The 72,089-nt window shown below is 41.2% G+C and overlaps 1 protein-coding gene across 1 annotated transcript; it reads right to left on the reverse strand.

The window, feature by feature from the left end:
* Positions 1 to 1,913: 1,913 nt before the first annotated feature.
* ANKRD55 (ankyrin repeat domain 55) lies at positions 1,914 to 59,970 on the reverse strand. The gene is made up of 12 exons (XM_054398129.1): positions 59,927 to 59,970; positions 52,949 to 52,962; positions 51,112 to 51,234; positions 48,643 to 48,773; positions 46,029 to 46,138; positions 41,905 to 41,965; positions 38,364 to 38,492; positions 25,234 to 25,418; positions 20,269 to 20,436; positions 17,774 to 18,435; positions 11,233 to 11,334; positions 1,914 to 2,182 (listed from the first exon to the last, which is right to left on the reverse strand). Exons 1-12 carry the CDS (start codon positions 59,968 to 59,970, stop codon positions 1,914 to 1,916), a joined length of 1,998 nt encoding a protein of 665 aa, XP_054254104.1.
* Positions 59,971 to 72,089: the final 12,119 nt, after the last annotated feature.

A 72,089-nucleotide genomic window follows, 5' to 3' on the forward strand; every position in this document is an offset into this window, starting at 1 on the left:
TAACAGTGTTAAAGCAGAGGTTATTCACTGCCAGTCAGAGCTGTATGAATGAGTTTTATCTTCTCTTCTGTGCAGTCTGCACCAAACCCATTTAATAGGGACCTGAGGTCTGTAGTCAAGTATGAATGTTTCTAAGAACTGACTTATGAGCCACTTGTCCCTTATGTGAGGTCAAAGGGAAAGGTACAAAAGGCCTGGAGTCAGAACAGACAAATTGGAGGTTGCAGCTAGTGGAATTCCAGGGCAGAGAAGCTTAGGGACTTTGGAATGCAGAACAACTTAGGCAGCGACCCCACTGAGCAAATAGCAGTCTGCTGCACTGTAGGAGGGACTCTAGACTTTTCAGTGAGGCTGGACTAAGCATGAGTGGTCACATGCAAAGACACAGTATGCCAGAATTTACTTTCCTTTTAACAGTGCGTGCTTCTGTTGTGCAATATTTTTTCCGTCTAGCCTCAGAGAATAGGTTTCCTGTCAGGCCCAAGCATTTGTACTCTCATGGATTTCAGCAAGAAGCTAGAGGTTTACATCATTTGTTGAATTTGAGCTTTGTAGGCTGACATTTGGATTAGATGTTTAAAAATATATCCTCTTACTTGTTTGCAAAAGGTCTCTCTTCCCTGTGTTGCATCAGAGCAGCTGTTGTTGTGCTCTGCCTTTTTCTTTCTGGGACTGTCTGTGACAGCCACCAGCCATCCTTCTGTTTACAGTCATTACCACAAGGAAATTGGAAAATGCAGCTACTGGGACATGATTATCTTCTCTTTCATGTCAGATTTGTCTTCTTCTGTGACACAGTAAAAGAAATGTTTGTACATCTAATAAAACATTTATCTAAACAGAAATGCCATGTGCTGGTTGAAAGAGCTGCTGATGTAAAGCTAATGTAAAGTAGGTTTACTAGCAATGGTGATACGTAAAGGGTGACTAAAGGGGGCTATCTCTCCCTCCTGCCAGCCATACTAATGCCCACAGACCCTCTGTAATCAGGAGTGAGGAAGCCTCCAGAGTAATAGCTGCAAGATTTAGATAAGAATCCTGAAACAGGCAGAGGTTGACATATTTGTCAGTCTCTAGGACAGGACAGTCTTGTGAAATGAATGCTTAGTCAAAGGCTTGTAGCACTTGCCAAAGCTCTTGGCTGAAGATCAATCCAGTTTGACTTCTTTCTCCAGTTCAGTGATCATAACCATGCAATCCTTGTTTTATGAAAATAACAATACACAATTGCATTTTTACCACTCAGGAATATGAAGAAATAAATGAAAGAGACAGAAACCTACCAGTGCAACAAACAGTTTTGAACACTGTATGCTATAGCCCCATCCTCCCTGCACATGGGATTAGTGTTTCGTTGTACTTTTTTTAGCTTGTTGAACTCACAAATCCATAGTCTTACAAAGCAGAAAATATTTGAGAAGCAAAGAGACAACCCCCCCAATCTGCTAAAACTTTTATTTTGAGCCTATTTGTTTAGCCTTAAAAAGGTATTTTTGATGGCATACAGCCTCAGAATCAGCACCTTTGCATTTACAAACTACAGTGGACCATTGGCAATTTATGTTTCCCTAGTTTTGACTTTTAAATGAGAAGATCTTACTCTTTGTTCCTGTTTTCTATGAAAGGCTTAACAGTGCATTGCTGCAATGAGATTACATATTATGAAGATTCCATTCACGGACTAGGTTCACAGGACATTAAATATTGATTTAGTAATTTTGTTATAAATGAAAACTATAATGAAAATGCCTATATAAATACACAGTGCAGCTTTTGTGATGTGCAAGTCTTGTTTTTTTTCCCTTTACACTCCAGTTCACAAGAGCATCATTAGTGCAAATTAACGAGATTTTACTGTACATTTGTAGTAAGCTCTTAAATGTATTTCAACAGATTGAGCCCAATGTACTGCATTAATTTTCAGCATCTGGCTTGGTGAGAGATTTCTCAAGCTCTTCTGCAGGGTTAGGTTTCTTCTGGCTTGGGATAGCAGGTAGGACACGGCTTGGTTTTAGAGGCTCTCCTGATAGACCAGGCAAGACAGAGTAGAGTGCGTGATTCTGAGAATATCCCCTTTTCTGGGATCTGGTGGTTGGGGATGGTGGGAGGATAACAGCAGCAGTCCTTAGGGAATTTAAAGGCAGAGACTTAAACTTCTTAGCACCCTGAGATGGTAGCTGGACTAGAATAAAAAAGAAAAAAAAAAGAAAGAGTGTACAGAAAATGAAAAGCATGACATTTTGTAAATTAGTTTGCTACTTTGTTTGAACTGTTGTTTGTCTTGAAAAATGTGATCAAAATATGAGTGAAAACTCACTAGAGTCTGGTGGGGCTAATGCTCAATAGATGAAAACAACTCCAGTGTTAAGCAATTTACTTTGTTTCTGACTGGTAGGACTTGACAAGTAGAAAAGTTTACTTTTGATAAGCAGAAAATCTATAGTTTTTCTAAAGGAGACTTGGCTTGTTTGGAGAGATTTCCACAAGATATTCTTTCATCAAAAAACACAGGCTGACCAAAACAGAAATGTTCAGTTGCAGTGTATCAAACAAAACCTTTGTGGGAGGATGATGTATTACCCAAGGTAAATTCTGATCAAAGTCTTAGGAAGATGAAATGGAAAAACGGAACATTGTCTGGGTTTCTGTAGGCACAATCTATCATGAAGGTGTGTGTCCACACACTGCAAGCCACAAACAGTGTGTCCTTTACCTGGTAGCATACTAAGACCAACACTGAAACACAGGAGCCACATCTGTGGCATGTCTCATGTGTGGATTTAGATCATCCCTAATCTCCACCTCATGTTTAGCAGTGTAACAGTGTTTGTGCTTTAACGTTATATATATATTTTATAAATTGAAATCCTCAAGCTTCTTCATTCAACTAATTCACTTGGATTTTTAAAGGATAATTGAAAACCTTAATTGCAGACCTGTTTTTCTCTGCCTTGGAATTAATTGTGCATTGCATTAACTTATTTTAATGTATTTGTCTATTTTATTCACAAGTATACAAACAGTATGGAGTTTTAGTTTTAACCATAGGATGAACCCCCTGCTGGAGTTAATGCCATCTCTGCTTTGGCTACAGAATCTTCCTTGTGGTTTTTCACATTAATTTTTCCTTGGTTGCATTCTTATTCCATCTCTGATTTCCTTGCATCTGCATCTGTTGTGAATAATGCATGAAATGCTATAAATGTTTTCCTCTGAGATGATCTAGCTTGAGTTTTATTAAGTCATGAGAAGGTTATTTGGATTTTCTATTTCTCTGTCTTCATCCTTTGAAACTAAACACAAATGCTTCCTAGAGTTCAGGTGTTAAGATCCATTCTCTGAGCCAACCGCTTGCCTCAGATTGGTATGATGCTTGTGTCCTGGTTCTTTACATGCAGGAATAATCCTGCTATGAAGAACTCTGCTCAAAAGGTGACCATCTCACCTTAGCATTATCATTTAATTTCCTAGTCATCTCCAAGAAAAAAATAAGTGTTCATTTTTCCTGGAAGCCCCTTTGATTACACCCTTTTCATAATCTCTGACAGAAATTTCCCTGGTGCAGGTTCAAGGGAATTCTACAGAAATGAGGAACGGAGAGGAGTATAGCCCAATGAAAATCTTGTGTAATTCCATAGAAACATATGAAGTTAATCTATATTTGGATTCTGCCCACAGCTGGTGTTTCTCAGAAGTGAATCTTTGGACTCTCACTGCTCATCAAGCAGCATCGAATAATCAGGACACTGGCAGAGTGGATGCAGCAGAAGAGAGAAATTACGTAGTTTTATTAACTTTTCCAAAATTTTTCATTGAAAATAAGGTAGATCCATTACTATACCATGACCATACGCCTGATGGGAAAAAAAGGCACTCTAGGTATAATTTCTCAGAGAACAGGTTTGCCATACAAAAATACCTTGATAAATTTGAGAAACGGAGAAGAATTCAGATAGTAAAACTCATAAAGGTCAAATGCAATTCATTACTTTTAGGGGAAAAAAAACAAAGAAATCCCAAACCACCCAAAATCCAAACATAAGATGGAAAATAACTGTTCTGTGGGAGTAACAGTCTTGCAGGTAACTGGGGACACAGACTGTGCCCACATCAGAAATATATTGAAGAAGTTCAAGCAGAAATGCTGCACTTCTATGCCTCAGCAGAGCAGAAGCTCGCTAATCTTGTCATGAAAGCCCTGTTTTGTCTCTTGATTTGTGTATTATATAATTAATAAATCAGAATTTTTTCCTATTGAAGACAAATATTACCCCTGTAATGTGTACGCATGTTTGTTTGCATCTACATTATTTTTATTATATACATCGTGCAAAAGAAGTTGAAGCACTTCTTGTCATATTTCCCTGTAACATACGACATATATTAATTTAAGAATTCATTATTTATTTACCTTGAATAGTAATTCTCTAAGACTTAACAGGTATCTAATAATGTATTATGCCTTTATAGAGAGGATTTTTTTAATTGCTTTTTTTTTTTTTCATGCTAATTTCAGTACAATTCAAGCAGACAGTGCTTACTAAGAGCTGCCTGGCATTTGGCAGTGTGGTGTAATTCGCAGGTCATATTCAAGATTCATTCATGTTCAGAAGTTCAGGAAATTGCTTAGTTCTCCCATCAGTGAAAAAAAACTCAACACGTGAATACTTTAGTTTGTGTTGAATCCATGTGAATTAGGCAGGGCTAAATATAATACAATGGCCCAGTTTTCTGGCAGATGAAAGGATGTGAATGATAACATGAAGGGTTTCTTCTAGTACATCAATAGGAAAAGAAGGACTAGAGGAAATATGTGCTTGCTGCTGAATGAGGGGAGCGACCTGGTGACAGATCATACAGAGAAGGCAGGTACTGAATGCCGCCTTTGCTTCACTTTTTACTGCTGAGGCTGGCTCTCAGGAATCTCAGTCCCTGGAGTTCAGAGAGGAACTCTGGAGGAAGAAAGACTCTCCCTTACCCAAGGAGGACTGGGTTAGAAGTTATTTAGACAATCTGGACACTCACAAATCCATGGGTACTGGTGGAATGCACTCATGAGTGCTGAGGAAATTGGCTGATGTTCATGATAAGTCACTCTCCATCATCTTAGAATTGTCATGGAGAATGAGAGAACTGCCTGAGATCTGGAGGAAAGCCAGTGTCACTCCAATATTCAAAAAGCAGGAAGGACACAGGAAACTACAGGGCAGTCAGACTCACCTCCATCCCTGGAAAGGTGATGGAACAGCTCATTCTGGAAGTCATCTCTAAGCACATGGAATAAAAGAAAGTGGTCAGCATTGATTCACAAAGGGAAAAATCATGCCTGACCAATCTGATAGCCTTCTATGATGGCATAACTAGCTGGGTGGATGAGGAGAGAGCAGTGGATATTGTCTACCTTGACTTCAGCAAGGATTTACCTATTGTTTCCAATAACATCCTCATAGGAAGCATGGGTTAAATGAGTAGACTGTGGTTTGGATTGAGAACTGACTGAAGGACAGAGCTCGGTGGGTTATGATCAGTGATACAGGGTCTAGTTGGAGGCCTGCAGCTAATGGTCTTCCCCATGGATCAGGACTGGATCCAGTTTTGTTCAACATCTTTGTCAGCAATCTAGATAAATGGATGGAGTGTACCTTGGGTGCATTCGCTGATGGTACAAATCTGTGAGGAGTGGCTGACTTACCAGAAGGCTGTGCTGCTATTCAGCAAGATCTGGACAGTCTGGAGAGCTGGATGGAGAGGAACCTGATGAATTTCAACAGGACTGAGTGTAGAGTCCTGCATCTCGGGAGGAATAAACACATGCACCAGTACAGGTTAGGAATTGACCTGCTGGAAAGCAGCTGTGTAGAGGAGGATCTGGGAATGCTGGTGGGCAACAAGTTAACCAGGAGCCACTAATGTGCTTTTGTGACCAAGAAGGCCAATGGTATCCTGGAGTGCATTGAGAGGTCTCCTACCTCTCTTCTCTCCTCTAGTGAGGACATACCTGGAGTACTGTGTCCAGTTCTGGGCTCCTGAATTCCAGAGAGACAGGGAACTACTGGGGAGCTACAAAGGTGATGAGGGGATGGAGTGTCTTGCTTATGATGAAATGCTGAGAGGCCTGGGACTGCTCAGCCTGGAGAAAAGAAGACTGAGAGGAGATCTTACCAATGTTTATAAATACCTAAAAGGTGCTTGTCAAGAAGATGGAACCAGTCTCTTTTCAGTGGTACCTAGTGACAGGAAAAGGGTCAGTGGGCACACACTAGAACACAGAAGTTCCACCTAACCATAAGGAAGAACTTCTTTACTTTGATGTTGATGAAGCACTGGCACAGGCTGCCCAGAGAGGCTGTGTAGTCTCCTTCTATAGAGACTTTCAAAACCTGCCTAATTCTGTCCCTGTGCAACCTCCTGTTGGCACAGGTGTTGGACTAGATCAGGTCCTTTCCAAACCCTACTATTCTGTGATTCTGTTCATTGAAATTTTGGTTTGTAAACCAAATGCATATTGAGGGCTCATTTGTTTCCCTTTTTGGAGCATAGGCATATGTTCATGCAGTCAAAGTTTACAGCTGTGTAAACTACCTCCAGAATATTTTACATACTAAATATGTCCTTAATGATGGATTTAAACATGGGAAAAACAGTGTAGTTTAACCTCATCCCATGTCTGTGTAGCCATCACAAACCGTGGCAGTTTAGGCTGGGTGCCTCCTAGGCTGCCACATAGTCACATCTCCAGTGTTCACCCAGTAGGAGGACACAGGAAGCAGCATATTTCTATCCATAAATCCTGCACCCTATAAATCCGTCTGCAAAGTCATTCTCCTCCTCTTTCTTCCCTCTCTGTGCCTGTGGGAGATGCTTCCCTATCGGGTAATGGTAGGGGAGTATCTCAGGCCTCTTAGGCCTGTTTAGGCCTAATGCCAGAGGAAGGGGTAGCGGGGGGGCAGTCTTAGGTCTGGTGAGCCTGAGACCAGCCTAGTAGTGGAGGGGAAGACAGAGCCCTGGGGGTCTTGGTTGCACCCTCAGGAGGGGAGAAGGGAAGTGTTGGGTGGCCTTTGCATGTGGTGTAAGGGAGCTCTGTATGCTTTGGGATATCCTTACCACTATGCTTTGCAGTTTTGTAGAATACCAATTGCTTTTCCCTTTAAACTTTCCATCACTATCCGATCCACTTGTGTGAGCATCATTCTTTTGCCTCTCTCCAGGCAATAGAGGATCTGTCCCGCTCTAAACCAGGACACAAACTCACACTCGTTCAAAGAAATGATCAAAGAAGTGAAAAACATTATCCAAAAATTAGTGCTTTCCAGCTAGTCTTGCATACTGTATTCAGTTCAGGGTATCCAGTAAGGATTTCAGAACTGTTAGATGCATGGCTTTGAAATAATACATATAATATCTGGTGTTAGTATATTTATCGAAACAGACGAGCCTGGGTGCAGCACTGGGGTCTGTGAGAAATAGAACACTTATGGCTGACTGCTGCACATCCTTGTATACAGAACCTATATACACAGCAAAGCACCAGTGGTTATTCCCGTTCAGAAGGCAGAGTCAGCTACTGAAGACCTAGTGATGCAATAAGAGCTACTTTTCACTCAGTCTCTTTCACTCAGTAGTGACTCTTGAGTGGCTGCTGTTACTAACCACAGAAGTGAGAATAAGGCTGTCAAGGAGGTGTTTCCTAAGGAATCCAGCAGAACGGAGGACTCTTAGGCCTTCTTCGTTTTGCAAGCAGTGAGCCATGGTGACCCTCTGCAGAGAGTGCTTTGTGGAATCCTTTGCTAACTTAGTGAAGAAAAAGCTTTAAATCACGATGAATAACAACAAAAGGAACCACTGATCTCCAGAAAATATTGCTAAATAATTAGCAGAAACAGGTTATATTTTTTGTTGTTCAACAAGTAACAACCTCACTATGGCTTCAGACCTTCTAAGACACGTGAAGAAGTGAGAGGAGCAGAGACAGTTATAGGTTGAGGACTAAGTGTCCTACCGTTGAGATAAAATGTCTTCCAGGGGCTATACAGTCCAGGGGAGGCACAGGATATCATAATATTTGTTATTCCATCCCATAATCCTGCAATCCCTATATAACCAGACACCACTACCTGTTCTCTCTCTTTCTCCCTCCTCTCTGGTGCGTGCGGCTCCTGTTATCTCTGTGGCTTTTGGCGGAGTGCAGACTTACTGCAGCCTTCTGCAGCCTCCGTGGCAAGCTAATTTCTAGCTACACCCCTGGGCCAGCTGGGGAAGAAGATTTTGACTTAGTGAAACCTGGTAGGCCCAGGTGGAGAGCTGGGCTGAGGCTGATTCTGTTTTGTGTATATTTTTCCTTTGTGCGTTTTGTACTTTTGGTTACTTTTGTAAATAGTATTTTCCATTTAACCTCCAATTCTGTGCAAGTGTTTTTTATTTACTCCTTTGGGGTTGTACTTTTGCCCTGGGCAGCGCATGGCTCAAACCAGGACAGAGAGTTTTCAAGAAAAAATTGTTCTGGGATTGTGTGAGTGGTGTGTGACAGTTGTAAGCCTGTTTTCCTGGAGTTACGGGGTAAGACAGGGTGTGCTGCCGATGGAACCACAGCATGCAGAATAACAGAGATGCCAGGCTGTGCTGAGGCTACTTAAGAAACCATGTGAGGGACATCTTTGGCCCTGGAGACATCTGAAGGGTGGGAGTTTAGAAATTATGGTTTAAAGTCACTCTTTTCCTAGGCTGGTTTTTTATTTTTTATTATCCTCTTCCTAATTTCAATTTTAAACAATTTTGCTTCTTCCTAATTTTTTTCTCAATGCTCTTCCTTTTTTTTTTTTTAAGCTGTTTCTTCTTTCTGTTAATCTCTGAATAGTTTCAGTTCTCGTTCTATTTTTTGCTTATTTTATTGTTCTACCTCTGTGGTTGCTTTTTTTTCCCCCCACTGGCTTTGTTGCATTTGCCTGGATAAAGGCTGTCCCACAAACAGTAACATTTTTTTGTGATGGTTGAGGATGAGTGAATTTTTGGCTCTGAAAAAATTGTTTGGAAAGCTCCAGGATCACATGCGTAATTTGTGTAAACAAAGAAATGTAATCTATTTTGTAAATAAAGTTTCTTTTCTGTTATTGGCTGGAACTGGTGTGCAAGCAGTAATGACACCTGGATAAATGTGCTGTGTTAGTTAATTAAACCGTGATTACTAACTGCAAGAATTGTAGATTATTTGTAAAACACCTTTTTTTACAAGAAACTGGAGCTAACATCCTGTTGGTATGAATTACTGCAGAAACATCAATGGTTATTAAATAATTTTTTGTTAGGATTTCTCTTGCAACTGTGTTTCATCTAGAAGACATGAAGGAACATTAGTAGAAAGCTTAAAAATGGAAGACTTGGAGCTGCAGTTTTGAATGCAGTTAGATTATTTTCTTTCCTCTGAGCACACAGAGAATGCCATCTCAATATTCCACATACCTCTACTTCTTCCTTTCTTAATTTGCAGAAGCAGAGCAGGATTCTGTACTTCCCCTGCCGAGTCTGGTGTTCCCTATAAAGCCAGCTCTGCTGTTTCATTTTTAGTGATGTTGTTATAGCTGCAGAATTGCTTCTGAAACTCAGATTGTAAGAGACTCTGAAATGTGAATGCTTTAGGACTTGGCTGATCTGCAGGATGGCAAGTAGTAGTAGTAGTAAACCTGGTATGCTCATGCAAACTACACTGGCAGATTTGCGCTTAGCGGAACACAAGAATGTGAGGGTGGGACACTGGTGGGAGTAGGGCTACTATTTGTATGTGAAGAACATGCCGGTTGCTGGCGGGGTCCAGTCTAGGACACTCACCAAGTCTTCACACTGTAGTGGGGCCTTGAGGCTTTCCCTGCTCTTCAGGATCTTGCCTTGGGAATGAGGAGCTGGCTGAAAGTGCAAAGGGAAAAAAATACTGCTGCTCTTACAATCCCTTTATTCTAGCTCCTGTGTTATAGAAAAAACCAGTAGCTGTTACAATAAAAAAACGGAATGATTTCGATTCTTACACAAAAGCTAGTCTCCTTGCTGTGCTTAAGACAGAGGAAGATGGAACATATTTTCATCCATGTAACATTCAGAAAATGACAAAGTTTTTGGAAATTCGGTGATTGTGTTCCAGTGCTCTCTCCTCTTATTTTTGGTATCAAAAACACACAGAAGTGTGTGGTTTTTTTAAAATTTCCTTCCTGCTTTCTACAGAAGATTCATTCCTTATCCTGTCTTTCATCTCACATATCCAACCTTTCTCAGCCATGCAGTCATTAGGGTGCTGTCATCCATCTCCTTACATCCTGTAAGTCATCACGTTGCATTGTGTCCTGCCCCATATGAAAGGCTGATAGAACAGGTGGATGTGGACCTTAACTGGCTGAAGAAACAGATAAACAAGAGTCTTACAAAGGGGAATGTAAGATTCTGCACCTAAGGGTGAGCATCTCCCTGCACCAATACATGCTGATGATCAAACAGCTGAAAAAGATTTTGTCAGAAAGAGATCTGGTAGTCCTGATAGGCCACAACCTGAGCATCAACCAGCAGTGTACCCTTGAGGCAAAGACAGCCAACAGCATCCAGGGCTGCAGTAGGCAAAATGTTAACAGCAGGTTGTGGAAGGTGATCTTTCCCCCATACTCAGCAGTGGTGAGTCACATATGGAGGGCTGTGTCCAGTTCTGGGGACACAAGTACAAGAGAGATGTGGCATACTGGAGCAAGTCCAATGAAGGGCAATAGACATGGTTAAGGGGTTGAAGTGTCCAGCCTCAACGAGGAGTCAGAAAGAGCTGGGACTGTTCAGTCTTAAGACGAGAAGTCGTCTCAGGGATATGCCTTGCCAATATGTATAAATGCCTGTTGGAATGGAGTAATTAAGAGGGAGCCAGACTCTTCTATGCAGTGTTCCATGAGGGAAAAGAGTCCGTGGACACAATAGTAAGAAGAAACATTTTTACTTCGAGGGAAGTGAAACACTGGAACAAGCTGCCCAGAGAAGTTGTGTAGTCCCTGTCCTTAGAGGCACTTAAAACGTAACTGGATGTGATTCTGAGCAACCTGCTGCAGGTGATCTCTCTACAGCCAGAGGGATTGGACTAGACAATGCCTTCCAACCTCTGCCACTCTATGGTGTTATGAAAAAGGAACATTGCAACCTCTCTTAGACACTCATGTACCAGCAACAGAGACACACTCTATGATACTGTAATTGAGACTTGCAAGTACTTACTTTTGTGTGCACAGTGGTTGGATATGGGAGCTAGGCTGTTCTGTATTGGTGTAAGTTTTTTTGTTTTGGGTTGGTCTATGGACATCTCTTGAAAATGTTTACCTGTGAAAGAAAAAGATAATTTGTTACCTTGTGAAAATAATTGTAAATAATAAAGTGCGCTGTGGATCTCTGACTTCTAGGAACAAAAGAAAACTTACATAGTAATTCTCAGATATATGTAATAACAAGAAATTACCATGTGAAAAAAGCTGTTGCTTTGTTCTTTTTTGCATTCATTAAAAAGAATGACAGATTTAATATAACCTTTGTGTGTTCCCTTATCACTTCATCTTATATAATATTGTAATTGGTCCTAAATGGGCACAGCCCAGTAGTTCTGTCTGTGTAAGAATACACTAAATTTGTAGGATTTGATTTCAGACTAGTTTTCAGACTTTTCTAACAGTATCTCAGCCTTTTTGAGTACAAGAACACAAATGGAGCTCAACTGCTGCCTGGAAAATGAGACTGGTGGAAGGCTAACAGCAGTAAAGGTAAACCTTGAGAGAATTTTGCCTCAGCTGAAAATGTAGCAGAACTGATATAAACTTATACTGATTTTTATTAAACTATGTTCACGGCAATTTCATCTTTACCAAGAATAGATACTGGAAAATAAAAGATTAATTGTCTGACTGTGACATTTGATTGGCTAAGATTAAAGTTAACGTTGGTCTAGTGCTATTAAAAAAAGCAATATGTTATATGATGTGATGCATTTCATTATATAAATAACACAGCAAATATTGTTAAAACAGTAGAAACTCAAGCAAAATTTGTCCCAGATCCTTTTCCTGTGTTGATTTTATTCTGTGATGTTTGAGTCCATCAGATTGTTATTATCCCCAGATCTAAGATGATCCTTGTAAGAAGTTTTGAGTTGTCTTGCCAAACAGCTGCTCCATCTAGCATGGCATTGCAACATAGCCCATTGCAGAGCAAGCATATGCTCTGTCAGCATGCAATGATGAGGGGAAACACAGGCTGGGTGTAGTAGGACATCTTAAACAGTAGGAAGAAATGCAGTGATATAAATTGTCTTTTTGGCTTTGTAGTTGGTACTTGGCAATATCTATGTATTGCTGAGCTCTACAAGGCAAAACCAGAGCAAAACAGCTGCAAAACAGTTTCCTAGAGGTGTGCTGAAGCAGTTGTTAAAACTGCTCTAACTGTAGTACTGGCTAAATGGGTTATGCATGAAAGGAGCTGAAGTGGTGTTTATCAGAGAAACCCCTATGTTGTAGTGCAGCCTTTATCTCAGCAAGCAGCAAGATTCTGGTACAAAGACCACTGCAGTTAATAGCCATTGGATCAATCTACTGGATCCCATGTGTTTAGATGATGTGTTTTGGGCTAAAGCATGAAGAATCTCTTACGAATGACCTGTGACTAATACAAACAAGCTATGATTTCCTTTTCCCTGTTTTCTCTGTGTTTAGTCTTTAACACTTCTCCAGGGTGATCAAAAAGTTAAGTTGGTAAATTTCTTCTGTAGACAGCACACCTGCTGTGCACAAAGAAATAAATATATCAATTTCAAACTAGCAGAGAATCAACCTTCCTTCTCCCATGAGTGCAATTCAAGTTTTATTTTGGTTTCAATGATACTTATGCTGAGAACTGATGGCTTATTTTGTACATACCATTATGGCTTTGATGATGGGAGGTTTTTTTTGTTTGTTTGTTTGTTTTTCTGTCACGAGATACATTTAACACAAATGGGAATATCTGGCAGCAAAACAACAGTACAAATCACAATCCTGTTTGCAAGGGTGATACGAATGCTTGGAAGATAATCATTGTTGTCTGAAAGTTCTGGCATCAAGTGGAAGTATTCTTTCTTTCTGTCTCCACATACCATCAGAGGAAATAATTTTCCTTTTGTCAAGACATTGTCTCTGTCGTCCCCGAGAGCATCCTTGTGATGACATTTATTTTTTAATGAAAGTAGGCAATTTCATTATTTTAAAATACAGAACTGCTTTTTCATTTACTGACATATTCTATAGGTTGTTCATTGATTTTCCTTTGTGTTTAGATAGGCAAACCACACTGTGATGTGTTTTGCAGAAAAGTTGTAAGTGTTGTGAGGAATGTCCTACTGTATATCAGTCATTTAGTTGTGAAAGAAATAGCCACACTAATCAGCTTCGCTCTACTCTTTCCATGGCCATGAATTGTTTCCTATTGTACTTTACTATAGGGCTTATGCCAACATAAACTTAGTAATAGCCCGTTATTTACACTGCATATTCAATCAAATAGAAGGTACTGGGCTGCTGTAATAAAATACTACGTTAGACCTGCAAGGTTAATAATCTAAAAGATGAGTGAGTGATAAAAGGAGGCTCCAGCTGGTTGAGGGTGTTTTTAGCTATATCACTTGGAATTTCTCTGTTTACACTATTTTACCTGTAGAAAAGCAGATGGCAGTAGATTTTGCGAAAAAGAGATGATTGCAAAGCCCATAAATACAAAATGCTTCAGACGGTGGATGCCAGCCCAGTACTGTGCCTGGCAAGCACTCTTACAATATTGACAATAGTTTTCAGTATAGTTTATCTTTGTTCTCTTCAGTGAAGGACAAGACAAAGAAATTATTCTAAGGGAATGATGACAAGCAACCTCTCCCCTTTGTGTAAATTCTAAGGCTCAGCGAGTAAATTGACTCATATTTGATATCCAGGAGCAAAGAGAATAGAAAAAAATCTTCAAAAATCCCCATTTATGTGCCAGCTGCAAATTAGCTCTATGTGGTCAAGCAAGAAAATCAGAGTTTCAAATTGAGTTCCCCTAGATTACTGATACCCATAATCGTGCCCTGGATATTCAGTGATTAGGAAATTACATGTAGCCCCCACAGTCATAACTCAAAAAATTGACTATTAACACTTCAGTGTCCTTCGAAGACCAGATGTTGTTTTTTCCATCAGATGGGCCTCAGAGAGAGCTGCCTGTGAAGTGCTGGTCTGTAGCCAAGCTGATGTTTCTTCTGATCCCTGTTAGTGCAGGCACAGTGCACTGGAGACCTGAAAGCCCTGGAGCTCATACAGTAAATGCAGTTTTAATTCATAGCAAATCAGATGGCTTTAGTTACAGGGGTAGACAGATTTAAACTGCACACATAGGTGCGAAGAGGGGTAACCAGATCTTTTTGTTGTGAAGAAATGTTAGGCAGTATCTGGATTGTGCAATATATTCTTGTTGGAGCCTCTCTGCCTCCTTACGAGCTTTTAATTCACATGCTTCAGTGGAAGCTATTTTTGCCAGTACAGGAATCTTTTTATTATTGGAAAGTTTGGTTAAAGTGAGCTGGTACACAGAGAACTGGGCTTAAAGCAGACTCAGAGGTTTTTTTTGTTTGAGGATAATAATAAACTGTCATGTAAATGGACTTATTCTTTGTCTGGACATGCAAAGACATCATTGTAATAATTAAATTTCTCATAATTGATATTGCTTTGCCCTTATAGACTGATGGTCCTTTATTGAATCTCTCTGCAAATATGGAACACAGACTCTCTTCTGATTCCTCTGGTTGCAATTTTATGTCATAGGCTGTTCACAGAAGTCCACCTGTCCTCTGTGTAGAGCAAAAAAGAGTTTGACCATATATTATGCTACGGTCTTAAAAAAAAAATCACATTTTAAATAACATTGTAGTTGCTTCCACACCAACTGTATTCACCATCTAACTAATTCTGCCATGAAAAGTGTTCCCATAGTTGTTCTGATGTTTGATTTAACCTAAACTGGAGTTTGACTTCATTCCTTCTCTGTCCTGAAGGGTCAAACCCCAAAACATGCCCTAGCCCAGACAGTGGGCTAAGCACCTGCAAACGTGCTAACTTGACCAGATGGTCAAAGCAAATGTATAGCACGTGTGATTAACATTGTAAGCACTCATGAATGTGCAAACCTGGGCACTTCCTGGGGTCCAGATAAACATGTACCACGTGTGATTAACTTTGTAACACAGCTGTGAACTGTGTGTCCCTGGCCATGTTTGGATATGCCCCATCCTATAGGTCCAGTTATCAGGGTTCTGTGTTACTAAAGGGCATTAATTGTCCTGGGAGAGTATTTAAACCAGCCAAGAAGTCAGGCAGCTTGCCTTGTTCTCATCCAGACAGCAACAAGAGCCAAATGCTGCCTGAGTAGCAGCTAAAGGGTCTGCCCTAGCAGACCAACTATACCTGGGCCTTGTTCTTACTGCAAAAAGACAAGAGCCAAATGCTGCCCGAATAGCAGTTCAAGAGCTTGTCCTAACAGGCAAGGACTACACCCAGGCCTTGCACCTGGACGCAGGCAGAACGGGGAAAAGTTCCAAGAGAATTGAATCCCAGAAGAGGCTACAGCCTGGCAATGGAGCACACAAGAGAGAGGCCCCTAGCCCTCTCTGAGCCAAGGACTGCTCGAATCATAGCATATGAGAAAATACCAGGCAGAGGAGCAAGTCGTGAGTACCCGGCTAATCTGCCACAGAATCTCATTGGTGGGAAAACTACAGATCACAGCACCTGTAGGTACAATTTGAATTGCTGTATTGGAAATGTTAGATCTGTGCTTAAATCATTTAACTGTCTTTATATGTGGAATGTAATACCCACAACCGAACAGAACCTGTGAATATGCTTTGTAAATAAGTTATAGCAGTGTTTGAAGACACTACCGCCCAAGATATTAAATTGTAACATACATAAAATATACATTTTATTACATTCTCTTACTGTCAAAATGAATTATTTTAAACATTTTAGCCTTACTGTACCCTATTTATTACATTGTATTTATTTAGATTGTAAAAAAGCCCTGAAGATCTTCTGCATATGAGCTGAACCATGCTGAATTCAGTGCATCAAGAATCATACTAGAGCAATCTTTGATAGCTATGTGGAATTTGAGGTTTATATGGCTGAGTGAACAGCTGAAGAGCGCAGAGCAAAAAAGGTAGCGACACCCACAGTCCAAGTCTATCAAGCTTTCAGGAACATGTCATAGTGTTCAGGAAGTGAACTTTTTGAATAGCTCCTTATCACTCTAAAACAACATTTCCAGCCTTTATTTGCACAATGTAGAATGCCATGTCATTCTGAAGTTCCCACCTCTCATTATTAGAGATGTGAGCAAAGTTCTGCTGTTTTATAGATCCCTTCTCTTAGGAGTCAGTCCAGTTTACACTATTGTGCAAGCTTAGTTACTGACCTAACCTAACTGAGGATTCTTCTCAGACAGGGTTTCTGTTCACTGCTCTTTCTGCTGGACGATAATGTCTTAGTCTGTCGGGGTGAGGGTAGATTAACTTACTGTGTAATGGTTACTCCTTTAATGATGTATTGGTAGGTTTGGAGATTGCTTTTTCTTGCTTAATTTTCAGTGGGATATTACAGTGGTTGGAAGGCATGATAGGCGTGTTTAATTTTGGCATGGGGCTAATCCCAAAGGAAATGAAATTGGAGACACTGACATGTTGAAGCAAACTTCAGCATGCAGGCCAGCCAGCCAAATTAATTTAAACATGGGTGTGAGTCAAACAAAATACTAGATCTCAAATCCTGCCAAACCCTGGGTTTGAGTTTATTTCAGAGTTCTGATTCTCTGCTTCATTACTGTTGCATTACAGTTTCCAAACATGAGGTAAAACCATTTACAGAATCATGGATTCACAGGTTGCATTGGGGTGGAAGGGACCCTCAAAAATCATATTGTCCAACACCCTTGCAGTGAGCAGATCCACCTCCCGCTAGATCAGGCTGCCCAGGGCCACATCTAGTGTGATCTTGAATGCCTTCAGGGACAGGTTCTCAACCGCATCCCTGAGCAACCTGTTCCAGTATTTCATCATTCTCATTGTAGAGAACTTTCTCTTTATGTCCAGCCTAAATCTACCCTGCTCCAGTTTTAAGTTTACTCCACCTGTAAATTTAACAACCTGAATTCATGGAGAAACCATGAGAACTGACAATCAGGGTGGGAGAAGCATGTAGGGATGATATTACAGCCTGGAGTCAGATTTTGTCTATAAAGGGGAAGTGTCATGGTACACAGCTGTCCAGCATGATGCATGTGGATTTACCTGGTGGGATCCAGAAGCAGCTCTCAACAAAGTTAGAGATTTGAGTTCAGTACTGTCCTGTTGCACATCTAGTTCCAGAACTAAATGCGGACACAAAGCAGCAGGCGTGGTAATGGGTGTTGACGTGCACATATGTGCTGATGGCTTTTACCTTGCTCAGGTACCTTATGTGCTTCATAAGTACCTGCATTTTTGCATGCATGAGACCTTTTAAAGGTCTTATTTTCCACACCTAAACACCCTGCTCCAGCTGTAAGCTGATGTCCATGTTATTGATGATTGCTACTACATAGAAGGACAAGAAATAGAAAAAGATTAAAGAAATCGGAAGGTCATGAGTCAGATGTACTTATTTCTTTCTGACTCAGCCTGGCACATCAGTATATATGGTAGAATTTGGAAAATAGAGAAGAAAGAAGTTACCTGATGGAGAACTGGGAAGTGAGGGAAGGCGAGGAGGGCACAAAAGCACATGGTGTGATCTATCAGAGTTTATGTTATTTATCAGTTTATCTGAAGGAGGCCTAGAACGGACTTTATAGCAATGTAGTTGGTTAGAATATGTGTTCCAGGAACCATCCAACAAGCCCTGGCAGCTGCTTCTGTGGTCCAGCAAGTTGTGTTCACTCCTACTCTTTTGAGACTTGTGTGCAAAATGGTGAGTGCTGGTGCTGGGGGAGAAGCTTGACATTGCACTCTGGGAAGCAGTTAAGAAGGAATTGCCAGCAGTTATTGGGGGGAGGCTCTGGGTTCTGGTGGGCTGAAGTCCCTGACACTCTGATTGCTTCTTTTCTGGTATGAGGTACTTTGTATCTGTGCTTCTTTTAAAGTCAGCTCTGGTCATACACTCATCTGGCATGTCTTTGTAATTTGTGTCCATAATGCAATCGAAAGTGGTGATAATGTCATCTACTTCAGAGGTTTCTTCTCTAGAAGATTGGTCTCGGATTCTTTCTTTCTGACTGATTTTATGATCATCTTTCTTCTTTTTGCAAGAGAAGATGTGGTTCAGCATGCTGAATCGTCCTTCTTTCTTTAGGAGTCTGTTGTTCTGAGAGGGAAGCTGATGAACTGGTTCAGAGCCACTGGAAGCACAAATCGAAATATGATGTCATTATTGTCAAACAATATGAAAAAGAATACTGCCTGTGTTAGGCCAGTAAACGGGATATATCCTGTTCAGATACATTTGTAGGAGTGGTTCAGGGAGGCAGAAGGTTGGGACTCCAGATTTGTAATTAATAAATACTGAAAATGATACGGTGTTACTTCACTCTTTCTTATGTTGTTCATTGCTCATGCTCATCTTAATATGGGGTCACTGCAGCTATCAGGAAAAAAAACCCAAACTTTTCTGGCTTCAGCATTGTCCTGTGTTAAGACAGCCCACTCTCACAAGCTCTATTCCAGATCAGGAGAGAAAGTAATAAAACCCCAAAAAACCACAACACCCTAGGTTGAGATAAATTTAATGAAATTATTACAATGTATAATTACCTTAGCCTGTTTCGCAGAAAAGCATGGCAAAAGCAGAAGCAGCAGCAAAAGCCAGCAACAAAAGGACTCCTCCACCCACAAGCCTGCATCCAGCCCACCAGAAAACCCAGCACCCCAAAACTGGAAACTGGAAGCAGCAACCAGAAGCAGGAAGCTTCTGTTACAATATGAACGACAAGCCCCAAAATACTTTGCTCTGACCAGAACTTTCATTTTTAAAAAATCTGGCATGATGTCAATGTGGATTGTATAGTCATCAGCAGATTCAATTGGCTAAACCTCTGATAAGCATCTGCTGGTGGCAGAATCATTATTCTTAATGGTGAGACAAGATCCAATGATAACAAGAACATGCAGGGATCTTTAAACCAAGTGTTTTTTTGTATTATATCATACTTGGAAAATGGTGTTTCTAATAACGAAGTTATTACTAACACTGTAGCAAAAGCCCTAGTTCACAATTTCTTCCCTTCCCATTTCTCTTCCCTTTATTCTTTTCCCCTTTCCCCTTCTCTTTTCCTCTTTCCCCTTCTCTTTGCCTTTCCTTTCCTTGCCTGTACTAAATAGGCCTGGCATAGTTTCAGCTCTATGATTACCTACAGTAGTGTTGCTGTAGTGGTTTTTAGATAAGATTCTGCCTAATCAACAATTTAGACTTTGATGGAGGATGCAGAAGAAGGAAAAGGAGAAAAGTTAATGCTACCCATGTCTCAGAGTTTGCAACAGCACAGGAAATAATACTGATGGCTAGATACAGTGGAAAGAAATGGGATGCTTAATGTCTTTTTAAGTGCACATTCATTTACCAAAGCTGAAGAATTGAAATTAATTAAATGACCACTGCTGAAACACAACAAATACAAAGAGAGCAGAAAATCATAGGCAATAGCAAAAGATTTGTTAGCAGAAAAATCCCCTCAGAATAAGAAGAGACAATCATGGTAGAGAATGAAAAAAGGTTAGGAAAAAACTTCCAAATCCTTACCTGAAGATGGAACCCTGAAATTTCTTTTATTATCTATCTAGCAAAGCTTTTTCATGTTCCCTCTATACTTCTGTCTGATTACATGAACACACAGCTGGTGCATGGAGATTTCAAAGAAGTGGAATGCATCTATCTGAAGGCTGCAATTATTCTGCAGCATAACTTTTCTGCACAAAGGTAACTGAGCAAGAGCTATGCTCACATCTTCTTGGTTCAGAACATGCAGCTGGCAGGATATCACTGTAATTGCAGTGGTGAGTGTTCAGTCGATGACTAATTCTAATGTTCTTATTCTGGTGGAAAACTTTACCCTGAGTATTGCATATGAATAGAGCAACATCACCCAGGGCTCAGATGCTTCAGTAGCATACAAAAATCAATACATTTGTTTTCTGTCAGTGGCAACATGTGAGCCAGGTATGGATTTTTGCTTTACCTGCTCTCCTGAGACAGCATCTTGATGCATGCAGTGTGCCCACAATACACTGCGTATGTCAAAGGAGTATTTTCATTGATGTCTCGAGGGCTGCTGTCTATCCCCAGATCTAGTAGTGTCTGCACACAGTCAGCTTTCCCTGCTGCAGCAGCCCAGTGCAAAGGTGTCCTGTAGAAAAGGGGGAGTATCATAGATGAACAATTTTTCTATCAAAACTGTAAATCATAGAATCATAGAATGAGTCAGGGTTGGAAGGGACCACAAGGATCATCTAGTTCCAACCCCCCTGCCATGGGCAGGGACACCTCACACTACATCAGGCTGGCCAGAGCCTCATCCAGCCTGGCCTTAAACACCTCCAGGGATGGGACTTCAACCACCTCCCTGGACAACCCATTCCAGGCTCTCAACACTCTCATGGGGAAGAACTTCTTCCTCACATCCAGTCTCAATCTGCCCACTTCCAGCTTTATTTCATTCCCCCTAGTCCTGTCACTAGCTGATATCCTAAAAAGTTCCTCCCCAGCTTTCTTGTAGGCTCCCTTCAGATACTGGAAGGCCACAATAAGGTCACCTCAGAGCCTTCTCTTCTCCAGACGGAACAGCCCCAACTCTTTCAGTCTGTCCTCATAGGAGAGGTGCTCCAGCCCTCTGATCATCCTGGTGGTCCTTCTCTGGACACATTGCAGCATGTCCATATCCCTCTTGTAATAGGGCTTCAGAACTGGATGCAGTACTCCAGGTGGGGTCTCACCAGAGCTGAGTAGAGAATCACCTCCCTTGACCTGCTGGCCACACTTCTCCTGGTGCAGCCCAGGATCTGGTTGGCTTTCTGGGCTGCAAGTGCACATTCACAGCTCATGTTGAGCTTCTCGTCCACCAGCACCCCCAAGTCCCTCTCCTCAGGGCTGCTTTCCAGCCAGTCACTGCCCAGCCTGGATTTGTGCTTGGGATTATCTCGACCCTGCAGGACCTTGCACTTGGTCTTGTTGAACCTCATGAGGTTGGCTTGTGCCCACCTCTCCAGCCTGTCAAGGTCCCTCTGGATGCCAACCCTTCCCTCCAGCCTGTCTGCTGCACCACACAGCTTGGTGTCATCAGCAAACTTGCTGAGGGTGCACTCAATGCCACTGTCCATGTCACTGACAAAGATGTTGAACAAGACTGGTCCCAGGACTGATCCCTGAGGGACTCTGCTTGTCACTGGCCTCCACTGGGACATGGAGCCATTGACAGCCACTCTTTGGGTGCAGCCATCAAGCCAGTTCTTTATCCATCTGGTGGTCCACCCATCAAACCCATGTGTCACCAGTTTGGAGAGCAGGATGTGGTGTGGGACAGTGTCGAAGGCTTTGCTCAGGTCCAGGTAAATGACATCAGTTGCTCTCCCCTCATCTATTAATGTTGTCACCTTGTCATAGAAGGCCACCAGGTTTGTCAGGCAGGATTTGACCTTGGTAAACCCATGCTGACTGTACCCAATCACCTCTTCATTATTCTTCTGTCTCAGTGGTGCCTCCAGGAGGATCTGCTCCATGATCTTACCAGGCACAGAGGTGAGACTGGCCTGTAGTTGCCTGGTTCTTCCTTATTCCCCTTTTTGAAAATGGGAGTAATGTTTCCCCTTTTCCAGTCAGTGGGGACTTCCCCAGACTGCCAGGACTTTTGGAATATAATAGAGAGGGGTTTAGCAACTTCCAGTTCTCATCTGCCAGTTCTCTCAGTACCTGTGGGTGTATCCCGTTGGGTCCCATGGACTTGAACACTTTCAGGTTCTTCAGGTGATCACAAACCTGATCTTTACTTATGATGGGCAGTTCTTCCTTCAGGTTCTTGCCATTATCTTCCATGACTATTCCAGGAGTGTGGCTGGAGGCCCTTGCAGTGAAGACTGAGGTAAAGAAGTCATTGAGAACCTCAGCCTTTTCCAGGTCACTTGTGACCATTTCACCTGTTTCCTTTCTGAGGGGGCCCACACCTTCCCTAGGCTTCTTTTTACCAATAATATACCTGTAGAAATTCTTAGTGTTCCCTTTAACCTCCCTGGCTAGATTCAATTCAAACTGTGCTTTGGCTTTCCTAACCAGATCTCTTGCTGCTCAGGCAGCTTCCTTATATACCCCCATTCCAGCTGTCCTTTCCTCCACTCCTTGTAGAGCTTCCTTTTAAGTGATAGTGTGTCCAGCAGCTCCTTGCTCATCCAGGCAGGCCTCCAAGCATTCTTCCCTGCTTTCCTCTTTGATGGTATACACTGCTCCTGGACACAGAGGAGGTGATCCTTGAATACTGACCAGCTGTCCTGGGCCCCTCTTCCCTCTAGGGCTCTGTCCCACGACACTTTGGCCAGCAGATCCCTGAAGTGATCAAAGTCTGCACGCCTAAAGTCTAGGGTTGTAAGCTTAGAATATGTCCTCCTGGCTGCCCTGAGGATCTTAAATTCAACTGCTTCATGGTCACTGCAGCCAAGGCTGTCTCTGAGCCTCACATTGGTTACCAGCCCTTCCCTGTTGGTGAGAACAAGGTCCAGCATAGCACCTTTTCTTGTTGGTTCCTCTCCATTTGGAGGAGGAAGTTGTCATCTATGCATTCCAGGAACATCCTGGATTGCTGGTGCCTTGCTGTGTTGTCCTTCCAGCAGATGTCAGGGTGGTTGAAATCACCCATGAGGACCAGGGCTTGTGACCTGGAAGCCACTTCTATTTGCCTGTGGAGGGCCTCATCTGCTTGGCTCTGCTGGTCAGGTGGCCTGTAGCAGACCCCTACAGTAACATCTCCTTCCCCTGTCTTGCCTTTAATTTTAACCCATACACTCTCAACCAGCTCTTCATCCTTCCCCAGTTGGAGCTCCACTGATTCCAGCTGGTCACTGACATAGAGGGCAACACCTCCTCCTCTCCTTCCCTGCCTATCCTTCCTAAAGAGCTTGTACCCATCTATCCCTAATTCCAATCATGGGAATCATCCCACCAAGTTTCAGTAATAGCCACTATGTCATGGCATCCCAGCAGCACAGTGGCCCTTAACTTGTCCTGTTTGTTGCCCAAGCTGCATGTGTTTGCATAGAGGCACTTCAGCTGGGCTGGCCTTGTCCTCCTCTTGTGCCAATTCCCCTTGATTTCCACAGAGTGTCCTGGTGCATCATTCATGGCTTGCCTCAGGGCAGCAAGTTGAGAGCCCTCACTAGCTCTCCATCCCTCTGCCTCTGGTGAGCTGCCCTCTGTTTGTCACTGGCCAGCAGAAGATTATTAACCCTTTCCCCCTCTAAATCTAGTTTAAAGCCCTATCAATGAGCCCTGCCAATTCCTGCCCCAGGATCCTTTTCCCCCTCTGGGACAAGTGCATCCCATTAGTTGTTGGCAGCTCTGGTGCCTTGTAAGCCGAGCCGTGACGAATGACATAATGAGATGTGTTTTAATGCTACTTGTCCAGATTCACAACATCCTTTTTAAGGAGATCTCCAGCAACTTATGCCACATTGATGTTGCTTCCAGTGGTGTTAATAGAGTCACATCTATGTGCATCTACTTAGCTGCAGAGAAAGTAGATAGAGGGCTGCAGAATGCCTATACGTATTGTATAATAGCATCTCTATTGCTGTTGGGGTTGCAGAGTGGGAGGAGTGCCTCAAGCTTTCAGAGCAGAATTTGAAAAAAGTAAACCTTTGTGGTGTCCACTGCACAGGGACAAGCTCTGCTCCGTTTTGTAAGACACACTATTTGCAATGGCTAGCTCAGGGCCAGAAGAATCCTTCTTCAGACGAATGAGAAGGACTGGACACATCTACCAGATTGTCATTGCCCCTTTGCCACTTTTTGTGATCTCTGAAAGACACAGGCTGGAGCATATGTAATTGTCTTGAATCTGTGTAGAAGAATCAAATTGATTTTCTGCTTGGAAGAAGATTTACATCTTGTCTTTGTACACTTTTGTATAATTTCAAAATTGTGATACTTTGCTCTTGTGAAAAATTGGAAGCACAGAAAACACCATAAGAAAACTGTGCAAGAATGAAAAATAAAATTTATTTTTCTCTGCCTGTTTCTTTGCAGTTCCATTGAGTTCACACAGATGTCTTCAGAAATATGACAGAATAGAATCTTCAGTGTGTTTATAGTGAACATCTTTTCCTCTCTCCAAGTGTAAATACCTTCTATGGAAATATCTGAGAACATGTAATAGGGGGCCATGTCTTGCTGAGATCTTTGCCCTTCTTTCCATAGAAACGCAGCACTCTCAACTACATTTTCCTGATGTTTAGAAACTTCTTCAGACTCCTGTTGGTTTAATTTCTGTTCCATTTTATTGCACTTTTCCATGAGGAATTCTATTCTTTTAAATACTCAAAGTCCTAAGCCAAGAAAACCCTGGCTTTTGCTCTGCTGAGGAGGACAGTTAGTGTGAATAGGCAGTTACTTCTGGCTGCATTAAATACATTTATGAACAAGGTTCCAAGGAAGGTAAGTGTGGAGTGAAAAAGAGGAAAGAAGATGGCTCTGCTGCACTTGGAAGGAATCAAATGCCGTGTTAGAGTGAAAGATGAGGTCCCCTAGTTCTGTAGGAACAGTGTGTTAGCATCTTAAATGCGATAAGGGAACATTGCCATTTCTTAAAAACAAATAGCAGCAGGATCCCAGCGTCAAGAGGTAGGATCCTGCTCTATTGTATTGAAGAGAACGTTCACTTTTGATTGAAAGAAGTCAAGTGGTGACAAAGTGCTTTTATACATATTCTTATCATTTCCTACCAGCAATGCAAAGTTAAATAACATTCCTACTAGTCTGTAATTATACTAGATAAGCTGAACTGCTTTGCAATGTTTCAGAGCAAGCACATTTCTCAGTAAGTGCAGTTCATTAACTAGGCTGTAGCCTGTGAAGCAGGAAACATGATTACAGAATAAACAGGGCTAGTTTCAGGTTAATAGAAAGGAAGCAGCAATCTCAGTTTCAGAGTTTCCATGGTTACCTGTCATCCACATCAAGGGCCTGCAGGTTGCACTCTGGGACTTTAGCCAGCTCACTGATAATATCACTGTAGCCTGCAGCAGCAGCAATGTGCATACATGTTTTGCCATTCTCATCATCGTAGTTTATTATTGATGGCCCCTGATAGTGGTCCAGAATGATGGAACACAGAATCCTGTTGCCACTCTGGGAGGAAGGTCAGAGAAGAAAACCATTTTACAATGGAGCTTGCACCAAACTGCATTTTCTCTGCTAAAGAAGGCTAAATACAATAATGTTATTTTGTTTTGCGTATACCAGGTACGAAAACCAAAAGCTTCTAATCTCCTACTGGGAAATGGACTTGCTTTATGAATTTCCTAGAACACTTCAAACACTGGAAAAACAATAAATAATGTAAACATCTCCAAAAGTTACAGAGTATAAGTTACTCAGCAGCTCTCTCAGAAATATCTTGGGGTTTTGCACTTTTGCTGAGTGGGAGTCCAGAAAGATACAAGATTGTCTTTTCTCATAGAAATATAGTTTTGAGAGGATCTCAGAAGATCAGCTCCCTACTGCAAACCTCTCCAAGTATGCCTAGAAAAAAACACATCAGGTATTTATTCAAGCAGTTCTTGAAAACTTTCTTAGCTAGTTTCCTCCAGTATTCCAGTGTCATAATAGAAAGTTGACAATGTTCTCTAACCTGAAAATGAAAACATTTAATACCTTAACTTGGTAGAAATAGGGGGAAAAAAATCAATGATTTTAAAAATAAAAACAGGAAGATAGACATTCAAGGCTGGATAGGTTTTTCTAGATCTACACATTCAATCCCTGCAATCCCTTGCAGCTGTGTTACATCATCCATTTCATAAGCCTACTGTGCCCATTAAAAGCACTTAGTTTTTGTGTCCCCGTTACTCCCAAAGGAAGGGAGTTCACGAACTTGTTTGCTTTAAGGGTTAGTATCTCTGATTTGTATTCATACACATGGCTGATTTATGTCCATCTGTTTCTGTGCCAACATTATAATTTAGATTAAATACTTTCCTCTAACTTGTATTTGCTCTTCAGATGTATTTATAGACAATCATGATATCCCTTTTGAGCTGTTCTCTGCCTGTGTACTCAATCAAGGTCTTTTAAATTTTCCCTGTAAAACCTGTTTTCTAGTTCTCTCATCAACCTATTAACTGTTCTCCTTCTGTGCTTTAGTTATGTATCCTTATAGAGAGGTGATTAAAATTGAATGTAGTCATATGCATGCATTTTTGCCAGATCTTTGTGTAGTGACCCTAGCCCTACCTGAAAGGAGGTTGTAGACAGATGAGGGTTGGTCTCTTCTCCCAGGCAACCAGCAAGAGAACAAGAGGACACAGTCTCAAGCTGTGCCAGGGGAAGTTTAGGCTTGAGGTGAGGAGAAAGTTTGTCACAGAAAGAGTAATTGGCCAGTGGAATGGCCTGCCCGCCCAGGGAGGTGGTGGAGTCACCATCCCTGGAGGTGTTCAAAAAAAGATTGGATGAGGCACTTGGAGCCACGGCTTAGATGTCAGGTGGTGTTAGGTGATAGGCTGGACTTGATGATCTCTGAGGTCTTTTCCAATGTGGTTGATTCTGTGATTCTTCCTTATTTGTGTTAGAAATCATTCTCTTCTTTGCCACAGAACAGCATTTGCTTTATTCGCAACCATGTCCTGTTAGAAGCTCCTAGTTATTTTGAAATAACCCTTTACATCTCAGTACTTCTACAGTAGTTTCCAAATGTAGAGTTTCTAGTTTCTGGAAGGATCTTCTGTTTCTAGAATCCAAGTGCATGACTTTAATGTTTTATGCTATTCGATTTTGTCCCATTTGTATTACTCTAGAATTGAAGGTGATCCAGCTTCCCCTGTATGATAGTCCCATTCTTTTCTGTGATGTCTTCCAGTTTATTGTTGCTGGCAGATTTAATCAGAAAGCCCCTGTAACTGCTGCCAGGTTATCATTAAAATATTAAGCAAGATTGATTTCAAGGCTTATCCCTGAAAGTAATTTCCTTCCTACCTCTATTTAACATTTATCATTCTTCATTTCTTGATTTTGAGATGGTACTTCTTTTGCTTCTCTATACTTCTGCTTATTATTTTATAAGATGTCTGCTTATTCTAAATGTAACTTTTAAAGATGGATAGTCATCTGTTGTATCTCAAGCCTCATCTATGCACTTTTCTTCAGCACTCTTGGCATAGAGATATGCTACATTTTGCACCGTTGAAAGGATACATTTCAGGTTGCTAGAACCTGCTAGTACCGAAGTTGCCTAGTCCGGCTGAGAATTCCTTGATTCACCAAAATATAACCCTCTGAAATCAGGAGTTCTATTTTGTATGTACTTTGGTTACTAATCTTTTTAATTTAGAGACTACTCATGATCATAATGTCCAACCTTATTTTCTATGGATAGACGTTTTCATTGAATCATAGAATGGTCTAGGTTGGAAGGGACCTCCAAAGGTCATCTTGTTCAACCCCCTCTGTGGTAAGCAGAGGCATCCTCTACTAGATAGCCCAGAGCCCTGTTGAGCCTCACCATGAATATCTCCAGGGATGGGGCCTCAACTACCTCCCTGGGCAACCTGTTTCAGTGTTCCACTACCATTATAGTAAAGAATCTGTTCCTAACATCCAATCTAAATCTGCTCTTCTGTAGTTTGAAGCCATTGCCTCTTGTCCTATCACCATAGGCCTTTGTAAACAGTCTCCATCCTTCTTGTAGGCCCCCTTCAGGTACTGGAAGATCATTTTCTTGTTCAGGAACACTGAGATTTTATGAATAACTTTTATTCTCTGGTCCCTATGCCAAATGTTCATGCTGTCCATACTAGCATAGTTCTCAGTTGGGTCATTAGCATCAGAGAAATCTCTAGTCACATTCAGAACTAACTGAATGTAGAAGTCTGTTAAATACTTCTAGTACTACCGCAACAAACATCTACCTATTACCATCCTTGTCCAAGTTTGTTTTGATTAAAAAAACTATTAACATGCAATATCTTACTATTTCTGTGTCTGTGTTCTAGTGACAGTACTATTTCTCCAGTTTTATACTGTCTTGATAAGTCCAAATGTCACATCCTGTACCTACAGTTCCAGTCCCACAAATTCTTGCACAACTCACATAAGGAATTTCCCACTGTTCTTACTGGCATTTTATGTATTTACAGACTGCTCTGTCTCCCACCAGTCTTCCATTTTCTAGACTAAACAAACCATTTCAACCTCTCTTCATGGGTCAAGTTTTTCAACCCACTTATCATACTTTGTACTTCTTCTTTGGCCTCTTTCCAGTTTGCCTACAGCTTTCTTCCAAAGTGGCACACCAAAGGATGTAATTATCCAGCTGAAGCTTCTGTCTTTACATTGAAAACGACATTGCTACTTCCTGTGGCCCACATAGGTCACGCTACTGTTCATATGTCCCAGAACAATGTTTGTGTCAACAAAATTAACTCCGACTCACTTTGTAATCCACTGCTCAACTAGTCTACTACTTTTATAGTACTCTTTGTGCAAACACCTTTCTTTTTTTTTTTTTGCAGTTCTGTATGCAGTACTATGTTATTATTTCAGTTAATTCTTACAATTTACAAAAATGACTTTGAAATTCACCTTGATACATGAAGTGCTTGGTGACACTCTCATTTCTTTCTAGCTGTGGATTATGTATGTGTTCAGTATTTTGTAACCTCTTTATGGAACACATTAAAACATTCTTATGATAAATCCCTGTTGGATTGTCTGCAAGATGTCCACCTCCAAAGATTATTTGAACTGTTCTGTGAATGTGGCTGATAGATAGAGAGTATGTGATGTATGACACAAGTCCTTGGACTGATTTTGCTTCTTATTCTTCCCCACTGGGACACCTTGTCTTTGGACAAGGTGAGTCTATTAGAACAGGTTGTATTTACACAAATTGTGATACTGACATGATTCAGTGTGGTCAAAGTTACATGTACTGCTCAAACTAGAAAGGGACAAAGTATTGGACTTTTTATGTATCACTCTGTTTACCACCTGCTTAACAAGCTTTCTGTGCCATGTGATGATTTTTTGTTTTGACCAGTTTTCTGTGTTTTATGACATGCTATTAAACTCATTAATTGACATTCAGACATACGATATCCAATAGTTTCTTATCTTCAAAGCAATAATTTCTTTTATAATGATGGAAATTTCTGCCCTGTTTTAACGATTCCATCAAATCCCTAATATTTTGTACCTCCTTCTAAAAGAGATCTCAGGTCAACTGCTCTGTGACTTTCCAGCTTTCTCTTCTCAGGAATGCCTTCTTATCTTTACATTTATCTTGGCTTTTTAAAGTTACACACAAAATTCTCCTGAAATGCTTATGCTGCTCATATTCTTAGATTGATAGCTTTGAGCTGAGGTCACAAGAATTGTAATCTTTCTGTGGTAAGTTTACCATGAACCACAGTACCACTGTTAGATCAGGATGTTCAGTGGTAAATTTACCATATGAAAATTACATGTTTTTGTAACCGTACTGTATGTACACCCTCATTTCATCTCCCCTTTTTAATTCAAATTCTTTTCATCAGCTTTCTCAGAGATCATTATTTTTGCTATGTTTCTTTATAATACTGCAGATTCCCTCTCCCCCCACCCCGATTTTATTTACACCTTTCTCCTATCTCACACTTTTATCTCTTCCCACCCTTTATTCATTCTACTCAGTAATTTTTTTCTTTCTTAAATCATTTATATAATTAAACTTATTTCATGAAGAAATGTCCTAAAGTCTGAATTCAGGAGCTCTTGCAAGGCAAAATCTGTTTTTGTGAGAGTGCTTTATACATGGTTTTGTCTGCGATTTGTGTCATCTCCAGGCAGTGGCAAACAACAAATTCACTACCAAGTTTGTTATTTACCATGTTCTCTTGGCTACAACTTCAATGTCTTTAGGTTCTATAATTAAATGCACAACTTCTGATAGTTGATTCTCTAAGTGCTTTCAAAACAAAATAATTATTCAGGAAGTATCAAATCAAGGAGAATGCTGCAAATTTTGGACACTTTTCTAGGTTTGATGCTTTTTTGCACCTATGTCTACTCAATTTATGCTTATTGTTACTACAACAGTTGTTCTTGTATTTCAGCCCTTTGTATGTCCAACTCATGTGCAGAATGATAATTTTACTTGAAGAGGTTATTGTCAGTTATGTAATATTCTGCCATAAATTGCATTTTATTATTCTAGGCCCTCAGTCATAAGTAGTAGAAGGTTTTCCTTGTTCTCTACACTATACAGAGGATTGATTTTTTTCTCCTTTCATCAGAATATACTAGTCAATGAGATATAACAATGCTGAAGAGAAGAATAATTTGAAGGGATTCTGCTAAAATATCTTGTGGCTACCAGTAATGTAGTGGTGGAAGGGGGAGTGAGGAAAGGTATGGAGCACTTAACTGTTTCTGGGAAATGCTGATAAAGTAATTTTCTCCCAAGTGAATGCCTCTGGAGATTATGTGGTTAGGTTGTATTAGTTCTCCTATATGTTCTGTTTCTTCATATTAGTGTGCAGTTTAAAGCCTCTGTATCTCTATCTAGCTTTGCTGGATAGAAATTCCCCACTAGAAGCTCTTGATGTTGCTTCTTATCACTAGCATTGCACTTCAAGACTATGTTTCCACTTCTAAAATTCCTCCTCTTGCAATTCCACATTTGTGAATCCAAAGCTTTGACTTTCTTTTTTGATGCCCTGCTATTCCGATTCTGAATACCTTCCTTCACACAGAAATGCTTCCAGATGGGTTTTGAAAATCTCTAAAGAAGGAGACTTCCACCACCTCTCTGGGCAGTGTGTTGCAGTGCTCTTTCACCCTCACAGTATAAAAAAGGTTTTTTGCACGTTGAAGTGGAATTTCCTGTGATTAAGTGTATGGTCATTGCCCCTATCACTGGGTATCATTGAAAAGAGACTGGCTTCATCCTCCTGACAGCCACACTTTAGACATTTGTAGGCATTGATAAGGTCCTCTCACAGCCTTCTCTTCTCCAGACTAAACAGCCCCAGGTCTCTCAGTCTTTCCTTGTATAGAGAGATACTCCAGTCTGTTAATTGTCCTTGCAGCCCTCCATTGAACTCTGTCCAGTAGTTCCCTATCCCTCTTGAGCTGTGGAGCCCAAAACGGTACACAATATTCCAGATCTGGTCTAATTAGGGCTGAGTAGAGGCGGAGGAGAATGCTCTTCTTAAGGCACCCCAAGATACCATGGCCTTCTTGGCCACCAGGGCACATTGCTGTCCCATGGGTAACTTATTATCAACCAGGACTCCGAGGTCCTCATCTGTGGAGCTACTCTGTGGCAGGTCAACCCCTAAACTGTACTGATGCATGGTGTTATTCCTCCCCAGGTGCAGGACTCTACACTCATTTCACTCCTTTCTGCAGTAACAAGAAAATAATATTCCCATTGCACTATTCTGTGAGGCAATTTACATTTATAAAGACGCATTATAAATTGCTACAGATTAAATAAAATTTGCATCAGTACTTCTGGTTTCCTCCTGGAAAAGCTCTTGGTGCATGACTAGGTGGTGTTTAAGTTACAGAATGCTGGTTGATGTGCCAACCCTTGTATTTTTCATCTTACCTTTCACAAAGAGACACATATACCACATTTTAGTATGAAATTGGGTGCAAACCCAACAAAGCCATTGACAAACAAAACTAAAGATCTCTTCTCCTTTGCTGAAATAAACATGACCCATTTGAAGTATTTGTTGAGCAACTCATAGCAAATTGTGAACAAGTAATTAGTGAATTTTTTCCTTTGTAACTCCAGCTGAGGTTATTACATTGGTAAATACATCTTTCCTTTCAAAGTCATCTAGTTTTCCCTTTTGATTCTGAAACTCAGTATTTACTAAAAATGAAAGCAAAAGCCATTTTACAGATTTTTCCCACATAGCTCTGTCGATTAGGGCTTGAAAATTTTGATCCTTGACTGAAGGCTTTGCTGGCAGAAGCCCTGCATTGTTACAGCTATACTTGCAAAACTGAACCTTTCCTCCAGTACCTTTTCCCCCTTAAGGGATTCATTTCACTAAAGAGCAGTTTCCCTCATGTTCATGTTCAGAGCACCCCAGCAGTGTACCTTTACTGTAACATAAATTCAGAATTTTGTCCTAGAATCAGAGCAAGACAAATATAATGAGACGTTAACAGTGATAGGAATCAGATATTAAGACTGCACCAGAATAACATATCCTTGTCTCATACATGCAGTGCTTACCATTTTAAACATGGAGAACACCAAACTCAAGAGCAGAGACACGATGCTACTCCTAGTCTGCAGCAAACAGTGCAGTGAGAAACAACTGTAAATCTGTCAGCTTGCACTGCTCAAGAGTTCTGTACTCGTGGGACCTGCTCTCCATTGTTAAGGACTTCTAGCACTATGCATTTGTATCCCAGATTAAGGAGAGCTGAGGAACAGAAGAGCCTTCATTCTACCTCTTCTGCTGCTGTGCCCTGTCTGCCAGATAGTTGTGTTGGCTGTGGAAAATCAGTGCAAAAATTCAGAGCACCCTGTGGTTTTTCTGCCCTCAGGGGACAGAGACAACTGAGCTTCTTTCTGGGGAAAGAAACAATCTGTAATACCACTTTCAGCTTTCCTCATGCCAGGGAACTTTGCCACAAGTTGTCTGGATGCAGCCCAGGCACTTCACAGACTGTGTTTCTGATGGCAAACCAATATAAATTAACAACAACCCTACTGACGCCTCTGTAGTTACATTGATGAGACTCAGACAGCTCAGAGAGAAGCTCGTTTGTCTTCCCCAAACCCCAGTGCTTCAGCCTCAGACACCCACTGAGACAGTGTCTCTGGCAGACTCAGAGTGACCCAGCTTGCCTTGACTTTGTGGTACTCTTGGAAATAGAATGTGTTATTGTTGTACAGGATACTTTGTCTTGTGGTCCTCAGAGCACTGCTGATCTTGGTACAACTAGGTGACACAGTGTTTTAAAAACATTTATCCTCTCTGTAGCCTTAGTGGGTGCTGGAAAAAGCTACCAAATGGCAAAGGCCATCATGGAGGCATATATAGGTGTCTCATGTCCCTGCCTCTCTTACCCTCTTTGCTCAAACAGAAAACTGCATGAAAGGTTAGCCAAGTTTCTCTGAGAATTTATTTTCACTTGGAGTCTTCTATAAGTGTGTATGATTTACTGAGTAAGTGACTATGGCTATGACTAAAATTACTTGGCAGCTTTCTCCTGCTAGTACACTGTTGTGAAGACTGAGTTCTCTGGAGCTGTTTATGTCCTCTGAAAGAGAGATAATCATTTATTCTGCAGTAGAATAAAGATTTATTCCTTCCTACTACCAAAGAAATGGTGCCTTTTTGTCAGACATAGGAGATCAGGACATCTGTAGATATGCAAAAAAGTGTGGTTCCTGTATGTTACTCATCTTCTGGCATCCACTTGTGGAGTTACACATAGACAGCATGCTGCAAAGAGGCCAGGCAATTATCCCAGATTTACGTACAGGTTTTGCCTCAGACTAATTCCTGCTAAGCTCAGTGGGAGTTCTGCAATTGTTTTCCTTGGAAATTTGATTGGCATGACTAATTACATTGTCAACTTCCAAGTATAAACTTCAGAGTTCACTTGAAAAACTTATTATTAGTCAATTACTTAATGTAAATAACCTGGTTGTTCTGATGAGTTTGTATATCAATACTGCTTTACCATGTACAAGTCACAAAAGGTACTTTGCCTTATGACTGGCATAACTGAAAGTGGAGAAATATGTTACAGCTATATAAAAAAATAAGGAGTAAGCAACATCCTTAAACATCAGAACTCGTTTGACTGTGCTGTAAAATCTCTAGAATCCTTCCTGGCATGTTTTAGCTTGAGTTAACTAACATTTTCCCTACCAGTTTCTGGATGTAGTTTAGGAGCTATCATGGGCCACAGACTGCTCTGAATAAGCGGTCCACATACAACCACCCTATTTTAGAGAATAAGAGAGTTAAGCAGCAGGGACGCAGGCTGTACTGTGATAATTGGTCTCAGTACCAGAGTCAAGACTCAGACACATTTATTTTGCTCTTCCAGACATTGCCACAAATGTTTAGGGCACTTTTTGAAAAAGCTTCTGATGGTATTGATGCAAGTTTATTTCTTATTCAAAACCATTTGCAAACTCTCTTCCTCCTTGTTTTGCAACTTGACAGTTGACTCTGCAGAGTCTTGCTGCTGTGCATTGTTCCCAAGTCCATGAAAAACAATTGTACCTTTGATGAAATGACAATATTTACACCAGAAAGGGATTTCTTAAGGCTGTGCTTTAAAAATGCATATTTGAATATTTTTAATTTGTTTGCTTACAGTCAAACCCAGAGAGGTTGTGGAGTCTCCTTCTCTAGAGATTTTCAAAACCCACCTGGATACATTCCTGTGCAGACTACCCTAAGTGATCCTGCTTTGGCAGAGGGGTTGGACTCAATGATCTCTTGAGGTCCCTTCCAACCTCTAATGTACTTTTATACTGTGAAAACTGTTTTAAAGTTTAGTGACATAAATAAAGAAGTTGCTCTTCTCCCTTTCTAGCTATCTCTACAGAACTGCATGAAACAAGGAGCAAAGTGATATGATTTCACAGTGAAAGAAATCTGCCTGAAACCAACCATGCTGTGAACTGAGCCTTGAAAAAGCACCTTTTCTGTTTCCTAACACAACAACAAATGTTTCTGTCATTTAGAAACACCCACTAAGCTTTAAGAAGTCTTTGGAAGTGTCTCTGAATCCTTCCATTATAGGCAGCCCACAAGAAAAAAAATGGGATGCAGAGAGAAGGAGCACAGTGATCCCTCAAGTGACGACTCTGGCCCTGAGTCACTGCTGCCTTCCCTGGCCCCTTCTTCTATCCTGGCTGCATGGCTAGCCGTGTCCTCAAGAAGCCCTGCAGCTACAGAGAGATTAATTCTTAGAGAACGTGACACTTCGCTCTCACCTTCCAAGTAATTATTGAGGGACTGCCACACTTGCTCAGCCAAACACATGAATAATTGCTTTACTTCTACAATGCATTTAAGAGATGCAGGTATTCAGGAAATGGGAGAATGAAATAATTGCATTGTTGCTACGGAGCAAATATGCAAGCTCATAATTTTTTAAAATTTTGCAGTCCAAATCAACCTATATAAAAAAAAAAGTATGTGGAGATCCACATGGCAGAACATTATTTTTAATGGCTTCTTTTTAGTTCCCTTCTTTTCATCCCTAGTGGTTCACATTTCCTCGTTTAGAATAAATCTTCTTTTGTTTGTTTACTCCTTCAATGAAAGCTGATATTTTTATGCAATCATATGACTTTGGAACCAGAGTTTTAAGAAAGAGACAAATTTCTGGTAAAAATCATGACAACTGGCAAGCCAAAGCAGGAAAACAACGAATATTCCCAGGCTATTTTCAAATACTGCTAGTACTACTATGGTGCTGCAGTATGTAGTATGACAGCGTACACAATACATACAGTATATTTTGCTAAGATTTCACTGACAACACTATGTTACAATGGCTTTACATCCTGTCCCAGTATCAGTTAACATTTTTCAAAAGTGTGTTTCCTTTTCATTACAGCAGTTTTTTTGCTGACTGCAATGAAAGAAGAGCAACACCTCCTGAGAGACACTTTTCATATAGCCCTATCTGCCCTATCTTAAAAGATTGAATTTGCAAAAAAATGTAACACGAGATATTCTTACTTCAAACAAGAATGATCTGTGTTCTTGACACTAGCCCAACATGTTTTCGCTGAAGGTGTGAGCAGGAGGTTTGACTGCAATAGAGTAGACCTTGGCATAGGCAAGTCTGTCTAGTTACACAGCTGGGTCTCCACAGCCAGGGTTTGTCTGATCAACCGCCAAACATGCACATGGAACAATTATTTCACATGAAACATGCCTGGTAATTTGATTTCAAGTGGTGGGCAGTGATTTTTATCTGATCCTGCTCTGTGTTTCAGCCTAGTGTGTACAAACTGCCTCTTTTTGGCATATTCTGAAAGAAGTTTCTGTGCAATGCCTTGTCCTTCCCCTGCTACATTTATGCACAAATCAAACACAGAGCTCTATTCAGATGAAAACAACCCCTGGTAGCTACTACTATCTCAGCTCTGTGAGTCTCTTGTGTTCTGAAGACACCAATACAATTCTTGAAGGAAAGATACCACTTTTACAGCAGCCACAGAAGAGGCTATTAGACATAACGATAATCCCACCCAGTGGAGGTGTTGCTCTGCTCACTGTTATAGAGGAGAAAGTCATATTGGTCCACAGTATCTGTTTTCCTGGGCCTAATATGGCAGTACAGCTCAACAGCTGGGAGAATTTTTTTTTGGCCAAGCCCGAGTATAAGAAATATTGACAGATCTATTTACATAGTCCGGTGTTTCAGCTAGTGCTTCTGTACCTAGAATGTGGAGACGTATGTGGATGACAAGCCGTTTATAAGGCTTCATATCAGAAATGTCTCAGGAAGAAAAGAGAGGGATCATCTTGCACATGCTTCCTCTGATTTCTGGGACCAAACTGACTGATGGATTTGTGATTTACTTCTATCTGAACCCAAGTGGGCCTTGTGCAGTTTCAATTTCCCCCTTTCTCAAGAGTTATTCTGCACATTTGTGAGAGAAAGGTGGAGACCAGAATTACTAGTGGAATTACTGGTGGAATTAAATAATAAATTTTACAAAGCACAGAAATAGGGAAAAGATTAAGAGGGCAATTTGGCATCCAGTTATGAAGAGGATTCCCTTTTGTCACCCAGTTATGAAGAGGATTCCCTTTTGTCTTTCTTTTTGAAGAGGCAGATTGCTCCCAGATTTATGATCCAGACCACTGCCTAGTCTTCAGTAGATGGCATGAGTTTCAGGGATTTATGACTGGAAGTAGTCTCTGCTGAGTAAGCCTAGTAAAAATGCTGACTCATTTTAGAGCAGATACTTGCATTCTCCTACGGTAAAACAGCAAGCCCAATTTCAGACAGATTAGAATTAAAGAAGAATAAAACTACTGTTGAAATACTACCTGCTTCAGATGACAAACTATACCTCTACTTCAGAAAAACAGAAGTTGAGCCTATTGTACATGAACCGTCTGTGGGAGACTGTGGTTGAAGAAAACAGATTATTCATTTGAGATGACCTTACTCATTTCCAAATACAGCATGTGGCAGTTCAAAGCTTTTAAATTTCCTTTTCACATGTCTTTTAAAACGAGTGAGCTGAGACCAAAAGGTAAGGATGGAAATACTTAATCACTGTAGGAAAATGCTACTGGATTTTTGTACAAGTTGTTTCTGCTAATCCGGTGTGCAGGTGTTTTGAACATTGATACCAGAAATTGCTACAACAAATGTGCAACTAGAATCATATTTATTTAATCTGGGAAGTTTTCTGCAGTAAAGTTTAGGCTTAACAGTAAATTATGCTATATTTTAGAGCTCTTGCTGCCAGTTGCATAATGCAATGTTTAATGCCACATTAAACCTGTGTGTTTTACTTCTCTAATGGTGGCCTAGGTAATTGTTAGCAACTTGACATCTTTTTTTTTTTTTCTTTTCACATAGGAGATACATCTTAACAGGAAATGTGTTTGGCTGTTTGTCTTTCTTAACTTCCAGAGAAGCAGAACTTCAACTCTTCATCTAATTATTCTAAAACTATAGCTGTGTCAGTAAGTTTTAAGTTGTATTTGCATTTTTTTATTCCCAAAGGCCTTTGTCAAGACTATTTAAGCTGCTGATTTCTGCAACCATGATTTAACTAAAAAAAAAAAAATCAAGCATGAGTTCAGCATGGAGCATATGTAGTCTCAGTGAGATAAATGATAAATTTGCTTAGACCAGCAATGCTTAGCCTCTATTAAGTAAGCATTGCTCTTCAGGGAAGATGTCAGATCCTTGACCTGTACCTGCTGGCAAAATGTTGATGCTGATAGTGAGCACTCCTAGCATCCGTTTCCTCATATTACAGCCAGAATAAGAGGTTCTGGAGTATGCAGGACACCACAATAGCCATTACAACTCAAAAAACTACCTCTTGAAACAGTGGCTGTTGCTCACCTGTACTGCCCAGTGCAGAGCTGTTTTGAAGTCTTTGTCCACCAGAGTCAAATCTGCTCCCTTGTGCAGCAGAATCTGAGTGTGCTGGGGCCTGTTGTGGAAAGCAGCCCAATGGAGGGAAGTCATTCCCTGAAAGCCACAAACCCAGAGATGAAATAATCATTGCTCACAGGACTCTTAATGTCTTTGTAGATAAGCTTGACAATTCTGAAAATATTTTGGACTGACCAACCCTTCGCTCTCCCTCTTGATTTGGAATAATTAATAACAGCTTCTGAATTTGTGCAGTCATGAGGAGGAACCAAGAAATTTTTTTTGTTATTACAGAAAATGGATACAAATATAAATGCTTGTTTTGTACATGACTATAGCTTGTTATAAATAATTCACTTTCAGGACCATAGTGTCTGGGACATAGCTCCTCACTCTCAGTCGGAGTCCTATGAGAAAAGCCTTTTTTAGACTGGTGCTTTGACATGACACAATGTGATGTTTATTTTGTGTCTTATCTTTGATTCAAAATAAATATGATGAACTAGTATTGTAGCAGCACTAATCAGAAAATTAAGAATCTCGCCCCATGACATCATCAAAAAAGTCATAATATAACCATCTCATAGTTACTGTTTTGGGAGAAAACAAAGCAAATGACAGGCTGTTGATCTGCATTTTCATTCCATCTAATCTGTGTTCAGTCAGTCTTGGTAGATCAGAGAATGCATGGCCTGTATTTTCACCTTCACCAGCATGGTTATATGATATTAAAGATTTTCTGTATAAAGTTACTAATTCAATGTGTTTCTTAGAAACCCCTAGTGTTGTTCAGATGTGGTAGCATTTTGCTTTGGCTAAGGTGTTGTTTACTACCTCTTACCAGAGAAAAAAAAACAGTTCAAGGGTCTTGACTCCTTGCCAAAGCAATAAAAAGCAAAAACAAAACAAAAAACCAAACAAACCTGAGAAGGATTTTAAAACTTGGCATAGAACCTCATAAAGCCCATTGGCAACAACTCAGGCAAAGTATGAGCTATGAAACATTGATGGAGACACCTCATCAGTATATTAATAGAGGAAGTTGTTAACAGTGATTTTCTAGCTAGAAGCTTGAATGCCCTAACATTAACTTCTTTTATTCATCAGGCTTTTCAAGACCCCAATGGCTTAAGCACAGATGATGAGAGCAGACGAGAGCAGTTTTGTTTTCACTTAGGGTTTGACAAGCTTAATGATAGGGGGTTTGGTTTTGTAGAACCAAAAATGAGAGTAAAATCTTGTGCCAACTGAAATTAATGGGAGTTCCTTCAGTGATGCCAGAAGAAAAAGGGTTTGAAATTAGAGACTTAGAGCTACCGATGGACACAAAGTATCTGTGAATGCTTTGAAGGGAGGTTTCAGTGATTTCCAACTGGGAGACACATCTTAGTCCTAAAAAGCAGGAAAAAAATCACTGAAAGAGGAGAAGCTGCAGTGTACCAGGACAGCTTTCTGCTATCTGCTTCCAGTCTGCTGATATGGACAAAAAAAATCTTCAAAAATTTAGCTTTGTGTTTCTGCTGTGGTAACCAGCTGTAATGTGAGTGTGAGAACTGGGTAGAGATCAAAAATCTTTCTAGTACAGGGACTGAGCTCAGGGAGGTAAGTAGCAGATGCTTATAGAGAATATATAAGAAACAAGCCAAACCATATCGTCACCTAACATTTGTTAACAAGGCTAAAGACTTCCTATGTCATCCAGACATAGGGTAATGAAGACTTTTCTGAAAAAGTGAAGTAATTAGTTTTCTTTAAAACTACTGCCTGATAATTTCTGTAGGTGTCCCCATCATTTTACATGCAAACCCAGTTAATAATAATTATATTTTCATCTTCTCCATGCAAATTATGATGTCATGGTCTTGTATTATATCATCCCTCTGACAAAGTTGTCAAGCTGAAAGTCCTCCTGTAGTTTGTTCTAGTTGTAGGTCTGCCTAGTGAAAGAAGCTTCTCTATAACTACTACCATTACTGCAGTTCTTTTCTGTTTCTTTTCTTGTACGTCCCTTTACAGATTACTTTTGCAGCTGACATTCAAATTGCGAGTGTATCAAGGATCCAGACAGAGCATAATACTGCTTCCTGCTTTGTTCTCTACTTCTTTTTTTAGTAATTTGTACATTCCAATGACTGTCTAACTTGCATCCATCTCATTTATGCATGATGATACCACCTCTTAAGTGGCACCTGTAGATAGACTACTGTTTGTGGGAGGAAGCATGAGAATCATATCAGAACTGTCAAAACTGAAGATCCAACAGAATATAATGTTGAAGGTGAGACTGCCAAACAACTGTGCACTTATAAAGAAATACAAAGCAACAGGGGACGTAGAAGTAGGTAAAAAAAATACAAACAAACAAAAAATGGGTGTGGGAAGTATGGTGTGACATGTTTTGCCAGATTTGAGGCTTTTTCAGGGAATGTTTCTTTACATTGTCATCTCACAGACTTCATAAGTAAACCGAAAGAAAACCCAAAGAAAATTGCAGATTTCTTACTGTTTACATATTCATGCATTCATCAGAGTGTTTTTCTCAAGTGTAAGAGAGAAAAAATTAATTGATTTATCTATAACAAATGACCAACTCTATTAGCTGCAATCTTCTGTCAGAGTCCACATTTTCCAGGAAATGTGAATACTTCAGGCTTAGTACTGACACTTGAACAAATATCTTCTCAGTGCCAAATGACAGTGAGCTGGACTAAAAGTTTGAGTTTGCATGTAGTGATACATTACAGCAAAGTTATTTTCCATGGTTCCATGCAATTCATTTGCAACATAATTCCACACCAAGACAAAGCATACATCTGGTTTAGGTTCTTTTGAGAAGGATCTGCAAACCGTCCAATGGATAAGGATGGTTCATGGGAAGTGGTAAAATTAACAACCCTGTGGTGGTTCTGGCACCATGGAGAAGGGATGCATCCATGAGCAACTGGCAGAGTGAAGATAAGCATATGAAAAACTATCCAGTGTTTCACTAATGTCTTGGCTTCTCAGGATAATATCTCATTTGAGAAGTTAATGCTTTTCCACGTACACTCTCTCTTTCTCTCTCTCTGTTGAGAGCACAATTCTTTAAGGATCAGAGAACAGCACAAATTTGTCTAGCTCCATGCTTGTCCGTGCTTGTGTGGTAACAGCTTTCAATATTTTTTTGTGAGAACAGTACTTTAATGATGGAATTATTGATAAGGATGAAGATTTAGACCAATGTTTCACTTCAAAAGAATTGAAAGCAATTAGTGTCTTGGCAAATGAGTTAAGAGACTGATTAATGTACCTCAGCTGGCAGAGTATGGAGATGTTTTATTAGGTGCATCACTTACATAGCAGGAAAAATGAGATAGTGCTTTGTGGAGTTTAGCAAAAAGTATTACAGAATTTTTGACTAGTGCATAGTCTAGTCATAAAATTTACAGTACAGTGGACTCTTTGTGAACAGTGTGACTTGTATGCCCCCACAGGCTGGGACTGTGATTTGTAGCATAAACTCACTCACCTCATTGTCCTGATGATTAATTTCACTAAGATTTGACTGCTGCAGAAGCACGTTCAGAAGCCTGTGGAAGCAATGACATAATCAGTATGCTGTACTCTGACTAAACCTGAAAAATTGCCATTGCCTTCTGAGAAAAAACCCACATAGTTTCAAGAAAAATCAGTATTAGCACTGGGGAAAGTTCAAAATCTTAAATTTGAGCTTTGTTGTGCTAGAAAAACAAATAGGACTTCGTGGCTTACTGTAAGAACAGAAGTTTAGTGCTGGGAATTACAAGCACATTCACTAGGAAGAATTCTTCTGATTACCAGGTTAAAATCAGAGTGTGTAATACTATATATGTGTGCAATTTTTGGTAGCTTAGCAATTAATTTTCTTCTCATATTGCAGCATCTCAAACCAACAAAAATGCTAATGAACAGTTTCTAAAAGGATTCTTCACGCTCCTTAACTCTTGTATTAATGTGATGTTGTGTGCATGTTTCTGTGCCTCTGTCATGCATGCACCCTATGTATTTACATTTTACAAGGCCTTACATGCATGAAGCCAAGTAACTCAGATCCTAATGTGGATGTACAGTTTTTATGATTCTAGCAAAAGGAAAAATACATCCTTAGTAGATCCCTAGATAAGATACGATAAGATCATAATGCAAACCTGTCGCTCATCTGAAGGTGACACCAAGCTGGGAGCAGGTGTTGATCAGTTAGAGGGTAGGAGGCTCTGCAGAGGGCCCTTGACCGGCTGGACAGATGGGCAGAGTCCAACAGGATGGCATTCAACAAGTCCAAGTGCCGGGTGCTGCACTTCGGTCACTTTTGGCCGCAAAAAACCCCATGAAGTGCTACAGGCTGGGGTTGGAGTGGCTGGAGAGCAGCCAGACAGAGAGGGACCTGGAGATACTGATTGACAGCCTGCTGAACATGAGCCAGCAGTGTGCCCAGGTGGCCAAAAAGGCCAATGGCATCCTTGCCTGCATCAGGCATAGTGTGGCCAGCAGGAACAGGGAAGTCATTGTGCCCCTGGACACTGAGATACTTGAATGTGTCCAGAGAAGGGCAACGAGGCTGGTGAGAGGCCTCGAACACAAGCTCTATGTGGAGAGGCTGAGCTAGGATTGTTTAGCCTGGAGAAGAGGAGGCTCAGGGGTGACCTCATTGCTGTCTACAGCTACTTGAAGGGAGGTTGTAGCCAGGAGGGGTTTGGTCTCTTCTCCCAGGCAACCATCACCAGAACAAGAGGACACAGTCTCAAGCTGCACCAGGGAAGGTTTAGGCTCAAGGTGAGGAGAAAGTTCTTCTTGGAGAGAGTTGTTAGACATTGGAATGTGCTGCCCAGGGAGGTGGTGGAGTCACCATCCCTGGAGGTGTTTAAGAGGGGATTGAACGTGGCAGTTGGTGACATGGTTTAGTGGTCATGAGGTCTTGGGTGACAGATTGGACTGTGATGATCCTTGAGGTCTTTTCCAACCTTACTGATTCTGTGATTCTGTGTGAGTATGTTATAAACCTTCAAAATATGGACATTTCCAAGACATGCTGTTCTGCAAGGAAATTAGTAGATGGAGTGTCAAGGAGGGAACTCTGATAAATGTATAAATAATGCACAGATAAATATGCACAGCTGTGCAGCTGAAAACCCCCAAACCCTGGGGAAACTGGAAGCAGCAACAGCAACAGGAAGCCTCTCACTTTACAATCTGAACTTCAAGGCCCATGATACTTTCCTCCTGACAGGACTTTCATTTTAAAGCTGGCATGGCATGATGTCAGCATGGTATTGAATATTCATGAGCAGATGCAGCCCAACCCAGACACTCATACCTAGGAAACTGAATGAAAATCCTTGGTTGTTTTCTGTCAGGACAATCTTCAGCAACATCCACTATGGGATTTTTTTTTTGATTGAACTGTGCTCAGTCTGCAGATTAGATCACATTGAGTATGTAGAATAAATTTGGGGGTTTAATTTCCTTTTTTTTCCCCCTCAGTAATAAACTGAAATGTCCCTGCCCATGGCAGGGGTGTTGGATTAGATGATCTCTAAGATCTCTTTCAGCCTAGGCTATTCTATGAGTCTATGAATAAACAACTAGATATCCAAAGGAAAGACATTAGCATCTGCTTAGGGGTGATTCTGGCAATTCAGCATGTGAGAAGAGTATCTGTTTGTAACACTATCTTCATGTGCCAGAAATGAAAAAATATTTTTTTTTCTAGCTGGAATATTGATGAAGGGTGAAGACTGAGCATATCCCAGTGCTTTGCTAGGTCTTCAAATCCATTTCTATATGGATACAAACACTTGTAGTAAAGGGGCTTTACACCTCCTTTTCTGAATCACATAATGAATGGCATAATGGAGTCATACTATAGTAACTCTAATAAGCATGATACTTTAGGATTGCTGTGATTGGTGAAAATGTGAAAAACAGAAGAGATATTGTGTGGTAATTTGGCACAGACTCAGTCTCAGAAATTACAAAAGCTGATCTGGGTAATAATGGACTAGGGTATAAAAAGAAAGTGAGATAGTCATAATATGCTTGTAGAACACATTTATCATATAATTCTATAATCTGATACATGGTTCTGTACTTTAATCCCACATCTAATCAATGAAACATGTGTATGTTAAGGAACTCTCATTGAGTATAAAACCTCTACCAACAACAAACTCTGGCTTACTTATATCCTTAGACTGTTAGGGGAACATAAGGGCTGCCACTCAAATATGTAGATGTTCAGCTATGCAGATAAGATTACTCTGATTTCTACTCTTAAAGGCAGATCAGGAAGTCCATGGATTCTCTTTTCACTTTTTCTCTTAGGCTCTGTGGAATGCACTGATGGACATAAAAAAATTATCAAATTAAGACATAAATTGGCTGATCCCTGCCTGTCGATGTGACCAATGTGCTACCTCCAGCACATGGAGTTGTAGCAGTGGGCTGCCAGCTTTCATGCTTTGCTGTAAAAGCACTTAATTGCTTGCCACTGCACATACCCTTTTGGCAACAACATGGGATGCAAGAGACTGGTGATGACTGCAATGAAGAAGCCTCTCCCTCAGTTTTCTGGTCTTGTCTTCGGGGCATACAGCAAAGCCAGTGAGAAGAGAGAGAAAAAAGAATTGTGCAACTAGTGAAATCCTGGGCAGAGCAAAGGTCTGCCTATACCCATGGAGAATGTGAAAAACATTCAGGAAACCCTGCGTGCTGCTGGTAAAGTCGATTACTGTTGTCTTTCAAGTAACAACATGTGCAGTGTTGCACAGTTTTCTTTCTGCAGAGGAGTTGTTGAATGACACTGACCTGTACTTTTGTAAAAATTGCCAACTATTCACTCCAAGTGATGCATGAAATGCAACAATAATATGGAAAATGAATAAAGCTGTGAAAAAAAGGCTAGAGAGCAAGATCAGCAGAAATGCACAGTGTTCTGAGTTGATCTGCTATGACGACAGCAACAAAACTACAGACTGCATGCACTGAATGTTTTATTACCTGTCTCTAATGTCTTCCTATCCCTCCAGACATAATTTACTTGGTAGATTTTTTAAGTGAATTTGTTAAGATGTACAAATCAAAATTAAAACTTCCTATTATCACAGTCTGAAACAAGACTTCTTGTAAAGACACTCTGAAGTTGTTATTCTATCTTCAATAACACTAGTTAAAAATGAGCCTGTCTACCAAATCTTGTCTTGCCCTGAGGGAGGCTGTCACGTTAAATTTTTTTTGTCACATACGCCCTGCTCCCCGAAGAGGAAGTCCAGAGAAGAGCTTCTTGTAGTATTTATTGCAGGGAGGTGGCAGAAAGGTGATTGGTCAGGGGAATCCCAGGGTTCAACCACTATTACGATTATCATTATTTTTTCTTTCCTGCTGTCATGACCTTGAAACAGGCTGTCAGCATACTTGGCTGTGTAACTCTATTACACAACTGTTGCGCAATGCTTTCCCTCCTCTCTACCCCCTTTATGTTAACCACTAAACAAAGGAGCAAGTCAGAAGTGTGTCACAGCTGACTTTCCTGACTTGGGCTCTGCTTTGGGTTGGGTAACTTGTGTTGATGAATGCTTGAGATAAAAGCTGCAAATGCTGTTGGAGCCTAGGACATACCTCACATCAGGATCTGCAGTAGCAGCATGTAGTGGCAGCCTCCCATTTTTGTCAGGTATGTTTTGCTTAGCACCATTTCTGAGCAGGCTGACACAGCCTTCCAGCCAGCCCTGAAAGAGAAATCAAGGCATGTCAGAGAAGAAAGTGGAATGTATCAGGTCAGATCTTCACTTGGTGATTCTGGCATCCATGTGTGACTATGTCTGTTTCTGCAGGCAGACAAACTGTCCTCTTGTTTTCCCAATAGAGGTTTCTCAGCACTGAGAGCAGCTCCTCTTCTTTTCCAAGTCTTGACAGGATCACAGGATATTAAGGGTTGGAAGGGACCTCTGGAGATCATTGAGTCCAACCCTCCTGCCAGAACAGGACTGTAGAATCTAGCAGAGCTCACACATGGTAGGGCTTGAAAATCTCCAGAGGAGACCCCACAACCTCCCTGGGCAGCCCGTTCCAGTGCTCTGTGGCCCTCACAGTGAACAAGTTCCTCCTCATGTTGAGGTGGAACCTTCTGTGCTGCAGTTTATATCCATTGCCCCATGTTCTATCATTGGGTGCAACTGAGAAGAGCCTGTTCCCTCCCTCTTGACACCCAGCCCGCAGATAAATATTTATTAAATCCTCTCTCAGTCTTCTCTTCTCCAGACTAAAAAGCCCCAGGTCTCATTGGGCATGTGCTCCAGTCCCTTAATCGTCTTCATAGCTCTCCAATGCACTCTCTTGAGCTGATCCCTGACTCTCTTGAGCTGGGGAGCCCAAAACTGAATGCAAAATACCAGGTCTTCCAAGTCTCAAACTAGGCTGATCATCCATTTCTGTCATAAGGTGTTTTCTTTACACTGTATTTTGTTTTTTCTGCAGTTCTGGCAAGTACCAACTGAGTAAACAGCGATTAAAACCCTACTGATTCCTTTATCACCAGCAAATGCTACACAAATTCCTGCATGTAGATTTAATTATGCTAGGTCAAACCAGGAACAGGAGCAAATCATCTCATTCGCTTTTTGAGGTTTTTGTAGGGATGACAGATCAGTATCAAATAGCCTTGGAATGTAGATTTACAAACATTGTGGCAGGAATGTTAGACTGAAAGCAGCACCAAAACAGATGGGATTAATCAGTTCTTAGACTAAAGCCTTCTATTGATCACTTCAGCAAAAAGGCAAGTAAACAATCTGGTTGTGAATGCATCACTCTTTCAGTGTTTACTTAAGTCCCAGGGAACTCAAGCATGTTTAAACATCTTTTGTTCATATCTCTGCAGGCCCTTCCCTCCTATATGAGCTACATCGAATCAGTATCACCAGCACTTAAAGGTAAAAAGTGTAGAATGATGTAAACACTACATCCTTGTTGCAGTCCCCAGTAGAATGCAAGACCACTGAATTCTGTGTGTAATGTGGCTGTGCAGCTCTGCTGAATTCGGTCTCTGGACGCATATCCAAGCCAAATGCTCTCTAGACCTCTGATTGTATCCATCAAGGAAACAGAAATGGAAACTTTGAAGCTGGGTGCTTTAAATCTTTTCCAGTAATTTCTCTTCTAGCAAAGAATATTTTTTCCCCTCTGGGAAAAGAGGAAGGAAAAAAGGAGCATGACACTAATTGTGGGATTTTCTGAAAGTATCTGGCAGAGGAAATGTTTATTCTCAAGTAAGTGGGGCATGCTCCTTGCAATGCATGATGCTTCCTGGTTTGGTGTTTTCTACACTTATTTTCTGACTGAATATTGCATAGCTGAGCGGAAGCATTGTTTTTTTCTCCTGAATTTACAGGAAAAAACTAGATGCAAGGGATATGATTTAATTAGGCTGCCACTTTAATCTTTTTCAATGAACTGGCAGTCTTCCAACAATAATTCATACTACGCAGCATGGCTGAACATTTCTTCCTCGTTTCTGTCCAGATAATAACAGAAGCCATGGTCAAGACCTCTGCACAGCTAATTTGATTCCCATCCTTCCTCTGAGTCCTGAATTCCCTTCCAGTGAGAAGTAGAAGACTAAGGAGAAGAGTATTGTCCTTCTGTGCTTCAGATGGAGAGCTCTGAATCTCCCTTCCTAAATTTCTCAGTGGGATGTCTGCCCCTGCTATCACTTATATTTAGGTTGGTTTGGGGATTGGGTTCCTTATAGTCTGAATATTGGCACCTGCAATACTTTGGACTTGAGTTCTTGACTATCTGAGGTGAAAAAAAGTAAGGTCATGTCTTACATGGTGCATAGGAAAAATACCTATTCATCAGAAGAGTTTGAGAAGGGAGGGGAGAAGTTAATCTGCATATTAACATGAATTTTCCATTGCAGAAAAAAGGGGCTTTCTTGAAACCACACAGAAGACCCTTGATCTAGTATGATCCCCATATCATGCACTGAATTCACAATCTGAAAGAGAAAGGAATCCTGATCCTTTTCTAATAATGATTGCTTCCAGCTTTTCATTGTACTAAAATTTACAAGTTCTCTGTTTTACAGAACCAAATGATTTGTACTCTCCCCTCCCCTCTTTTTTTTTTCCCCCCTTTTTTCTTTCTGTAGTGTAAACATTAATCTCATCTGGTCTGCAATTCTACTCCTTCCACTCCATTTATCTTTCCATCCTTCTCCAAGTCTTCATACCAGATAAGTTGCCAGAGACAAACTGGTTCGTCCACAAGCATCTTGAGTGTTAATATTGGCTCCCATCTTCAGCAGAAGCTTCACTGTATCAACCTGGCGTCCTGACACAGCATGCATCAAAGGTGTGCTACCTGGGGAAGAAAGTTGAATGTTCTTTTACAATTTTTATTGCATCAAAGCCATTAAATAGAGATATTTTCTTATTTGTTAATGTTAGTACTGGCAAATTAACAAATCCTTTCTCTGACAACTGCCCAGCAGCTGTACTCAGCTTTTTGTAGTCAGGAAGTAACTGCTCTGCCAGTTACTGACTGCGGATTTTAAAAAGCTCATGACTTCATTATCAAAAGCCTTGCCTCATTAACTCTCCTTCTGGAGGGAAGAGGGTTTTTTTTTCTGTCAACAAGCTCCCAAAACGAACTGTTTGTTTTCATACACCATTTTGGAGGCTGATACTCCTTAGAATGACTAATAGTCAGAAGGTACTTGAATAACTTTCTCAAAACCCATGTTCATTCTGCCTCTATTTTCAAAAGATTACTGAAATCAAGCCCTGTCCCATGTGAAGGTGTACGTGACGAGTTGATGTAGACAACAACTTATTTAAAAGACTGAATTTGCTCTACAACATTTTCTTTCCTGTTCTCATGAGAACTTTTTTTAATGTTCTGCAAACAACTTATGTGCATTTCCCACATTCAACGTAGTATTCAAATTTAATAATGAAGTATTATGATACATTTTCATTGCTCCCTCTTCCCTCCATTCTCTTAACTGCTGAATAACACCAAGAGATTTTCCAGAGAGTCTGACAAAGCGATTTAAAATTACTAAGATGGGAACAAACATAAATATTAGAAACTGGAAGACTAGTGGAAACTTCAGAGAAACATGAAGAATAATTATTCTCACTGGATTCAATGAGATTGCTGAGAAAATGATTGCTACTCGACCTGTGATTATGCAGTCTCTGCCATATTTGCAGGATATAAGCCACATGTTTTGTCTTCTAAGACTGGACTTTAATTACATTTGCATGTATAACCTAGGAAACAAGTTTATTCTGTATCTGTGTCATGGTTTGAGGCTGAGTGGCTTTAAGAAAGATGAAGATACCGACCTCCAGAGGCTAGATAGGTTCAGGAGTTTGTAATTTCATTCCCATAAGCCTTCCATCTCTATAAAACCGGACAGCACAAGCTGTTCTGCCCCCTTTCCCCCTTCCCCTCTCTCTGCTTCCTGATGCTGCTCCCTTATCTTTGTGATGCGGGAGAGCGAGGCCGTGAGTGGCCTTGGCAGGTACCTGAAACTGTCGGGAGGTGAGGACCACACACACAGACATATGCATTTGAGGTCTGGATTTTTGGCTTGGTTTGGTGGAGGTTGGGGAAAGGTTGGCTCAGTGGACTTCTGTGTTAAGCCCAGACTATGGATTTTGTGTATTTTATATGCTTTGCACTTCAGCATGTAGTTTATGAATAGCACTCCCATTTAAACTTTCCAATTCTATCCAGTCCTCGTGTGGAGTGTTTTCTGTAACTTCTTTGAGAAGAGTTTGAGAGCCTGTCTTGCTTCTTAAATCAACACAACCTGAGAGACTTTGCTGATCAGACTATCTCAACCCACTGCCTTTCATACCTAGTTCTCTGTCACTGAAGATCTAGACTGAGAGCATTTTGGCTGAATTAATAATTTTCCCTTCAAAGATATTTTGAAGATAACAGGATGTCTAGTTGAAAGCGTAGGAAAAATTAGCAAGTTGTTAAAAGGTGGTAAAGATTAAAACAGATAGTGTTCATATGGACCCTTTGAAAGAAGCTGAAATAACAAAATACTTTTGAATAAACAAAGTCTTTCTTAAGAGAAGCTTCCAGAGATCTGTGGCTCTAATTCAGTTGGGAAATACATGCATATAAAACCCAGCCAGTGGAGAGCACTTTGTAATAATATTAAATAGTAACCTGAACAAAAAGTGAAAAGGCGCATAGTCTCACAGATGCAGCAGATTAATTAATCATTGCACATTCTATGCCAAGCCTTTGGAAAAAAAATACATGACAAAAGTCATTCATACTCTACAGGTGCATGTAATTCTTATGCAAAAGACTGGAACCCTCTACTCTAAAAATTGCAGAACACATAGTCTTTGGCTTTGATTTAAAAAAAAAGTTTCCCCTTCCCTGAAATGACAATTTCTCAACATCTCCCTAAAAAAGATAAATTAGATTAATGATAAAGTACTGCCTGGTTATATGTTAAAAAAATCCATATAAGAAATTCTACAGTTACAAGGGGAAAGAAGTATTAATACTGAGTATTTCCAGTGTGTTTTCCAAAGAATAACTTGAATTTCCTGTATTCTGCTACTAAATATAATTTGCTGAACAGAAAAATAAAGATGAAAATTGAAAAATTTATTTGCAAGTTGTAGTAACTGATATCCTGAGAACAAGCTCAGCCTTCATTTACCCTCACTGTCGCAGCACTCCAGGATGGAAGGATCTTCTTGAATCACTGCAGTTAGTGTGTTCACATCACCATTAGCTGCTGCTTGGTAAACCACAGTCAAGTCAATCTCTTCTGCTGCATCACCTGCAGGGGAGGACTATGCTGATGAGTAAGTGGAGAGCAAGTACAAAATTATTAACAGTGAAAAATCATTACACTTATTTCATAGAGTTTTTATGACTATATAACTCGAAGTGGAACGAAAGGTACCTAAAATGCCCTGTGGATTTTGTTAGTTGTCTGAAACTTGTGTTTCATTTTAACTTCTTCCAAAACCATCAGACGCAAACATTGAGGGGGCACAAGATAGCTTCTGGAAAGTTTTCACTTCTAATAAGAAATCATTAATGTAACATGACTTGAGAAACAATGAAAAAACAACTGAAATAGATCATTATATTGCTGGCTACACTTTTACGAGGTAAGATTAAATCAGTGCACGAGCGTTTTCAGATCAGAAGATTGTGGCTTTTCACTTCCTTTCCCTGTGATGTCCAGTGATATTCTCTTCTCAGGAAAGTGAACTTCTGGCAGCAGTGGTTTGTGCTAACTTTATTCCTGCAAGCAGGAAAAATGGACTGTTGCTTGGGACCTGGGAGGGGTTTATTTCATTTGACAGTTACAACATGAGTATTATTTAAAGCAGATGCCTTGCAGGACCTGTTTCTGTACACTCATCAGATTTTTGTTTCTAGAGAAATAAATGCAATGATTTTCTATTTGACTCTTTGCTTGTAACTTCCTTCCAGACCAGTCAACCCATGCACCACACACCTACACCTCCCTTGGCTTTGAGCAGACTATTAACCTCTTAACTCCAGGAATCAAAAGAGTTGATTTTTTTTTTTGGTGCAAGGTCAAATCTGATCTAATGGTAGTGTGCTCTAGATATGTATCATTGGTCAGCCACAGTGTGAGATTTAATTTAAAGTAGAGTTTCTGACCTATGTTAACTTAAACAAAGTACAGCTGCAGTGAGCTGTGCTGTTCACTGTGGCTGAGGGTCAATGCTGGAAGCTGTAACATTTGTCCAACCACTGTGCTGCTTTGTTAGCAGCAGAAAATAAAACTGACCCCTAAATCACACTAGAGAGCTGATCAAAGGAAAGATGTGTTGACTACTGACTCATCCTTACTGTGCTCTCTTCTGGAGACAGCAGAACTATTTAAGCTGTACAGAAAAAGGGAAGATGGTTTAAAGAGAATGTGAAGAGTTAGTAAAAGGTCTTTTTGGTAACCAAATAATACATTTTAATTAACATATTGATAAAAATGGTGTTTTAAACATTCTAAGATATTTGAGTGATAAAAGACCTTTAAAGATACTTATAATGTATTAGCCACACTGTTCACCTTGTGATCAGATGTTGTCACAGATGAACCCACATGAGCTCATGCTAGGGTTTACAGCCCAGTGTAATTCCTCACATGCGACCTTCTCTCCCAGGGATTCAGTCATCACTCTCAACTTCAAAACTTGGCTGCCATGGAAACGCAATCAGCTCTTAGGTTAGTCTGTCAAAGATGATGCTCGAGTTGTGGGGTTGGGAAAAATAGAGGGTGATGAATGTACCCATCAACGACCTGGGTGAAGGAACAGAGTGTACTCTCAGCAAGTTTCCTGATGATATGAAACTAGAGGGAGTGGATGACACGCTAGAAGGCTGTGCTGCAATTAAGCAAGACATGGTCAGGCTGGAGAGCTGGGGAGAGGTGAATGAAGTTCAGCAAGTGCAATTGTAGAGTCCTGCACTTGGGGAGAAATAACCCCATGTACCAGTACAGGCCAGGGGTTGGCCTACTGGTAAACAGCTTTGTGGAGAAGGACCTGGGAGTACTCGTGTACAGCTTGTGTATAGTAATGAGCCAGTAATGTTACCTCGAGGCCAAGAAGGACAAGAGTACTCTGGGCATGTTAAGGAGAGTGTGGCCATCAGGTTGAGGGAGGTTCTCTTCCCCCTCTACTCTGCCCCAGTGAGGCTGCACTGGGGTAGTTTTAGGCTATGCCTTTAAATTTTTTCACAGATCTTGAACAGAAAGTAGTAGAATGTGAATAAATTGCTATTGTGTGTAAAAGGAAAATAATGGTTATTCTAAACAATCCCATTGGAGATATATCTATCATAAGATTTGGTTCCCAAAACAATCTCTCTCTCTTCTCTCTTCCTGAGGCTGGGAGATACTAACTGACTTTACTGACCTTGACTGCATCACTTTTGTTTCGACTGGTGTTAACTTCTCTACTTCTTTCTCTTATCCTTTTTTTGTACAGCGGGGTAGGGGAGGAGGCAGGGAAGGGAGAGGCTGTTGCAGCTCCCCTGGTCTTTGGCCAAGGGGGTCCTTGTGCTGTTCATTAATTGTAAGTATCTGTAAATATTGTAAATACTGTATATTTTGTACATATTCATTGCATTCTACTGTAGATTGTAATTTTGCTTGAAAATACAGCTTTCATTTGCTTCCAACTGAGCTGGTCTGGCAATTTAATGCTGGGGCGGTGGATTTTGAACCTACCACACTGCACCTAGAGTATTGTGTTCAGTTCTGAGCTCCTGAGCTCAAGGACAGGGAACTACTGGAGAGAGTTCAGTGGGGGGGCACAAGGGTGATTAGGGCACTGGAGCATCTCTCTTACAAGGACAGGCTGAAAGAGCTGTGTGGTATCTTGAGAATTCCACCATCGTCCCCTCCCCCCCCCAACTACCACAGACCTGGGGCTCTTCAGCATGGAAAAGAGAGAGTGGATCTTAACAATGCATATAAATATCTGGAGGGTGGAAGTCATGAGGGTGGGGTTGGGCTCTTTTCGGTGGTGGCTGGTGATAGGACAAGAGACAATGCACACAAACTGGAAAATAGAAGGTTTAACTTGAACTTAGGGAGAAACTTCTATACTTTGCTGATGACAGAGCAGTGGCATGGACTGCCCATAGAAATTGTGGTCTCCGGAAGCTTTCAAAATCTGCTTGGACACGTTCCTGTGCAACTTGATCTAGGCACCCCTGCATTAGCAGGGGGGTTAGACTAGATGATCTCCAATGGTCCCTTCCAATCCCTGTCATTCTATGAATCTACAATTCTATGATTCTATAATCCTATATTAAATCTGCCTTCACTAGTGCACAAATTCCCTATCCATCACTACTCAGCTGAAGAGAATTTATTTCCCTTCTTTTAGCTGCTCTTTTAAATTACACATTTGATTTCTATTATTTGGGAAATCCATGGATGGATGGATGGATGAACAAATGAACAAAGAAGCTTTCCCCACACCTGCCCTGACAGAACATGGGCTCTACTCCTGTTAATGGAGGCATGAAACCACATCCAAGATTCATATTTCCTCACCCATGAGTCCTGGCTGTCCCAGCAACGAGGGGGACAGCCCCTGTTCCTGTTGGTGGACAGGCTGTCCTTGCTGATGAGGGAGACTATGCCAGGAGGAATTGATTATCTGTCCATAGCATATGCCTGACATAAAGTCTACTAACACTAATTTAATTTCTGATGGGTGGCATAATTTCAAGTGGGGTGTCTTTAGCAGGACCTGCATAATGTTGGGTGTGGGGTGAGGTGGAAGACAGATGCATGGTCTTCTGATGCTACACATGACAGAAAGCAGAAAGTAGCAGGAGGGCTTGGATGTCATTTATGCTGGATGTACTTGGCTCCATGTGACAGAACTTCTTCCACTTCATCTTCCTCCATTTTACCCTATAAAAGAATTGAGGGGGGCTTGGACACAAAGCTTGTAGGCCATTTCTTTTTGCACTTTCCTGGGCAGAAGAGGAATGGTTCAGATAGTGGACATTTTGTAGAAGACAACAGTGAGGTACTGTTTGATTGTGTTCTCTCTGTGAGCTTACAATACTAGGGAGCTCAGCTAGGGCACCAGAACGGCATGGGATAGAGGAACTGCAAACAATCTGACCCACCACCTTCAAATGTGTTAACATTAATTCATTTATTTTCTTACAGTTCTGTAAATGCCAGTGAGTACTGGTGTCATTTCAGATACATGTCATCTTTTATTTTGGAAAAATGCTGTGCTCCTGGTGAAAGAAAGCTGCCAGTCAGCTTCGAGAAGGCAGATGGTCCAACCAAGAACCTGCATGTGGAGCAAGACTAGAGAGAAACTGCAGGCTGGCACAACAGTGGCATAGAAAGAAGAATCTTAGTGAGCAAAGATCAAATGATGTACAGAGTTGAGATACCTTATTTTGTAGCTAAAATTCTCAAAAGGAAGCAAATTTAAAAGCCAGTCTCAAAAAAGCTGCAGCGTTTTAGGAGCATGTAATTTCTTTAAAATAATTTCCTTCTGTTTGGAAAAGGTAGTGTATAAAGAACCATGCAGAATGATAGATAACAGGGTTTAGAGCAATGAAATTACAGTGCTTGTGACATTAATTCTCCTCTGACTCTCCTGTGAATAGCACACATTTTACATGGTTTGTGATGTCAGCTGATGTGTTGTTTTGCAAAGTGGATGTTAGGTGCATGTAAGTGCATGTCTTCTCCTGCCTTAGATCTTTTAAGTCTAAAGCAATTTTGCTGAAGGTTAGTATATATGGTCTCAACAATGACTGATTGAGACCTTGCTGAATTATTAAGTTTTAAAAACTGAAGGCTGGATAACAGGATAATTTATGTTCATTGTGAAGAAGAAATATTTTTATTTGCAATTTGATTCCTTCTTTGCTATAAACCCTTTTGTCTCTGCCAGTAACCAAATGCCTTATGTGATTTCCCACGAGTTATTGACAAAACACTAGACAGTGTATTCTATTTCAGCAAGTCAGTGTCAAGGGTCAAGGAAGGTGGATGAGTGCATTTTTTTGGGGAATGGAATTATTAATTGCTTTAAAAAATAATAATCGCTTTGTGTACCTGGCTGTGAGTGTAGCAGTCCAGGCCTTCATTTATCTTCCTGGTGTAAATGGTAAACATTTGAAGATAAATTTAGCACACATTTAAATGGCGTCAAGCTGTACTAGGAGGGGAGGGGGTTCTGATAGCTACTTTAAGTCCCATTTGCTGCTGCTGTTACTATTTGTAAGTATTATAAGGTATTAATAAGCAGTAACATGGGAATTGTTTCAGGGAGACATTATGATTTTCAAGGTTGGAATGCTAGGTATTTGATATGTAGCTGGACCAACATATACTGGTCTGCTGTGTTTGAAACATAGTCTGTACTATTCCATTGTTCTAAATTGCTCCCATGAAAGATTTTCCCTTTCTCCATACAAAAAAATTACGCTTGCTTAAATTTATCTGGGCTGTGTGGCTGCCTTGGGATGACTGTGGCTCCTCAGTCAGCCCAGGTCCCCAGCAAGCTCTCAGTAAGCTCTCAGCAGGCTCCTTTGCCTCGGTCTTACCCCTATCCTGGATGGACAATGGCAGTGAGTGCACCCTCAGCAAGTTTGCCAATAACACCAAGCTGTGTGGTGGACTCACTTGAGGGAAGGGAAGCCATCCAAAGGGACCTTGACAGGATTGAGAAATGGACCAGTGCAAACTGCGTGAGGTTCAACAAGTCAAAGTCCTACACTTGGGTCAGGCCATTCCCAAGCACAAACATAAACTGGGTACAGAGTGCGTTGAGAGTAGCCCTGAAGAGAAAGACTTGGGAGTGTTGATAGATGAGCAGGTCAACATGAGCTGGCAGTGTGCTCATGCAGTCTAGAAAGCTGACTGTATCCTGGGATGCCTCAGGAGAAATGTGCCCAGAAGATCAAGAGAGATGATTTTCCCCCTCTACTCTGCTCTGGTGAGACTCCACCTTGAATACTGCATCCAGTTCTGGTGTCCCTACCATAAGAAGGACACAGATCTGTTGGAACAAGTCCAGAGGAGGGCCACAAAGGTGATTCAGGGGCTGGAACACCTCTGCTATGAGGATAGGTGTGGTGGGTTGAAAATTCCCCCACAGCATTAAATCTGCCAGACCAGCTCAGCTGGAAGCAAATGAAAGCTGTATTTACAGGCAAAACTACACTCTACAATGGAATGCAATGAATGTGTACAAGATATAGAGTATTTACAATATTTATAGGTATTTACAATATTTACAGGTATTTACAACCAACAAACAGCACAAGGACCCCCCTGGCCAAAGACCAGGGGACCTGCAACAGCTTCTCCCTCCCTGCTCCCCCTTATGCCCCTGTACAAAAGATACAAGAGACAAAAGCAGAGAAGTTAATACCAGTCACAACAAAAACATTGCCACCAAGGTCAAGCAGAAGAAAGTTAGTATCTCCCAGCCTGAGGAAGCGAGAAGAGAGAGAGATTGTTTACATTACTAGCTTAAGTCCATTATCTTTCCAATGGGATTGTTCAGAACTATCTTTATTTTCCTTTTTACACTCAGTAGTGATTTATTTACATTCTACTACTTTCTGTTCAAGATCTGTGAAAAAATTTTAAAGGCATAGCCTAAAACTACCACGATAGGCTAAGAGAACTTGGATTGTTCAGCCTGGAGAACATTCCAGGGGGACCTTATAACTTCCTTCCAACACCTGAGGGGAACCTACAGGAAGGCTGGACAGAGACTTTTTACAAGAGTGTCCACTGAAATGGGGAAATGGATTTAAGTTGAAGGAGAGTAAGTTTAGACTGGATCTCAGGAAAAAATTCTTCACTATGAGGGTGGCAAGATTCTGGAATAGATTGTCCAGAGAGATTGTGGATGCCCCCTCTCTGGAGATGCTCAAGACCAGGCTGGATGGGGCCTTGAGTAACCTGGTCTAGTTGAGAGGCACCCCTGCCCATGGCAGGGAGGTTGGATTAGATGATCTCTAAAGGTCTCCCTAGGCCATTCTATGATTCTATGAAATCAGTAATGTGCTAAGACATTAACATGCTATTTAGACAAAATCCACCCTCCACTGTAAATTTTGAACAGATCTTTGTGTGATAACCAATGGGTTCCATGTCCCATTACTGTGTGATGTCTGTTCCTGCTCTCCATCCACCTCCCACGCTTCTAGCGGTGAAAACAAACAGTAAGTCACAAATCACTTAATGAGCCAGCCTTACTGCAGTGCTGGTGGAAGGGAGATGATGAATTTATCTGGAGATGATATTATTGCTGGGGAGGTGCTGTAAGTGGAGTACGACAAGAGGCTGGAGATGATACTGGACAGAATAAAGATGGGTCAGGGTGGAGAGTGTCTTGGCAGGAAGAGGTGCTGCAGATTAGTTGCAAGGGAAGTACAGGCATATGTTGAATTGCATCTCTTTCATTCCTATCTAGACAAGGCAGTTTGGGTCAGTGGTTTCTTGCATTGCTGTGTCCTTATACATCTGGAGACTTCACTTCTTCCTCAGACATGCTCATATTCCTGCCTCATTCCTGGAACCATTTCCAATGACTCCCTGGCACTGAGTATGTGGGATTTTCCCTCTCCCTCCCTACTCTGAGCTCTATTGGACCAGTACGTGTAACAGAGCATACTCATAGTGCCTGCAGAAGGACAGCTTGGGAATTCTTGTTTGGAGCTGCGGAAGCTCAGTCAGCCCCACAATGAAATGCTTCTTATGTCTTTCTGACATCACCTAGGATCACCTGTCTCTGCAAATCCCCCTTCTCCTGTTGCACTTACCTTCTTCTTTTATCCTTACTGGTAGTACTTTTTGTCTCTTGCCACTCAGTTTTGTTTGATGGCTTCTCACTCTTTGCCATGTACTCAGGCTGGAGTCCTGGCTGGGGACTAGTAGTTTTAAGACTTCCTTTAGGTTCTGAGCACTACTGTGGCTGAAAGGCAGCCGTAAGTCCACTGCTTTATACAGAATGTGATTTACTTTGGTTCACAAAAGAAGCATAGTAAAGCACGAAAGTACAACCTGTGAGACCTGACTTCCCAAAAAAGCACCACAGCATATGTCTTCCTCCTGCCCTTCATCTTTTTTCTGCAGTCAGTACCTTTGTTGTGGGGACAACATGACCACGTCACCCTGAACACTTTGCAGGTGTGCACTGGAAACTGCGGCCACTGCGCACAAATTATTTTGCAGCCTGGCTTAAGTTAAAGAGAAATTTGTTGCAACGTGGGTAATCAAACAATGACAGCTTCTTGCTTTGGTAACGTAAAAGGAAAGCCACCACATTCCTTACAGAGGATTAAGCTATAAGACATAAAATCTTGTATTAGCAAAACAAACAAACCCACTGTGAAAGTCAACCATTTAACTTGAAAATAGACAATAAACAACAGGCATCTGTATTTCCATAGAAACCTTACCATTTATAAAATCTTAATGTTGGATCCTTTAAAGATATATTAAATTTACAATTATAGCATATGTACTTCCTAAATAGCTAAGATTTGCTGATGCAAAGTCCATCATTTATCGGCATCTAGTTCTCTTAATGTATGCAAACTAGTAGACTTATACTGTTCCTATTAATTTTTTTTAACTTCATTTTAAATTGCTCTGTTTGCCAGTATTGGAAATTATACACAAATATCCATCAGAGGATAATATGTAATGTAAACAATGAACAGATACATACATCTTTCAGTGCTAAGCACAAAAGCAATCAGATGCTATAGCTATTCTGCAGAAAAAAAAATATTTCTCAAAATCACTGCAGCAAGAGGCCGAAATACCTGTGTCTAAAATTGATGGAAGAAATTCCTTCATGGGTGACCAAAGTAAGTCTCTATGAGATCTGATCTTTTACAAAATTTCTTTTAGCTTGTTCTGTCAGTAACCTTAGCATATTTGTGTGGGAAGACCAGAGGATTTGAAATTAGTAGCAGGTGACTTACCTTTGTGCTGATCAAACACTGATGAGGAACTGAAATCCATCGTGGCTTATCTCATTATTTACAATCAGACTAGACAAATGCCGTCTCCAGCTTTTCCCAGGGAAGAATCTTGTATATTAAAGAATGCAATGATAACTGTCACCAGTCTTCTTGTCAGAGAATTAAACGTGCTTCAAGGCTTCAGGTTGTTGTCAAGGCAAGAACATTACCACTAGCCTGATGGGAGCAGTATACTCTGTTTCTAATGGACCCTCTTAAGATTACATCCCTGGAATCTCAATTGAGCTTCTGAAAAACATCTTGGCTTCAGTGAGTGAAACTGCTTACGAGCAGCTCTGAGAGATGCTGCAGCTCATTCAGCCTCAGCAGCTGAGTGCTGCCTGTAGACAAACAAGCCTCGGCGTGTGAGTGGGACTTGGCTGGCACACAGACAGAGCATGTGCAGACTGCCAGAGCAGGTCGGTGCAGACATCCTTGCCCTGCCAGCCAAACAGCATGTGCTCTGCTCACAGACCGCCTGCTGGCAGGCTGCCTGTACCACTCTGCTGTCAGCATGGGCCTGAGGATGGTTTGTGAAATGATGTTTTCAGAGGTAAGCAATTTCCTGATTTAAATCCTTCATGAAGAACTCAAATTAACCCTTCTGACCTAAGCTTATTGTCGCAACCCCATTTCCTGAGATAACCCTTGGGCAGCAGGGAGGTTGTGCTAGATTCAAAAATTCCCTTGGAATACGTTAAAGTGAATCATAGAACTGCTGAGATTGGAAGAGACTTTTGAGACTATCAAGCCCAACTGCTTACCTAGAGCTCACAATCCCACCACCACTGATAAACTACTACCACTAAACAATGTCCCTAAGCATCACATCTTTTAAAACCCTCCAGGGATAGTGACTCCACCACCTCCCTGGACAGCCTGAGAACTATATCTGCGAAATTTTTTTTTCCTAATACCCAACCTGAACCTCCCTCCGCACAACTTGAGGCCATTAGCTTGAGGTAGCTTTACTTCAGACTTACTACCCAGTCACTACAATGACTTTACATTTAAGTTACCAAAGAATCATAGAATGGTTTGGGTTGGAAGGGACCTTAAAGATCACTTAGTTCCAACCCTAATGGGCCTTCTACATTTTCCACTAGACCAGGTTGCACAAAGCCCCATCCAAAATGGCCCTGAACACCTCCAGAGAGGGAACATCCCTCTAACACCAAGCAGCTAATGAGTTCTCTTTATCTGATTCAAGGAGCATTGTGTGAAAGCTCTTGATCACCTGCACCTTGAAGTTGCTTGGTTAGAAGAGAAGAGAGGAAAATAGGAAGAAAAAGGAGAGAAAAGAGAGAGATAAGAATTAATAGAGAAAGAAATATATCACCACACTTGGATCCAGGAACATCTTTCAGTGAGGTAGTCCAAGTACTTTGGTGGTGGATGTACATCCAGCAAGAGCTTCTGTGGTAGATGCAACATGTGCTCGAACGTGTCCAGAGAAGGGCAACGAGGCTGGTGAGAGGTCTGGGGCACAAGCCCTATGAGGAGAGGCTGAGGGAGCTGGGGTTGTTTAGCCTGGAGAGGAGGAGGCTCAAGGGAGACCTTATTGCTGTCTATAACTATCTGAAGGGAGGATGTAGCCAGGTGGGGGTTGGTCTCTTCTCCCAGGCAACCAGTGACAGAACGAGAGGACACAGTCTCAAGCTGCACCAGGGGAGGTTTAGGCTGGATGTTAGGAAGAAATTCTTCACAGAAAGAGTGATTGCCCATTGGAATAGGCTGCCCAGGGAGGTGGTGGAATCACTGCCCCTGGAAGTGTTTAAAATAAGACTGGATGAGGCCATGGTTTAATTGATTATATGGTCTTGGGTGAGCAGTTGGTCTTGATGATCTTGAAGGTCTTTTCCAACTTGGTTAATTATGTGATTCTATGCCTTTCATGCCCTCTGGATGTGGAACGGTCTCACCAATTCAAAAAGGAAGTCCATGACGATTTGCAGGAGGTCCCTCTAGTGCCATGCCTATCACAGGTCTTTCCATGGTGCAATTGCAGTGATTTAGGGCAAAGAAAAGATGGAATTCCACCTACATATAACTTATCTCTTCCCATTGTTAACCATCTGCCAGGAACAAGTCCAGCCAGTAGCTACAGAAAGGAAGTCTTGAAAGCCATTGAGGGCCATCAAAAACCATTGTATTTTCTTTGTTTGTTCAGGTCAGGTAATGCCTCAAAGAATAATGTCTGGTGAAGGAATAATAGTTGAGAGCACATTACTATGGCTGAAGAGGATAATGATAGCTCCAACAGCATAGTGTGACAGAAGATGCTTCAAACCCAGTGCCTGCCAAACTTACAGTAGACCCACATCTTCATGCTATTTTTTTGCCTGGACCTCTGCCTCCCTAAGTTGGGAACTCAGACTCAGTACTGTGGAGGGGAGGGGACCTTGGAGAACTGCATTTTTTTGGACTTGTTTCTGTGGAAGAAGTAACAACAAAAGGACTGAATTAGAATTTACCAGCAGCAGTATATCACCAGCGGTGCCATGGGGCTGGTACATGGGAGGGATAAAACACGTTTACTTAGCGCTGGTACACTGGAAGAGACATCTTAACTGCTGAATAAGGTGAACTAGTATATGAAAGTTAGGAAAGGCAAGACACTTTTGGCCCAGAAGTCCAGACTGGATCTGCACTAAAGCTATGTCTAACTTTGGTCAGCCTAAGAGGTATTTATTCTATTCCGGTGTTTTGGCAAATTCCCATGACTACAAAGGATGTTACAGACAAGAAAAGAAAAACCAGAGCTGAAATTTTCCAAAATATGTCAGTGTGGTCTGCTTGAGAGTCCTTAACTGTGGAGAGACATGTGCTGGGACTGTGGAACTGGTTGGTTCTTGTTTTCTCTTTACTGCTGACTGATTTGCAGTTTCACTCATCTCAGCCTTTTTCATCTATTGAGGAGGGATCCACTGTGTGGCAAGTGCTGTCTATGCAATCTGGGAGCAGAGTACTAGTTATGCAGAAGGTCAGCTCCTAACTGGCCTTTCTTTGCTTCAGGACTGGCTTAGGGAGTGGCACCAGCAGGTCACAGTCCAGTCTGTCCTAACACCCTGGCTCTGCTCATATAGCTGCCATGGCTGCTGACTTCATGGAGGAGGCACAGGAGTTGGTCAGGCATTTTGAACTGCAAATTACCATCTTCAAAAGACCCCAAAAGTGGTCTTTGTGTCCTGAACATGACAAAACGCTCTTTGCCCTTTGTGTACACAGGACTTCTGACCATGGGCACTGCTGTAGCGTAAGTTATGCAATTAATTTGCCACTCCATAATCTTTTACCCAACTCAATCAGTTAAATACTCACAGTTTTATCTGTCCATTTACCACTACAGGGTGTCTGTCCTTTCATTCTGCCCCTGAAATGGAGGCAATGGGTTTGGGGGATTACCAGTCCAGTTTCACTCTTGCAGTGCATTAGCCTGGGAGTGAGGTGCATTGCAGGTATGAAACCAGGGAATGTGGGGGAGAAACACCTGGCAGACGATTCCCTGTAGGTCCCACATGAGGCACAGTATTTCCTATGGCACTGTGCATATTTTCCACAGGCATAGCTTAGCTTCAGCTATGGGAAAGAAAAGCACATCCTCTGAGATAGGTAGGCATAAGGACAGAATGTGTTTGAGAGCTGGGAACTCCTGCTCTCTGCACCCAATGGAGGAAAAGCAAGGTCAGTGGTTTAGCAAAACTCCTTTTCCCATGTAGACATGAATGCCAGCTGAACACAGTTCTATCTCAGCTATGGTAGACATACCACAGCTCAGAGGTTGCCAAAAAAAGCTGAGATTTAGTATTTGTGCTTGAGTCACTGACTTCTCTGCTAAGTATCTCTTAACTGGTTCTTTAGAAGGCTTGAAGGAAATATCTTGGCCTCCTGTGCTCATTGGCTAGGAAAGGAACTCTGGCTAAGGACAGCAAAGCCAGAAAATATTTGCAGCCTAGTCTAGGTAGCAGTTAAAGATAAGATCTTTAATATTATTTATTTATATTATTCTTCAATTTAAGCAAGGTGTTCCTGACCTTTTATGCTGTCAGTGGTCCTTCATTTTGTTGTTATTATTTGATATTTTTTTCCCAGTGGAAGAAATCCTTGATACATGAAAATGACAACAAGAGAGTTTTTTTTGGGGTGGTTTTTTGTGTGTGTCCCTCTCCTTTTTTTGTTTTTTTTTTTTTTTTTTTACGTTTGATTGCCCACATTTGCCTGTGCATCAGTGTTTGGTTGTATGTAGGATAGTTAACTGCTTCTAACAGTTCATTAGGTCATTGCAAAAGTCATGGTGAGAACACAGAAAATGATCAAAGTATATATTCTAATGCTATATAAACACTGTTTACTGAGGTGCAAAGCAGGGCTGAAGACTGACATTGTAGAGACTGAGGGATCATTGGTGCTTACGGCTGATAGCACTTGCTTCGTGCCAAATTGCCACCATGAACACAAACAGCTTACACATCAGTTCCTCTGCTGACACTGCAGAGGACATTGGCAAATAGGCAAAGAGTTCGGCATTCATTTTCACCCTGCCATAGGCAGCGCTTGGAGGATGAGCTGCGATTGCAGAGAGCCTGGAGCAGCAGTGCCCCCATCTGTAAAGAGCAATGCCGGCAGCCAGCACCGCAGAGATGGCAGCTCCAGCAGTGAAGTGTCCCCCTGCTTTCTTCACAGATGTTGGCAAACCTAAATGCTTGCTACGTAAGCATGGAAGACAAAATGAACAAATGGATACCATCAACATTCACTTTCGGTTCCTAATGAAACGCACTAATAATAATTTTGTTATGAATTACTTTATGTACTATATATAAAGTGCTGTATATAAACTAGCTCCTGACTGGTTTTGGAGCTCCATCCTAAATGTTGAGAGTGTTAGCACCAAACTCAGACGTGTGGCTTCTAGTCAGGTATAAGGATTCAGTTGTACTCTCTGGTGGGGACTGATGCAGTGAGGTGGGGGTCCCCAAAATCTCTGTTAAAATATTGGGACATAAACAATGCCTAGAGAAAGGAGAAAAAAATTCACAGCTACTCTTTAGAGGTCCTACATGAAATGTAAGACAGAGTGAGAGTCTGTTCTGCCCTTCTCCCTGCTTTATAAGGCTGCAAAGTCAGTATGTGTTTTTGCCCTTTACTTCAATGGGATCATGACATCTCTCACGATATGATTTACTGGAATTTCACTAGCATCCCTGCAACAAACCAATCACACCTGAGAATGCAGTCTGTAGTTAGAGTGCAGATGTTAAAAAATAGCTGGTTTAATGGGTATTATTTTCCCAAATGAAAATCTCTTAATTTTTTTTTCTCAGACTGCCTGTTGTGGTCATATCAGGAGTGGGGAGTTTCCCACTGAGTTTATCATCTTTACTAAGCTGTAGCTTTCTCTCAATAGCCTCCAAAGATTTTCTCATTATATTTTCAGGTCTAAAACTGCATTCAGCACCTCTGGCATGATGTAAGGCATCTCTGAAGAGTATGGTGGAATGGGCAAGCCAGATGTGCATGTAAAGAAGCATATGGGGAGGGTGTGGAGAACTACTGAATCAAGAGAGTCAAGGTGCAGGTGTGTCTGTCCTGGGTACACACCACCAGGGAGCTGGAGCCAGGGGATGTCACATTCATGGTAAAGGGAAATTTATGTGCAAACCCTCAGTTTTGTTGTTGTTGTTTTTCAGGTTTTAGTGTTGTTCGTTTGTTTAATCTATACTGTTACTCTTTGTTCTACAAGGTAACATAAAGAAAAAAAATGTATTCCAGGTCAGATCAAAAGCTCACTCAATCTGGTAACTGCACTGTCCAGATAGCATTCAGCAGAAGCTGTCTGGAGAACTGCAGGACAAATGTATATTGATATTTCCTCTGAGCACTTTCTTACAGCCTCTGGCCTTTTACAGGTAATGGCCCACAGGGCAGCCCTGTGATTCTGCAGAGTTCCAGTAGATGGTGGAGTGGGATCAGCACACAGCTCTTTAAAATAGCCGGAACAGCTCTTAAGCAGAGATACTTGCCTTGTTTTTGTATTAAATTCTTTTAAGCAGAGGAAGAAAAGTTCATTTGTGGGAAACCAGTAGTCTCTGACATTATGCAGTGCATTAAGAATGCCTGCAAATTAATGAAGTCCCATTCCAGATATCAAAAAATGATACAGAGCGTGACTAATCATCTATGAATGCTAAGCTTTGAGAGCCTTGCTGTGAACCTTTGTGATAGTAAATTTGCATTGGTAAATACAGAGGAAGAGTGTTTTCACCTCTTTGACTCTGAAGTGCCCTATCTTAAACAAGACAAGTTAATAATTTACATGTAGATAGCAAATTATACATGGATGGAAAACAGTATCAAGATGAGTGAATCAAAAAGACCAAACGTACTGACTGGTGTATATATAGTTAAAAGGTGAAAGGAGAAAGTCACTCCTTGTAGCACTGAATCAGGAGAAGGCGGCTGCCTCTTCCCCAAAGGTTAGGATACACAGGCTGGGAATCCCAGTCTCGCTGTATCAGTGACTTGCTGGGACAGCCAGGTCACATTATCTTTGTACTGAATTCAGAGTAATAATTTGTGAATGTCTTTTCAAGGCTATTTGAACCATTTTGCTTTGTGTGCTTCCTGAACCAGTACACAAAACTGGGCTGATGAGGATGTGTCAGCCACCCTTGGGGTGCTACTTGCCATAGCAGTGGTTGTGTCCAGACTCTGTCATGACACTCATAGATGACACTGGCAGTGTAACAAATCCAAACACGCACAACTGAACAGGAAATCAGAGTGAGAAGTTAGTTCTTTGTGGAAGTGCTAAAAAAACCCCCTTGTTGGTCCCCTGCTTCTGAGCACTTTTATAATGTATGAAAGGCAAATATCTTTACATCATGTTCTTTCAAAGTCTTTCAGTTTCCTATAATAATGTGCATGTCTTTGGGATGATCAGCCCCCCCCATTTGACCTGTGAAAACTCAGAAATTGATTACAACTTTTACCCTGACATATCACCATCTGAATGGGGAGGTAGTATGCTTCAGGGATGCTAGCTGGCATAATGAAGTGCTTGTCAAGGAATGGCTGCAGTCAGTGACAAACCAGATCTGTAAATAAGAGAAATGCTGGAAGAAAATAGCAACAAAACCCATTTTGACAGCACCATATTTCAATGGAAAGTGTCATCACAAATTTGAACATCAGAATTTAGACAGTGCGAGGAAAATAAGTTTTTGCTTCTTCTGTTAGTGTCTTGCTACTGTCTTACAGATTTTTTTCTATTTACACTTACAACCTGGGCCCAGTTTGCCTTTTCAGCTGCTGACTATTTTTCTGCTATACATTAACTCCAGCATGTGTAAGCAAAACTAAATTTTTAAGGCCAGGCTGGATGGGGGTCTGAGCAACCTGATCTAGTGTGAGGTGACCCTGTCCATGGCAGTGGGGCTGGAACTAGATGATCCTGGAGGTCTCTTTCAGCCCTGACAATTCCATGATTCTATGAAAAGCTGCTCCTCTGACTGTCTTCCTTGTGATTACAGTGGGGTACGTAATATGAAGAAAATGAGATGTAACTTTTGTGTTTTGAATAATTAAAGGTATGTGTCAATTAAAGTATTTAATTAGCAATATTTTGCATTCCATTGCCAAGGTATATTGAAGACCCAGATACGAGAAAAAAGGAAAAAGAAGTTTGTAACGTGCAAACTGCAAGTTGAGGCACAAAGGCTTAGTCTGGCATTCCTTGCATACCTGGGACTCCTGTTAATATCTCATCCTAGATTATGAGCTTTTCTTCAGGTTTGCAAGGTGACAAGTGCATTAGTAGTAATGGAGCACACAGGTCTGTGGTTTGGTATTATTATATATGTGTTATATATATTATATATATATATATATAATATCTATTATATATAATAATATATTATATTTTATAATATATTCTATCTAATTATATAACTATATATAATAATATATATTATTATGTGGCAATTATTATAAATTGCCACAAAAGTGGCAATTTAAGTGGGTGCCAATGAAACCCAAACAAAAATGTGAACATTTACCTGGTGTCTCACTATGCATCTTGCAGTCACTGTCAGGGTTTGAAGTTAAGCATCTCTGTAGACCACACCACCAGAGGCAGTTTCAGAACAAAGCCCGGCATACTGGGCAAAATCACGTCATTCTTTTGAAGACTTACTCTATTGCAGCTGCTGAAGCAGCATCGAGTCTGCAGCCCAGCAGGACTAGAGATTGCAGAAGCATTTATTATCATTTTGGTGTTCCTGGAATACTTCTCATACTTAGAAGACTATTTATGGATGCCCTTCCACCTGTACAATAGCTACTGTAATTATTGTGATATTATGATGGTATTGGGAGGGTGAAGCAAATACTGTACTCCAATGGCTCAAACCCCGCCTGAAACGATTTCAAGGTCCCAGGATTTTCCAGGCTACCTAGACATGAGGAGGGACATACACCCAACTCTTAGACCTGGGACTATGGGTTGCTTGATGTCCTTATTTGTTAACTACTAAATTAGGAGATTATGTGTTCTGCTGGATTCTGCTGTCATAGGTCCTGCTGTTCCAGTTGACTAGAAATAATAATTTTGTAATAACAGCCATCAGTTATTAATAGAAAGCAAAAGATCTGCACAGAAAGCTGCTGTGGTTTTAAATGCTTAAGTGGATGTTTGCAGGAGTTTGCCCATTTCTTACTGTGACCTTTAGACTCAGTGTGAACAGAAAGGTAGAAAACATATTTTACTGCTGACATGAGGCTTTTATCTGAAGTAATTTTTTAACTTCAGAGGACCTTTCCTAAGATTACAAAACCACACAAGTGGGTCCAAGTATGGCCTCAAACCATGTGGGTACTTTAACTGGCAAGAGAAACTGGAAGCTTTTCGGGATCACTTGAAAAATCTGTGTCTGTTTATTCTGCATATGACAGACAGGCATGAACTTGCTCAATTTGTGCTCTGACCCAGAGACAAGCCTGGTTTGTTAGTTCAAGCTCAGCAGCGCAGTTACACATTTTTCAGCTTGCAGTGTCTGTCCACTATATCACAAAAGGAGGAACTTTTCCTCTACAAATGTAACAGAAGGCTCCAGATCTGTTGATCAGAAGTCGTTCATGGATCACACATACAGATACACAGGAATAGAAACATGAGCGAGGTTGAGAGAAGGTGCTGAGGGTACCTCAAGCAACCTCAGCTGAATAAGAGGCAGCACCCATGCAGGGGTGGGGGACATGCTGCCTGGCCTGGGGTGCAGCACAGTGCTGTGCATTGTGTTGGATTTTCCATGGCACAATAAATGGCACAATAAATGACACATGTAACTTCTCAGCTTCCTCCCCACCCTGTGGAGCCTGCACTAGCCATGCTTCCCCAAAGGTTAAACAAGCACAGACCTTCCTGGAAAAACTGCCTCGCTTCAGATTTCCCCCCCCACCCCCAGAGACAGGAAAATGTTTTAAAGTTGGTTAGAGAGGCTTAAAGTAAAGAAAAAAAACTTGGAAAACAATGAGAACAGGTATTAGCTAAGGGACAAGTGAATGTGCACAGCTTCTTTGGAGACATAGTTGGTAGAGAAATATCTTCACTTTGTCTCAGCTGCCTAAGAAGACAGCTTTAATAGCAGAAACCATCTGTGATGTCAATGCCTGTACTCAGCACTGGTCAGGCCACACCTTGAGTACTGTGTCCAGTTCTGGGGTCCTCAATTTAAGAGAGCTGTTGAGGTTCTAGAACGTGTCCAGAGAAGGGCAACAAAGCTGGTGAGGGGCCTGGAACACAAACCTGATGAGGAGAGGCTGAGGGAGCTGGGGTTGTTTAGCCTGGAGAAGAGGAGGCTCAGGGGTGACCTCATTGCTGTCTACAACTACCTGAACAGAGGTCATAGCCAGGTGGGGGTTGGTCTCTTCTCCCAGGCAACCAGCAGCAGAATGAGGGGACACAGTCTCAAGCTGTGCCAGGAGAGGTATAGGCCGGATATTAGGAGGAAGTTCTTCACAGAGAGGGTGATTGCCCATTGGAATGTGCTGCCCAGGGAGGTGGTGGAGTCACCATCGCTGGAGATGTTCAAGAGAAGACTGGGTGAGGCACTTAGTGCCATGGCCTAGTTGATTGGATAGGGCTGGGTGATCAGTTGGACTGGATGATCTTGGAGGTCTTTTCCAACCTGGTTGATTCTATGATTCTATGATTCTATGTTTGCAGGCCCAGGTTGGCCTGGGCAAGCCAATGGTTGGAAACACACTAGCAGCTGGTTGGTGTCAAGGACAGCCTGTGCCTGCAGGCAGCAACATGGCTGTGTAGCTGCCCTGCGATGAGTGTGGTTCCTCAGTCAGCCCAGGTCCCCAGCAAGCTCTCAGAAAGCTCTCAGCAGGCTCCTTTGCCTTGGTCTTACCCCTATGCTGTGCATCAGCCTGAGGAGTGATTTTTGTACAAAGCAGCTATTGATTCACATGTGTTTGTAGGCCAGCACAAGTTGCTTAGGTAGCTGAGATGTCTACAGCGTGTCATAGATAGCAGGGAGTATACAGAGTTAAGCAAGTGCTGTCCATGTGTCCATGAGTTCTGCTTTTCCTGACTCTCAGAACGTGTGTCTGCTGTTTTGCATGCTTGCTCACTGTTCTAATCACCTGCCGGCTGGTAGCATGAGAGTGCATCAACAGTGTGTCAGTGACCTCTATACTACATGCTGCCCTCACCACCTTGAAGGCCTGCTGGATGCAGCCTGGTCTCATGCAGCCGTCTTTGGTCCAGTGCTGTAGTGTCCAGCAGAAGAAAGGCCATAGCTAGAGGGAAGTGCACAAAGGCAGTGTTGGCTGTTTTCTCACTAGTTTAGGCTCTAAAAGTATACAATCTTGACTCACACCTTCATTCTTCATGGACACTTTGCAAAGCAATTTGAGCAACATTGAAAATACCACATGGGATCTAGAAATGGTTTTCCTGTTTGCTGTGTGGCTGAATAAAAGCAGAAGTGGTTTGAAGTTCTTTGAGCATGTTTCTGTTCTTCATTTATTTTGAAATTATAGCACTTTCATATGTTGTATAGCTTCTTCTTTCCTAACTGGGGCCACTTTGATAGTCTTTAAATCCTAAGCTATTCATTGTAACATTATCAGGAGTGGGTAGGGCTGCAGAGAAGTAAATATAGTCAGTACCTTCGTTTTTCAGAAAAAGTGAGTCTTATAGAATAGGCCAAAATATTTTTAAGCATGTGAAAAGGCACGCTTGATTTGTTTGTGTTAACATTCAAGTTGGCTTAATAGTAGTGAAAGTCTTTTGCAAATATTTGTTTCAGAATTGGTTTGCTGTGAGGTGGGTCATATCTCACAATTTCTTGACAGCTGCACGAATACGAAATTGCTATGTCTGCAAGTCATTAAAATGTCATGAGTCTCTATGGGTGAGTGAGAAATTTATTATTCTGGTATTCTAAAATATCAGTCATTACCTACTTTTCTGAGTTTTCTTATGCCTTTTTCTCTTTTCCCCCTTCCCCCAGAAGCACTAACTACACAACTCTTATCATGTAGGGATTTTTAACTCATACTTTTCCTTTCAGGGATTTTTAACTCATACGAGAAAGGCTGGAGTTTTAGAATACTCTGGAAGCATTTTAGGACTTGGATGGCAACCCAAATAAGACAGACAATGAGTAGTTCATAGTAATTCACCTACTGAGATTTGCAAAATCATACACACACACATACACATGCACACACACATGGTATTTGCTCACAAATACACAGCAGGGCATTTACCAATCTTTAGCTGGACAGTAAAACAGCAGTTCACCAAAAAAGTCATTGCAGTGAATTGTATGAAATAAAGCCAGATAACAGACAATCTTATATTGAACTTGTTTAATCCAGAAGGGGGTTTACTTGTAAATGGTGGGGAGGGAGCAAAAGATTGTCCCTGCTCCCCTTATGTGGCACATGCTGCGTGTCATGTAGAAGAGGAGCAGCTGTCTCCAATCCACCCCATGGCTGTAGGGATCTCTATATTATCCATGACAGATTTAAAACTCACCTTAGGTAAGGCCATTGGAAACTCTACAGCCAGCAACGATTGTCTAAATTAGACCGAGGACATATATA

The sequence above is a fragment of the Indicator indicator genome, chromosome Z (assembly GCF_027791375.1).
Source record: "Indicator indicator isolate 239-I01 chromosome Z, UM_Iind_1.1, whole genome shotgun sequence".
NCBI lineage: Eukaryota > Metazoa > Chordata > Aves > Piciformes > Indicatoridae > Indicator > Indicator indicator.

Coding starts and splice junctions, on each gene's coding strand:
- ANKRD55 (XM_054398129.1), bottom strand. CDS start 59,970: ATGGATTTCAGTTCCTCATCAGTGTTTGATCAGCACAAAGGTAA. Junction 20,437..25,233: donor GCCCTTGATGTGGATGACAG/GTAACCATGGAA, acceptor CCTTTTCTACAG/GACACCTTTGCACTGGGCTG. Junction 2,183..11,232: donor CAACCACTGTGCACACAAAA/GTAAGTACTTGC, acceptor TTTTTATTCTAG/TCCAGCTACCATCTCAGGGT.